Genomic DNA, 72,089 nt, shown 5'->3' with positions numbered 1-72,089 from the left:
CTTGAGATTCTCTCTCTCCATCTCCCTCTGCCCCTTCTCTCTATATATCCATATCTATATCTATATATTGTATTTTATATTATATATTTTTTCTCGTCTAATTCTCAAAACAGCCCTATGAGGTAGGATTATTATCATGTCCATTTTACATATAAGAAAACACAGATATAGAGAGAATAAGTAATTTGTCCAAAGTCACACAGTAAGTAAATGGTGGAACCAAGATTCTAGTTCAGATAGTCTTACTATAGAGTTTCTCATCCATGTTCATCAATCCTGTACTTTCTGAAAGAGACACATTGAGAAAGTCCAAACAAAGTTTAACAAGTTGGGACTAAAAATCAGAAAGAAGATTGAATACAAATGGAAATTATAGAGAACCCATCAGTTGGAGGCAGTCTTTTGTGTACACAGATTAAGGAAACTTCCATTGCATGCAGGGAAAAAAGAACCTTCTCAAACAGAAATCATATCATTAACAAGTTACTCTTTTGACTTAGAACTTGAATCTTTGAGAAAATGTAAATTTATCCTAGAAGAGACAGTGCAGCAAGACTTTCCCCTTAGTCACATTTCAATGCACATCTGTTTATTAGAGTCTTTGTAAAAACTCTTGATAATGGAACAAGAGAATGTGGAGAGTATGAGATCACTGTGGCCTGAAAGTAAAAGCTGAACTGAGATCCAACTGTGTTGTTTTTATAAGTTGGCCAAGGGCCCACCTCAGAAAAAGTGAAGAGATAGAATCTGGTACATTACAGTTCAGCCATGAACATCAATCTTTGTTAAAGCAGGAAGTTTTGACAAAGAAAGAAATTATGTGAAGCTGATGAGAGATGTTGACAGAGATTCAGACATATGGGGGGTCAATTGTCTTTAAAGAAGGAGGTGCAAAGTCTCACTTATAGCTTCCCCAGAACCCAAGAGGAAGGAAAATAAATCCATAGCTATAAAAAGAGAGGAAAGTGGTGGCAAGGCATGTAACCAGATTGCAAGTGTTACAGGGAAATGTTTCCTACACTATTCTATTTTTTATCTTTTTTCCTAGAAAAAGAAAGTGTAGATCTGCATGTAGAAAAATGGAAAAAATCCAGGTTAACTGCTTAGTCATTTGCTTGTTCCCCAAAATCCAAAGCTGCAGTTTTGCAGGATGGATAGCTTACCTTTATTGTATCAACCTTCTTAGTTTAGCACATGAATAGCTACCACAGCTGGAAAACATTAGTGTTGTCCAAGTCAACAATTTTCCATAAGACAGGGAGAAAAGAATTTTCAGTGTTTGTTGTGACACATGAAAATTGGAGTCCTAAAACCTACTTAGAATTGAAGCGACTTCAAATGAAACAAAATGAGAAGGAAAAAATGTTGATGTGTTATAACAAGGGCAATTATTGCTGGACCATATTGGCAACAGAACCAAGAAGAGAACCACTTCAGATTCACGGGTAACTTGCTGCAAAGGGACATTGAAAGCCTAATGGTTTTAAAATTAGACCTATTATGCTGAGTGAAATAAATCAAGCAGAAAGAGTCAATTATCATATGATTTCATTTACTTGTGGAGCATAAGGAATGACACGGAGGACATTGGGAGAAGGAGAGGAGAAGTGAGCTGGGGGAAATCGGAGGGAGAGACAAACCATGGGAGATTGTGAACTCTGAGAAACAAACTGAGGGTTTTGGAGGGGGAGGTGGGGGGTGCATGAGCCTGGTGGTTGGTATTATGGAGGGCATGTATTGCATGGAGCACTGGGTGTGGGGCATAAACAATGAATCTTGAACACTGAAAATAAATAAATAAATTACATAAATAAATAAATAAATAAAACTAAAAAAATAGACATAGAATTTGGTTTAGTTTGAAGAGTATGTATTAGTCATTAGATCTTTATTATTAGTCATTAGATCATATATAAGTCATTAGATATTTCACTTCATTGATGCCTGCTGTTCTGCTCAGATGTTTGCATGTATCATCAGGGCAATTACTCCGTCCAGGACAAGTCCTCTGCTACCTTGTGGAAGTCAGCCAAATTTTATGTCCGCACTTTTGAGTTTTCCTTTCTGGGTTCTTTTTCTTATTTTTCACTGTCCTCCATTTGTGCTTGCTTTAATCCTACACAAACCAGTGTTGAGACATGTTCCTGTGAACAGCTGCATGTTAAAGGTCTTTTCATTCAACATTTAGTCAACAGTGCCTCTTCAAAGAGAAAGAGACTTATTATGATGAGGATGGTGAAATAATCCAGACCTTAATTTTACTTTTCAGTAGTATACAGTCAATGATAATTGCATTTCTTTGCATCTGTCTCTAAAATCTGGCATTCTGGTATAATTTCATTGTTTCATTCAAATCACTGTAAAAAAGGGAAACCTAAAAAGGTGTTCTATTCTTTGCACATCTCATTATAGATGAAAGGTCAAAATGGTCAAATTAAACATTTTCATTTCATGCTTTTTCAGGCTTTGTTGAAATGTTTGCTGAGGCATTATTACTGAAAGAATGTGTAATGATGATTAATTATATTCTGCAGCTTGGGAAAATCACTTCAGAGAAGCCCAGCTCTGATCAGAACACATTGGGGAATTCTAAACATTTTTCCCCTTTACTAGGAAATGGTAAAATAAAACTTAAAAATTATTGGTTCATGAGATCACGCAGAAAGAATTTATTGAGCACATACTATGTGTCAGGTATGGAGTTAAAGTGAGTTTCAAACAAGAACACAAAGCAAGATGCACATGTGGGTTTTTTGGACAATGCTTCATTATGCCTTTACTGAGGGAACAACAAAGTAAAATCTATGATCTAAATCTAAACCTGACCAAATGGGACACATTTGGGTGCAGAGAACTGCTTAACCTGAGAAACTGCTGTTTCAAATATGTTATTTCCCTTTTGGGGGCACTGGACTGTATCCTAAACATTGAAGGGTTGAAGGGTTGATTAGATACTTTACAGAGGCCCTTTCAGCTCCAAAAGTTTCTGTTCTACGGTATTGGAGAGTTACATTCTGTAAAGTGTCTGCACAAGCCATAAGGCATGTGGTGTTTAAGAGAGTAACAACTACCTTTCATCATTCACAATGTTTCTTCTTGCTTTGTGCTGGTAAAATATGTTTTCATGATTAACTATATTGACATAGTTACCAAGTTTCAACATTTTCACTGAAACCTTTAATTTTGCCTTATATAATCATTTAATAAACTCAGTTGCATGAACAATTCAAGAAACCATTTTTTTATCATTTGTACCTTGTCAAATATACTAATTGAAAGTGGAGCAATGACTGGGAATGAGATTTAGTTTTAACAAATCACATAGACTATGATCAAAGTGGGAATTACAGGTCATAACTGCATAATATAGTCATTGCTCCTACCTCTAATTATGATGCAAGTTTTCAGAAATAACTACTTGATTTTCTCTATGTGACAAACAGTCATTGCTTTAAATAAGTAAGTTCTTTCCTCCCAAGTGTTGATTACTTTTTAAAAATCACCCTTACTCATACACTTGGGGAGAAATGGTGAAATTATTGCCAAAATCGCAGCTTATGTATTTAAAACCCTATGGTGGAAATTTTGACAAATAAAATTAAAGTCAATTTTATTGGTCAAATGACCAATAAATTTGATCAAAGATTGGACTATTCAAATGACCAATAAAATTGAAGTCATTATGGTATAAAGGAAACAATGGATAACATGAAGCAGGGAGAAATAAAAAAAATACACTGTATGAGAGAATTAGGATAAAAAAGATCTTTATAGACAGAAACACTGAGTAAAATCTATTACAAGAGAATTTAATGTAAAATGCTGCACATGAGCACCCAGAGCGAACTACACATGAACAGGATTAAGGAAGGCATGGCTTAGTAGATATATATCTATATCTATATATCTATGTCTATATTTATAGATATATATATATATACTATGTATATATATGTGTATGCATGCATATGTATGTATATAGTTATATAGGTATATGTATGTGTATGTGTGTGTATATATACACATACACATGTGTATATATATATGTGTGTATATATATATACAAATATATATATATATATATATATATGTTTCAGTGACTGTAAAATAAATATGATTCATCAGGATGTGTCCTCAAAAAATGAGTGGGATCTTAGTCTGCATTGAGGAGAGTTTCCATAAGTGGAACTCTGTGTTCAATTCTGGAATCTAGTTTGACACACATATACACAAAGTGTGAGGAAACTTGAAAGTTCACTTTGATCTGGTTCTTTCTAGTTGTGCAATATTATCTTTTGTTAATGTATCCTCATAACACTCTAACCAAAACTCTTCTCTCCAATAATGTTGACCAAGTAACAATATCCCCAAATGTTCCTAGTTTCCCACACTTCCAATCCTGATTTTGTTTCTCAGCTGAAACACATTGTCAGCTTTTGTAAACATTTTCTAACATTCTTCAACCCCATCTCAGGTTGTGGCTTGTTTCTGTCAGCACCCTATGCTTACCTCTTTCACAGCACTTACTACACAGATACTTTTTTTGTCTCCCTACCTAGAGCTGTCGAAGGGAAAGTATTAGATCTTATTTACCTTAGCATCCTGCACAGTGCCTGATACATAGCAAGTGCTGAGCAAACTACTTTTTGAAAAATAAAAATTATAAATGAATATCTAAAGGAAATGTAATGCTTTGAGGAATAGAAGAGGTTGGAACAAAGTAGTTACCTTCAAATATTTCCAGCTTGTCATGGGAAAAGGAACTGAATTTATTTTCTTCAGGCTCAGAGAGCAAAACAGGACCTAGTATGTAGAAGTTATAAAGAGATATGGAGCTTTCACTTCCATGGAAGCATTTTCCAACAAAAATGGGAAATTTCCTTATACTATAGTGACCAAAAATTGAACTATTCAAGGACATGGGAGAGTGTGTTAAAGCATTATAGAGAGAGTTAAAAGTTCAGCTTCTATAACGCCAAGTTCTTAGAGCTCTGTAGTAAGGATTGAATCATTTGGGTTCTAGTTCTGGCTCTGTGACTTACTAGCTGGATAATCTTGTTAAGATATTAAACCTGTGTCAACGAATCCTTATAGATCATATGAAAATGTTGGATTAGAAGGTTTCTTCTAGTCAAAAAAATGGATAAATAATATTTTATAGTTATATAGAATTTATACTTTATAAAAATATCCCCATTTCTTCTCATTTGATCCTTGCAACATCCCTGAGAATTGGTGGAAAAGTCCTGCTACTCCATTTGACAAACTGAAAACTATGGATCAGAAAAATTAGATGATTTGCCAAGATTTAATATTCCTCCCACCACTCAAAGTTAAATTTAAAACTGACAATTTATGGCTGGTTTAATCATTTAGTTCTGAAATGCAGATATTCACATTAACATCCATGGAAGGAAGCCAAATTTACCATGGCATGTTTTCATTTACTATCAGCAAAAATAATTATGAAATTCCTGGGCAAATTTGGGCATATTTTTATGAATAAAAAGTTCTGAAGCTAGTTGAAAAGCCCCACACAAACCACATAGTCCCAGCCTATAATTTATTGAGCAAATTATTGAATAAGATTGAGCAGGGGCACCTGGGTGGCTCAGTGGGTTAAGCCTCTGCCTTCCGCTCAGGTCATGATCTCAGGGTCCTGGGATCGAGCCCCGAATCGGGCTCTCTGCTCCGCAGGGAGCCTGCTTCTCCTTCTCCCTCTGCCTGCCTCTCTGCCTACTTGCAATCTCTCTCTCTCTGTCAAATGAATAAATAAAATCTTTAAAAAAAAAGATTGAGCAAATCTTATTGAATAAAGAGAGGTTAAAAACCTAAATAAATGGGGGGAAAATGAGGTTAAGTCTGTTCCTCAGGACCTGGTACTGAATCAATATCAGAGCTAGCATTTAGGAGGCACCTGGGTGACTCAGTCCTTAAGCGTCTGCCTTCAGCTCAGGTCATGATCCCAGGGTCCTAGGATTGAGCCCCGCATTGGGCTCCTTGCTTGGCAGGAAGCCTGCTTCTCCCTCTCCCACTCCCCCTGCTTGTGTTCTTTCTCTCGCTGTGTGTCTCTCTGTCAAATAAGTAAATAAAATCTTTTTAAAAAAAGTAGCATTTAGGACTTACAGTCTAAATCCTATATATTTTTGTGTGACTATAAATACTCTTTATATTTTTAAATTTTTTATTTAAATTCAGCCAGTTAACAGTTGAACTCAGCTTTTTTATTTAAATTCAGCTAGTGTAATATTAATTTAAGGTGTACAATTTAGTGATTTAACACTTACATGCAACATCGGTGATCACAAGTGCACTCTTTACTTCCCATCACCTATTTAACCCATCCCCACTTCCACCTACCCTCTGGTAACCATCAGTTTGTTCTCTATAGTTAACAGTTCGTTTCTTGGTTTTCCTCTCTCTCACTGGTTTTCCTTATGCTTGTTTGTTTTATTTCTTAAATTCACACATGAATGAAATCACATGATATTTCTTTCTCTGACTGACTTACTTTGCTTAGGATAATACTCTCTAGCTCCATCCACATATGGCAAATGGCAAAGTTTCATTCTTTTTTATGGCTGAGTAATATTCCACTACACACACATACACCACATCTTCTTTATCCATTCATCAGTCGATGGATATTTGGGCTCTTTCCATAATGTGGCTACTGTAGATAATGTTGCTACAAATATTGTGGTCCACATATCCCTTCTAATTAGTATTGTTGTATTTTGGGACTAAATACATAGTAGTGAAATTATTAGACTGTAGGGTAGTTCTATTTCTTTTTCAGGAACCTCCATACTGTTTTTCATAGTGGCTGCACAAATTTGCATTCCTACCAACAGGGCAAGAGAGTTTCCCTTTTTCCACACCCTTGCCAACACCTGTTGTTTCTTGTGTTGTTGATTTTAGCCATTCTGACATGTGTGAGGTGATATCTTATTGTAGTTTTGATTTGTAATTCCCTGATGATGAGTGATGTTGAGCATCTTTTCATGTCTATTGGCCACCTGTATGCCTTCTGTGGAAAAATATCTATTCATGTCATCTGCCAATTTCTTAATTAGATTAAGATTTCTTAATTACATTAATTAGATTCATTTTTGGGGTGTTGGGTTTTATAAGTTCCTTATATATTTTGGAAACTAACCCCTTATCAGATATATCATTTGCAAGTATCTTCTCCCATTCTGTAATTTACCTATTAGTTTTATTGATTGTTTCTTGTGCTGTGCAGAAGCTTTTTATCTTCATGAAGTCCTAATAGTTCATTTTTGCTTTGGTTTCCCTTGACTCCAGTGACATATCTAGTAAGAGATTGCTATGACTTATGTCAAAAACGTTACTGCCTGTGTTCTCCTCTAGGATTTCAATGGTTTCTCATCCTACATTTAGGACTTTAATGCATTTTGAATGTATTTTTGTATATGGTGTAAGAAAGTGCACCAGTTTCATTCTTTTGCATGTTGCCTTTCAGTTTTCCCATCACCCTCTGTTGAAAAGAGTTTCTTTTTTTCCCTCCCATTGGATATTCTTTCCTACTTTGTGATGATTAATTGACCATATAGTTGTGGGTTCATTTCTGGGTTTTCTATTCTGCACCATTGATCTATGTGTCTAATTTTGTGCCAGTACCACACTGTTTTGATCACTACAGCTTTGTAATATAACTTGAAGTGTGGAATTGTGATGCCTCCAGCTTTGCTTTTCTTGTTGTAGGTTGCTTTGACTATTCAGGCTTTCTTATAGTTCCATACAAATTTTAGGATTGTTTGCTCTAGTCTGTGAAAAAGGCTTTGGGTATTTTGATACAGATTGCCTGAAATTTATAGATTGCTTTGCATAGTATAGGCATTTAACAATATCTGTTCTTCCTATCCATGAGTATGGAATAGTTTTCCATTTCTTTATGACATCTTTAATTTCTTTCATCATTGTCTTATAGTTTCTAGGGTACAGGTCTTTCACCTTTTTGGTAAAGTTTATTTATAATTATTTTACCATTCCTGGTACAATTATAAATGGGATTGATTTCTTGATTTCTCTTTCTGCTGTTCCATTATTGGTGTATAGAAATGCAACAGATTTCTGTACATTGATTTTTCTATCCAATGACTTTACTGAATTCATGTATCAGTTCTAGCAATTTTTTGGTGCAGTCTTACAGGTTTTCTTTTCCTTTAAAGATTTTATTTATTTATTTATTTATTTGACAGAGAGAGACAGTGAGAGAGGGAATACAAACAGGAGGAGTGGGAGAGGGAGAAGCAGGCTTCCCGCTGAGCAGGAAGTCCAATGCAGGGACTCATTCCCAGGACCCTGGTATCACAACCTGAGCTGAAGGCAGACGCTTGATGACTGAGCCACACAGGAACCCCTCTTAAAACTTTTCTATGTAGAGTGCTATATCATCTGCAAAGTGGTGAAATTTGAGACCTTTCTTGCCACTTTCAATAACTTTTATTTACTTTGTTGTCTGATTGCTGTGACTAAGACTTCCAATACTATGTTAAATAACAGTAACGAGAGTGGGCATCCCTGTCTTCTTCCTGACTGTAGAGAAAAAGCTCTCAGTTTTTCCCCATTGAGGATGATGATAGTTATGGGCTTTTCATATATGGCCTTTTTGTTGAGGTATGTTCCCTCCATCCCTGCTTTGTTGAAAGTTTTTATCGTGAATATATGTCAAAAACCTTTTTCTGCATCAATTCAGAGGATCATATGGTTCTTATCCCATCTTTTAGTAATGTGTTGTGTCACATAGATTGATTTACAAATACTTGCACTCCTGATTAAATCCCACTTGATCATGGTGAGTGATTATTTTAATGTACTTCTGGACTTGGTTTGCTATTATTTTGTTGAGAATTTTTGCATCCAGTTTATCAGGGATATTGGCCTGTAATTCTCTTTTTTAATAGATTCTATCTGGTTTTGGTATCAGGGTAATGCTGGCTTAATAGAGTGAATTTAGAAGTTTTCTTTCCTTTTCTATTTTTTGGAATATATTGAGAAGAATAGGTATTAACTCTTCTTTAAATGTTTGGTAGAATTTCCCTGGAAAGCCTTCTGGCCTTGGACTTTTGCCTTTTGGTAGATATTTTGGTTACTGATTCAATTTCTTTGTTGGTTATTGTTCTGTTTAAGTTTTCTATTTCTTCCTGTTCCAGTTTTGGTAGTTTATATGTTTCCAGCAATTCATCCATTTCACCCATGTTGTCCAATTTGTTGGCATGTAGTTTTTCACAATATTCTCTTATATTACTTGCATTTTTGTGGTGTTGGTTGTTATTTCTTCTCTCTTATTTGTGATTTTATTTATTTGTTTCCTTTGTCTTTTCTTTTTGATAGGTCTGGCTAGGGTTTTATCAACTTATTAATTTTTTCAAAGAACAAGCTCCTGGTTTCAATGATTGGTTTATTGTTGTTTTAGTTTCTATATCATTTATTTCTGCTCTAATCTTTATTATTTATTTCCTTCTGCTGGCTTTATGCTTTGTTTGTTGTGCCTTTTCTAGCTCCTTTATGTGTAAAGTTAGGTAATTTATTTGAGATTTTTCTTGTTTCTTAAGGTAGGCCTGTAATGCTATATACTTCCCTCTTAGGTCCACTTTCACTGCATCCCAGAAGTTTTAGACCTTTGTGTTTTCATTTTCATTAGATTCCATTCATTTTTGTATTTCTCCTATGATTTTCTGGTTGACCCATTCTTTATTTAGTGGAAATAAACATCATTTAGCATGATGTTTAACCTCCATGTAATTGTGGTCTTTCCAAATTTTTTCTTGTGGTTGACTTCAGGTTTCAAAGTGTTGTGGTCAGAAAATATGCATGGTCTGATTTCAACATTTTTTGTGTTTTTTGAGGCCTGATTTGTGACGAGTGTGTGATCTATTCTGGATAATATCCCATGTATACTTGAAAAGAACTTGTATTCTGCTGCTTCAGGATAAAATGTTCTGCATATATCTGTTAAGTCCATCTGGTCCTGTGTGTCATTCAAAGCCATTGTTTTCTGTTCAGATGATCTGTCCACTGATGCAAGCAGGGTGTTAAAGTCCCTTACTATTATTGTATTATTATCAATGAGTTCTTTGTTTGCTATTAATTATTTTATATATTTGGATGTGCCCATGTTGGGTTCAGAAATATTTACAGTTAAATCTTGTTCGATTGTACTCTTTATTATGATATTGTACTCTTCTTCAAATCTTGTTACAGTCTTTGTTTTAAAGTATAGTTTATCCACTTTAAGTATTGCCACTCCAGCTTTCATTTTTTTTACGCCATTTGTATGATAAGTGTTTCCCCATCTCTTCATTTTACTTATTTTTTTAAAAGATTTTATTTATTTGTTTGACAGACAAAGATCACAAGTAGGCAGAGAGGCAGGCAGAGAGAGAGGGGGGGAAGCAGGCTCCCTGCCGAGCAGAGAGCCCGATGTGGGACTCGATCCCAGGACACTGGGATCATGACCTGAGCTGAAAGCAGAGGCTTTAACCCACTGAGCCACCCAGTCTCCACCCAGGCGCCCCTCCATCTCTTCATTTTAAATCTGTAGGTGTATTTAATTCTAAAATGAGTCCTTCTAGGCAGCATATAGATTGGTCTTTTTTTTTTAATCCATTTTGGTACCTTATGGCTTTTGATTGGGGTGTTTGGTCCATTCACAATCACAGTAATTATTGATTGATATGTAGTTGTTGCCATTTTATTAGTTGTTTTGTCATTGTTTCTTGAGATTGTCTTTGACCCTTTCTTGTCTTTGTCACTTTTGGTGTTTCTCACTCAAAGTGTCCACTTCAGTATTTCTTGTAGGGCTGACTTAGTGGTCAAGAACACCTTTAGCTTTTGTTTGTCTGTGAAACTCTATCTCTCCTTGTATTCTGAATGATAGCCTTGCTGGATAGACCATTCTTGGCTGCACATTTTTCCCATTCAGCACATTGGATATATCATGCCAGTCCCTTCTGGCTTGGCAAGTTCCTGTTGAGAAATATGAAGCTAGTCTTATGGATTTTCCCTTCTAAATGAAGGACTTCTCTTGTTTTGTTAACTTTCAGATTTTCTTTATCACTGTGTTTTGCAAATTTAGTTAAAATATGTCTTGGTGTTGGTATACTTGTGTTGATTTTGATGGGAGTTCTCTGTGTCTCTTAGATCTTGATGTCTGTTTCCTTCCCCCAGATTAAGCATGTTTCCTGCTATTATTTCTTGAAACAAATTTTCTCCCCCCGCTTTTCTCTCTCTTTTCTTCTGGGTCTCCTGTAATAAAAATGTTATTACTTTTGATGAAGTCACTGAGATCCCTAAGTTATTCTTGTGTTTCATAATCCTTTCTCACTTTTGTTCAGCTTCATTATTTTTCATGATTCTATATTTTATATCACTTGTTCATTCCTCTCCTTCTTATTGCCTTGTGTTCATTTCATCAAGCATATTTCTAATATTAGTTGTTGTATCCTTCATTTTTGACTGATTCTTTTTTATCTTTTTTATCTCTGTGGCAGGGGTCTCCATGAAGTCTTCCATTATTTTCTCAAGCCAAGTGTGTATCCTTATGATTTTTGCTTTATATTATCCACCATGCGTGTTACTTATATCTGTAGCACTTATATCTCTGGGCATGGCCTTATCTTGTTTTTTTCATTTGGGATGAATTCCTCCATCGTGGCATTTTGTCTCAGTCTCTTTCTTCTTCTATTTGTTAGAAAAACCCATTATGTTTTCTGTTCTTGAGAGTAATGGCTTTATGAAGAGGTCCTGTAGTGACAAAGGTCTGGCACTTCATGGAGTGTTTCTGATGTGTTCTGTGTTGGATTTGCTGCTGTGTTTTGGCTGCTCTATCCTTCATGACAGTTGTCTGCAGAGACTCTCCTTGCCTGCAGTGGATAGTGTTTAATCTTTGGCCAGAGTGTAGGGAGTTTTAACTAAGTGTGCTCTGGTCTGCTTGTTAAATGAGACCTGATAACACTTCCACTAGAATTGAAGTCCTGCAGAACTCTCTGGTCAGGAGATGTGGTGTGGGCAAGGGTTTCTCCTGATCTTCTGGGCAAGGGGCTCAGCACACTGGGAATAAGGTAAGAGAAGGGCAATCCCACCATAGTGCTGGGGTGTGGGGCTCAGTGCAAGTAAATTATGCTGCAAGTGTCTAAGCTGTGTTGCTTCCCACAGGTGCCTCTGTGTTTATGTTGAGGGGCTGTGGAGGGAAATGGCACCAGCCAGCTTCTTTGTTCCTAGAGTGGTGTCTGTACATGCTGCCTCTCAGGAAGCACTCTGAGAAGAGCAAATAATTTCCCCACTGTGTGTCCTAAGCACTTTTCAGATCACTGTTTCCACACTGCCTCTGAGTTGTTTGCCTGACTTCTCTCCAGGAGCAGCTCAGGGCGCTGCAGGCTTTATCTCAGCCAATCATGTTGACTTTTAAAACTACAGGACTTAAGGACGTGGTGTGGGCAGAGACTTGCGCTGGTCTTGTGGTGGAGGGGTTCACCACACTAGGACTGAGATGAGCTTAACTGAGAGGGCTGTCCTGCAAGAGCACAGGAGTGTTGGGATAAGCAATTTAGGCAGCCACTTCAGTGCTTTTCTACTTCCTGCATGTAGCTCTGTGTTTATACTGAGGGGTAGGGGAGGGAAATGGTGCCAGCTAGTTCCTTTATCCCCAAAGAGGCATTTTCCTGAACTCTGCCTGTCAGGGATGTGCTCCAAGAAGAGCAAACAATAATCCCCCCTGTGCGTCCCAAGCATTCTTCAGGTTCCTCAGACTGCTGTTTCCATGCCATCTGTCCCAGGCACGCTGTTTGTCTGCCTTCTCTCCAGGAAGAGGGCGGTGTCCTCAGGGCTCTATCCCTGCCAACCTTGCTGACCTTTAAAACTCCAAGCTTTAAGCCCAGCTGGTTGCAAGAATTCACAAAAATCAACCTCTCTTGTTTTCCCAACCAGTGGCTTTGGGGAAATGTTCTCCTTGTCTATTTCCCTATGTACTCTTCTCTCTTTTGTCTTTCTCCCCTCCCCTCCACAGCACCTACAGTCCTTTCTCCCAGAAACCATGTCTCTGCACTTCCTACCTTCTTCAATGCAACTTCTTCTCTCCCTTTAGTTGTGGAGTTTGTTCTGTCAGTCTTCAGGTTGATTTCTGGGGTATTTAGAATGATTTGATAGTTATCTAGTTGTGTGTGTGGGACAAGACAAGCCAGAGTCCTCCTACCTGCTGCCATCTTCTGAAACTTATAAATTCTACATATTTTGAAGAAAGTCCACCATTTAGTTCCCAATTTTATGTGTCAAAAATACTTATATGTCAAAGCACTTTGCTAGAGAGTGTTTTCAGTTTTATAATTCTAATAACTTTTAACCAAGATGACAAATCAAAATCTAATGAAGTCCATCATTCTACCTATGGAAAATATATTCATTTTCATCACATTGAGAACTCAGGGTATAATGATAACTGTGAGTATGGGTGGAGGGAGGGGGAAGAATGACCCTAAGTCATCCGTTGTTCATTGAACAGCTGAATTGATTCATTTTCCTCCATAATCAGCAGAGCATTTCTGGTATCCTATAAATAGTGAAAACAGTAGTTGCTATAAAAACTGAGCCAATAGAAGGACATAGCTTTTCTACAACTATTTTATTTTAAAGGAGTATTTAGTGTGCTGCTAACTTTTCTCTTTGATTGTCAGCACAAATTTGTTTTCCTTTTGCTTACTCTGAATATTGAAAAGTGAAATCTAAAGCTATAGAATTTTTCCTGAATCTTTTGTTGTGACAGGTGTCTGGGCATTGTCTTCAATGAGGCAATACATTTTCTAAGGAAAATGAAAAAGAATGTCTCCTTGAGGAAGAAAAAGACAATATTTGGAGCATGTCATCAATTGATTATAAAAACTCATCTCTGAGAACACTTTGTTAACATTCTATAAAATGGTTTGCAATTCTCAAAAGTCTTAGCAGTTTCTGAATTTCCAGATAGTGTCTGTTTCTTGTGACAACTCCTCCATCAAAATGAAAAGACAACTGCAATCCACTTTTAAATCAAGTTCTGCGGGCGCTTGGGTGGCTCAGTGGGTTAAAGCCTCTGCCTTCGGCTCAGGTCATGATCTCAGCATCCTGGGATCGAGCCCCACATCAGTCTCTCTGCTCAGCAGGGAGCCTGCTTCCTCCCTCTCTCTCTGCCTGGCTCTCTGCCTACTTGTGATCTCTGTCTGCCAAATAAATAAATAAAATCCTTTTTTAAAAAAAAAGAATAAATCAAGTTCTGTCTCCTTGGTGAATGTACTTCCCTGTAACATCTCAGGTTTAGTTTGTTCCTTCTTTGGAAGTGTCAACCATGGGAAAGAGTTATTACAAAATAGGACAGATAAATTGACAAACTTAAATCACTCTGGCTCTAGAAATGTCTCAGATAATTAATCTCCCATCTTGATATGTATCAAATGTAATTGAATGGGCTCAAATATGAAGACTCCTTATTTACATAATATTGCAATTTTTTTTAAAGATTTATTTATTTGAGACAGAGAGAGAGAGCGCACAAGCAGGGAGGAGGATCAGAGGGAGAGGGAGAAACAGACTCTCTTCTGAGCATGGATCCTGACATGGGGCTTGATCCTAGGACCCTGAGATCATGACCCGAGCCAAAGGCAGATGCTTAACCAACCGAGCTACTCAGTGCCCCGATATTGCAATTTTTATAGATATTTTTGTTCTTATTGATTATGTAGGCATGACAAAGATCTAAATTCTAACTAAGTTATATTGGTAAATCTTCAAAGTTCTACAGTAAAAGCTGTAGAAAGAGATATCGTTTTAAAAATCCCATTATTTCACTGCCAAACATAATCCAAATGTGTGTGTGTGTAAGAGATGAGGTCATTTCATGCTGTAATTAATCCCAGACAAATCTGGCATTCACTTGAAAAACTTGAATAATATTAACTTTTTACAGTCCCCACTAACATGGTTCTATTTATGCTGGCTATTGTTGTTTCTATATTGTGTTTGTTAGTTTAGCATGTGATACTTTTAAGAGTTTTCTTAAGGTCACAAAGCAATTAAAATGAAAGAAATTTGAGTAAAAGATATTTTACCAGATTAAGTAAAATGTTATCTTCATAAAGTAATAAGTGAATATTATTCAATTTACCTTGAGAACTTAAAACTCAAACTCTAAGTATTAATTGGTCAAAACTTCTGCATTCAGTTTTAACCATTTCTAACCCTTGGTGCCTGAGTACTATTATACTTGTTAGAATCTAGTAAATTTAGCTTTTTGTAATTGTTATTCACATTTTCATGAAATATTAAAAATAGCTTTGTTATAATTACCACAATCTTCAGCTATGTCCCAGTTTTAATTACTGAGATATTTTTGCAATACTAACAGAAAGATGTGTTTTTCATATACAAGTATCACTCCATACCACACAGGACTTCTCCTCTGAATTCATTTTAATACATTCATTTAATTACAAAGGCCTGCAATTTTTATTGTGGAAAAAAGAGGAATTTGGGATAACGTATAGCTTAAAGAGTGCAAGAGACCTTAGAAATTATCTAGTACAATCTCATTGCTCATATGAGAAAAGAGATGCCTAATGAAGGAAAAGTATACATAATGAGGGACTTAAACACTCTGAATGGTCAAGAAATATTTAATAAATTAACAAATTGGTTGATGGATGATAGATAGATAGATGAATGAATGGTGGGGAAGAATGCATGAATTGATGGAACAATGGATGAAAGTAGTGGCGGAGCCAGAGCTGGAGCATGATTTTCCTGGCACTTCTCTGCAGTTTGACTAGATAATATTGCCTCTCTAAGAAAGAAAAAAAATCATATTTATGTATATTTTAAAAGCAACTAATTTGGCAATACAATCTAGTAGAAGAAGTATAAACTTTGAAGGCATACAGACCTGAGTTTGGCTCAGTTCTGCCAGCTAATAGCTACATGACCTTAGAAAGTTAATCAACTTTGCCAAATGTCTTTTTCATCTGAAAAAAATGGGGATAATGAAGTCAAAATGAAATTGAACAAAATATCTGTGTAAAGCATCTAACAAGAGCAACACACACACAAGATATTCAATAAATATTTGTTCTTCTCATTTTCTGTGACTTTTAAATTTTTAGTTATATCTAATGAAAATGCTGGTGTTATCTCTTCTAAAGATGATGAAACTTCTGTAACATATGTGACTCCAATCCAGTGTTTCTCAAAGTGTGGTCCTTCAGACCAGCAGCAACAGCATTACTTGGAAACTTGCTAGATTGCAAATTTTCAGTCCTCACCCCAGATCTACAGATTCAGAAACTCTGGGGGTGAGGCCTAGAAATTTCTGTTTTAATAAACACTCCAGGTGATTCTAATACACTTTAAAGTTTGAGAACCAGTAATATATACCATTAGTACCTTTAGATTTATTGTTTAATGCTAATGACAAAGCTGTGAAGAAATTTGTATTTTTTTCTAAGGTCGCTTCTGAAATAGGGGATCACATCTACCTGTCATGTTAATGTTAATCCATGATCTGGAAAGTGACAATGGAACTGCAGTGACATCTTGTTAATAAAACATAATAAACTTCAGCTGCTCAGTACATTGTGAGGATGTCCCTTGTTTGTAATGATCCCTCTAAACTGTCTCAACAGTTTTGTAAGGAAGCCACTGTACATCTTTGGTAAAAACTAAAACCTTTGTATTTCTTGAAATCTTACTTATTATAGTAATTCAAGACTAGTAAATAATCATACTGGTAATTCAGTGAAGAGCCCTTTGTTGGTTTGTTTTGCTTAATTTGGTTTGGTTTAGAAACAGCAGAACTGAGTATGGACACATATACTCTAGGTCATTTGGTCATGCTTAAGGTCACTCTAGGTCAGAAGGACATGCTTAACGAAAGCCTAATAAGCTGATCTATACAGACCTAGCCATGTGACTCTTCAAATTATGGACATAATGCTTAAAGGGAAACAAATATTTCCTGGAAGTGGAATTGCTTTTGCAAATTTAGACCTCCACAGTGATGATAATGCCATTCTCCCCTTTGCCAATATTCGGCCCAGGAGCTGAAAGACCAGGTGTACAGCAATCACTGTAAGAAAGATAGATTAAAACTGAAAGGATTTGAAGGACCTACGTAAAGTCCTTAGGCCAATTAAGATTTAATCACCTACACTATAGACATGAGAGATTCTCAACTACACTGAAATTTGGGACAATTCCAACTGTGACAATTCCAGCTATGAGAAGAAAACTCATTTTGCTTTGTAATGCTATTTCTATGTTTCCATATTTTTACCATGCTAAAAATCCAAGCTTTTCAAGAGCAAAATGTAAAATCCAGCAAATTTCTCAAGGCTGAAGAATAAGGAAAATTGGAGAAATGGCATAGCAGTAGAGTAGCAGGGAAAAAGATAATGAGGAGACACAAACTCCTTCATCTTGTCTCATCACCAGTTCTCTCATCCCACTGTCCCACAGATGGTTATAAGAGGGATGCTTGGGTGGCCTAGTCAGTAAAGAGTCTGCCTTTGGCTCAGGTCATGTTCCCAGGATTCTGGGACAGAGTCCTGCATCAAATTCCTTGCTCAGTGGGGAGCCTGCTTCTCCCTCTACCTGTTGCTCTCCCTGTTTATGCTCTCTCACTCTCTCTTTCTCTCTCTGACAAATAAATAGATAAATCCTTAAAAAAATGGATATAATACTGGGTAGTGTTGCTCTAATTCCTGACATTTATATTATAATGAACTTTTGGATTTCTGCATAAGTATAAATAAAAGCTATAATCTGTTGAACCAAGACTATAGAAGCCATGTCAGAAGGTAAACTATTTAGATATGTACACTAATCATGATTTGTAATAATTTTAAATGTATGTAGACAAACATTTTGTTTTTAACATTATCTAGCACATCATGCCCATGATGCCAAAAAATGTAATGTTTAGGATAATGACAAAATGGATATTTAAATTTAAAAAAGAGTCAATTTTTTAAAAATAGTAAGCATTAATAATAAAAGTGTTGAAAAAAAAACAGATATTAGGAAAGTGGTATAAAAATGACCAAGAGTTAAGCTTTAGGAGAACTTTCAGTAAAATTCAAGCTTAAGAGAGCAGGATATATATTTATAAACTGAACTCATTGAATCTTTATAATCAAATAATAAAATATTCCTTAGGTTTAGTCTATATTTAATCAGAGTTTTCAAACTTCATGGGCACTACTAATCAAATTGGTAAATGACCTAGAAGGGAAAGATTTTAATTTGAAGCAAACACAGGATATGATTTGAAAGAGAGAATGTAGAAGAGGAGGATGGTGGAACTAAAGAGAGGGAATGAGAGTAAGGGAGAGAAAGAAAGGGAGAGAGAGAATGCACCTAAATTTTTATGTTTCTAAAAATACTTGCTTCTGGTAAATTCAAACATTTTATTTAATTTAGTGAGGTTTCCTTTTAGTTTTTAGATTAGGACTAGATGTTTAATTAATTTGTGTCAGATACAAAAATATTTCATTTTTGCCTGTCTCAGAAAGGCAGACATATCCAAAGTGAACTTATACAATGTGATTTTATTCACTCACACAAACAAGAAAATGTAGTGTTACCTAGAACAATAGATATGGGGGGGCAAGTACTCTGAGCACAGAAGGTCTTCCTCCAGATTTCCTGTACACTACATTCTTCTATATATATGTTTTACTGGAGAGAAAAAAAATAAGAAAGAAAAAAAGTCTTTAATCATTGTTATTTTTGAAAAAAGAAATTCCAAATAAAACTAAATGTACTTTGAGTCTGTGTCTTGAACTAATGAAATAATAGACCAAGGGGTGTTTGCATTTATCCAACTCATTATGCTAAAGCACTGACTTAGAAGTCCAATTTTAAGAATTTACTGTCAGTACGGACAGTATTAATTATTTTCCCACTGACTCGCCTACCAGAATACAGAAAACACACGCAACACACACACACACACACACACACACACACACACACCACATTCTATTTGTCTAGAGATATTATACTATAACATAATTTAATATTATATTTCTATATAATATTTTATTTTATAGTTTATAATATCAAATTATAATGTTTTGAAGTTTTAAGTATTTTTACATTTTTACACTTTCCAAACATTTTTGCATCAGTCATTTCAAACAGATAGTTTATGATCATTCAAAAAAGAAGCATGAGGGAACAATTAGGTGGCAGAGGAGTTAAAAGACCCTATGCTTGCCTCCTTCCTTGAACACAGCTAGATAAATATCATATCATTCTGAACACCCAAGAAATTGATCTGAGGACTGGAAGAAAAAACTGCACAACTAGAGGGAGAAAAAAAAACACATCATGGAAGATAGGAGGTGAGAAGATGTGATTTGGGGGGGAAAGAATCGCAGGTGCTGTGGAGGGGGAGGAGCCCTGATCACAGAGAAAGGAGAGACAGAGAGTAGCACACAGGGATTGCACATACACACACACACACAAAGTCCCCAAAACCACTGACTGGGAAAACAAGAGGCTCTAATTATCACAAGTTTTATAAACAGTGAAGCTCCAAGACTGAAATTTTAGAAGTCTGCACCATGGCAGGTGTGGAGCCTGGAAGGTGAAGCAGTGCTCCTGTGGAGAAGGAGGGCAGAGGCCTGAGAGTGGACAATGTGGTCTGAGGATCCCCTAAGTCACACTAGGAAAGACAGTTCTCTTTCTTGAAGTGTATTTAGGAAAGGTAGCCCTGCTTCTTAGGTGACAAAGGAGCCTGCGGGCACCATTGTGCTGTTTACCATAGGGGCAGAGATACTTGCTGAGGACAGCTAACATGAATATCAGCTTTCTGCTGCACCTTACTATAAACTTCAAGCCCCTGCACATGTGTGCAACTGCCCTGCTGGGATGCATCAGCCATGGTACAATGAAACCCTCCTCCAGAGGATCAGCAGGGCTCCATCTCTCCATCTCCATCTCAGGCTAAATCTCTAAAATTTAGATATTTGAAACTAGCCATTATTCCTGAGATAAAACTTAGGAGCAATGCACTGCTGGGTGGGCAGATGGCCTGGACAGACATGGTGAAGGCAGGGATCTGAGGGATGACTGGGACCCATGAGAGGAGATGGTTTGCTCTTCTGTGGAAGCTTCCTGGACAACAGTGGCTCAAACTCCCCTCTCCAGGGACAACAGTGTGGGCTGATGCTAATTTTATCCCCCATCAATCAGCAGAGACAGACTTCAAGGAACAGCACAGTATCTGAAGTGGAGGCTTGAGCTGTAAGCATGAAGCCCTACTCTCCTGCAATCTGCAGGTGTTTTTTTTTGTTGTTGTTGTTGTTGTTTTTTTTTTTACTAGAGTGAGTATGTCTGAGAACCAGAGAGGCAGCAAACCCTCCCTGCAGAAGACCAGCACAAACCTCACACACACACATGCACACACACACACACCAAGCCCACTGATCGTAGGGTGCTGCAAAGCTTCAGCTCCAGACCAGTTTTAACAAACAAACCAAAGTACACATAGTTAAAACTTCCACACACTGGACAAGTCTCAAACACTCCCCATTTCAGGCAAGGATAAACTACAGAGGACTGGCCTGAGGGGAAAAGCAGCAAAAACATAGCAACAGAGTGCACGTAGGATACACCAGAAACACTTCCTGAGGTACCAGGTCTTTGAACATATATGACTTCTTAATAAAGCTATTACTCTCAGGAGCAGGAAACCTAACAGGCTTTCCCAACACACAGAAGAGGACAGAGATCTAGATAAAAGGCCAAGATGGAAGAATTGGTCCCAAAAGATAGAACAAGGAAAGGTCATGACCAGGGATCTAATTGAAATAGATATAAGTAATATGCCTGATCCAGATTTTAAAATAACAACCATAAAGATACTAGCTGGCCTTGAGAAAAGACATAGAAGACACCAAAGAGTCCCTTACTCCAGAGATAATAGGACCTAAAAACTAGTCAGGCCAAAATTAAAAAATACTAATAACCAAGATGTGAAACTGACTGGATGTAATGACTATAAGGATGGAAGTAGGAGAGTGAATAAGTGATATAGAAGATAAAATATGGAAAATAATGAAGCTAAAAAGAAGGAGGAAAGGAAAGTATTGGTTAATGAAAGTAGACTTAGGGAATTCAGTGACTCCATAAAGCATAATAAGATTTGCATTATAGAAGTTCCAGAGGAAAAAGAGGAAAGGGGAAGAAAATTTATTTGGGAAAATTATAGCTGAAAACTTCCCTAATCTGGGGAAGGAAACAGACATACAAATCCAGGAGGCAAAGAGAACTCCCATCAGAATTAAGAAAAGCAGACCAAAATACTGTAGTAAAAAATTTACAAAATACAGAGCTAAGGAAAAAATCCTAAAAGCAGCAAGGGAAAGAAATCTCTAATTTACAAGGGAGGACAGATAAGGTTAGCAGCAGATATATTCACAGAAACTTGGCAAACCAAAAGAAAGATGCATAATATATTCAACATGCTGAACGTGAAAAGTATACAACCAAGAATATTTTACCCAGCAATGTTGTCATCCAGAATAGAGAGATGAAAGTTTCCCATACAAACAAAAAGTAAAGGAGTTCATGGCCACTAAACCAGTACTACAAGAAATATTAAAAGGGACTCTTTGACTGGGAAAGAAAGACCAAAAGCAACAAAGACTAGAAAGGAACAGAGAAAATTTCCAGGAAGAGTGAATTTATAGGTAATACAATAGCACTAAATGCAAATCTATTAATAATCACTCTGAATGTAAATGGACTAAATGTTCCAATCAAAAGACATAGGATATTAGAATGGATTAAAAAAATGACTGCTTAAAAATGATTCTTTTGAGACCTAAAGACACATGCAGATTGAAAGTAAGGGGATGGAGAACCATCTATCAAGCTACTGGACATCAAAAGAAAACCATAGTAGCTATGACTTATTTGACTTATGTCAAATAAGCTAGATTTTAAAGCAAAGACTGTAACAAGTGATGAAGAAGTGCTCTATATCATAATTAAGGTGTCTATACAACCAGATCTAGCAGTTATAAATATGTATTATCCTAATGCGGGCACACACAAACATAAAAATCAATTAATAAAAAACATAAGGAAACTTATTAATGAAAATACAAAAAGAGTAGGGGACTTTAACAACCCACTTACAGCAAAGGCCAGAATACCTAAGCAGAAAATCAATAAGGAAACAATGGCTTTGAATGGCACACTGGACCAGATGGACTTAACAGATATATTCAGAACATTTTATCCTAAAGCAGCAGAATACACATTCCTTTGGAATGCACATGGAATACTCTCCAGAAGAGGTCACATACTGGGTAACAAATCAGCCCTCAACAGGTAAAAAAAAGATGGAGATCATACCATGTATAGTTTCTGACCACAACACTATGAAACTTGAAGTAACCACAAGAAAAAATTTGGAACGACCACAAACACATGGAGGTTAAAGAACATCCTACTAAAGAATGAATGGATTAACCAAGAAATTAAAGGAAAAATTAAAAAAAAATACATGGAAGCAAATGAAAATGAAAACCCATTGGGACACAGCAAAAGCTATCCTAAGAGGGAAGTATATGGCAATACAGGCCTACCTCAAGAAGGAAGAAAAGTACTATATACACAACCTAAACTTACACCTAAAGAAGGTAGAAAAAGAACAGTAAATGAAACCAAAAGCTAGAAGAAGGGAAATAATAAAGATTAGAGCAAAAATCAATGATATAGAAACAAACAAAAACCCCAGTAGAACAGATCAATGAAACTGGGAGGTACTTCTTTGAAAGAATTAATAAAATTGATAAACCCTTAGCGAGACTTACAAAAAAAAAAAAAGATAAAGGACCCAGTAAATAAAACCATGAATGGAAAGGGAGAGATTACAACTAAAACCACAGAAATACAGGTGACTATGAGAGAATATGATAAAAAAAATTATATGTCAACCAGCTGGGCAATCTGGAAGAAATGGATAAACTGCTAAAACCATATAAACTACCCAAAGTAAAACAGGAATAGAAAATTTGAACAGACCAGTAACCAGCAATGAAACTGAATCAAAATAAAAAATTCCCCAACAAGTAAAATTCCAGGACCAGATGGCTTCCCAGGGGAATTCTACCAAACATTTAAAGAGGAGTTAACACCTATTTTTCTCAAACTATTCCAAAAAAATAGAAATGGATGGAAAACTTCCACATTCATTCTATGAGGCCAGAATTACCTTGATTCCAAAACCAAAGATCACACTAAAAAGGAGTATTAGACTAATATCTCTGATGATCATGGATGTAAAAATTTTCAACAAGATACTAGCAAATCGAATCCAACAGTATGTTAAAAGAATTAAAAGTGGGATTTATTCCTGGCCTGCAAAGATGGTTCAATATTCTCAAATCAATCAGTGTGACATGACACATTAATAAAAGAAAGTATAAGAAACATATGATCCTGTCAGTTGATATAGAAAAAGTTTTTTTTTTCATTTTATTTTGTTTCTTTTCAGTGTTCCAAAATTCATTGTTTATGCACCACACCCAGTGCTCCATGCAATACGTGCCCTCTTGATAAAAACCTTCAGGAAAGCAGAGACAGAGGGAACATGACTCAACATCATAAAGTTCATATATGAAAGACCCACAGCTAATATCATCCTCAATGGTCAAGAACAAGACAGGGATGTCCATCCTCACCATTGTTATTTAGCATAGTACTGGAAGTCCTAGCCTCAGTAATCAGACAAAAAAAGAAATGAAAGGCATCCAAATTGGCAAGGAAGAAGTCAAACTTTCTTCTTTGAAGATGACATCATATTCTATGTAGAAAACCCTAAAGCCTCTGCCAAAAAATTGCAAGACCTGATACATGAATTCAGTAAAGTCGCAGGATACAATATCAATGTACATAAGTTTGTTGCATTTCCATATAGAAATAATGAAGCAGCGAGAGAAATCAAGGAATGAATCCCATGTATAACTGCACAAAAAAACCATAGGATACGTAGGAATAAACCTAACCAAAGAGATAAAAGATCAGTACTTCTAAACTATAGAACACTTATGAAAGAAATGGGGGAAGACACAAAGAAATGGAAAAACATTCCATGCTCATGGATTGGAAGGACAAACATTATAAATATCTATAGTATCCAAAACAATCTACACATTCAATGCAATGCTTATCAATACCCCACCAGTATTTTTCACAGAACTAGAACAAACAATCTTCAAACTTGTATGGAACCACAAAAGACCTCAAATAGCCAAAGTCATCTTGAAAAAGAAAAGTAAAACCAAAGGCATCACATCAAACTATATTACAAAGCTGTAGTAATTGAGACAGTATGGTACTGGCACAAAAAAAGACACATATTGGTATTCTATACCAATGCAATGGTATAGAAACCCCACAAATTAGCCCACAATTATAAGGTCAACTAATTTTTGACAAAGCAGGAACAAATATCCAATGGAAAAACGTCAGTCTCTTCAACAAATGATGGTAAAACTGGACAGCAACAAGAAGAAGAATGAAACTGGACTACTTTCTTACACCATACACAATGATAAATTCAAAATAGATGAAAGACCTAAAGGTGAAACAGGAAGCCATCCAAATCCTAGAGGAGAACACAGGGAGCAACCTCTTTGGCACTGGCCATAGCAACTTCTTAATAGACACATCTCTAGAGGCAAGGGAAACACATGCAAAAATGAACTATTTGGCCTTGATGAAGAGAAGAAGCTTCTGAATGGAAAAGGAAACATTCAACAAAACTAAAAGTCAACCTAGAGAATGGGAGAAGATACTTGCAAATGATATAACTGATAAATGGTTAGTATCCAAAATCTATAAAGAACTTATTAAACTCAGCACCCCAAAAACAAATAACCCAGTTCATAAATAGGCAGAAGATAAGAATAGTCATTTTTGCAAAGAAGACATACAGATGGCTAATAGATAAATGAAAAGATGCTGAATACCCATAATCATCAGGGAAATACAACTCAAAACAATGAAGAGGTACCACCTCACTTCTGTCACAATGGCTAAAATTAGCAACACAAGAAACAACAGATGGTGAGAATGCAGAGAAAGGAGAACACTTTTCTCCTCCTCCACCTCCTCCCCCTCCCCCCTCCTCCTCCTCCTCCTCCTCCTCCTCCTCCTCCTCCTCCTCCTCCTCCTCCTCCTCCTCCTCCTCCTCCTCCTTCTTCTTCTTCTTCTTCTTCTTCTTCTTCTTCTTCTTCTTCTTCTTCTTCTTCTTCTTCTTCTTCTATTAACATGTAATGTATTATTTGTCACAGGGGTACAGGTCTGTGAATCATCAGGCTTACACATTTCACAGCAATCACCATACCACATACCCTCCCAATGTCCATAACCCAGCCACCCTATTCCTCCACCCCCCCCCAGCAACCCTCTGTTTGTTTCATGAGATTAAGAGTCTCTTATGGTTTGTCTCCCTCCCCAGTCCTATCTTGTTTAATTTTTCCCTCCTTTCCCCCACAATCCCCCGACCTGCCTTTCAAATTCCTCATATCAGGGAGATCATATGATAATTGTCTTACTCTGATTGGCTTATTTCACTTAGCATAATACCCTCTAGTTCCATCCACATCATTGCAAATGGCAAGATTTTGGGGTTTGTTTTGATGGCTACATAGTATTCCATTATATATAGATACCACATCTTCTTTATCCATTCATCTGTTGATGGACATCTAGGTTCTTTCCATAGTTTGGCTACTGTGGACATTGCTGCTATAAACGTTCAGGTGCACGTGCCCTTTTGGATCACTACAAATTATCTTTAGGGTAAATACCAGTAGTGCAATTACTGGGTTGTAGGGTAACTCTATTTTCAACTTTTTGAGGAAACTTCATACTGTTTTCCAGAGTGGCTGCACCAGCTTTCATTACAACCAACAATGTAGGAAGGTTCCCCTTTCTCCACATCCTCCCCAACACCTGTCACTTCCTGACTGGTTAATTTTAGCCATTTTGACTGGTGTGAGGTGGTATCTCACTGTAGTTTTGATTTGTATTTCCCTGATGCTGAGTGATGCTGAACACTATTTCATGTGTCTGTTGGCTATTTGGATGTCTTCTTTGCAGAAATGTCTGTTCATGTCTTCTGCCTACTTCTTGATTGGATTATTTGTTCTTTGGGTGTTGAGTTTGAGAAGTTCTTTATAGATTTTGGATAGTAGCCCATTATCTGATATGTCATTTGCAAATATCTTCTCCCATTCTGTCAGTTGTCTTTAGTTGACTGTTTTCTTTGCTGTGCAAAAGCTTTTGATCTTGATGAAATCCCAATAGTTTCATTTCTGCCCTTGCTTCTGTCACTTTTGGCAATGTTTCTAGGAAGAAGTTGCTGTGGCTGAGGTCAAAGAGGTTTCTGCCTGTGTCCTCCTTAAGGGTTTTGATGGATTCCTGTATCACATTGAGGTCTTTCATCCATTTTGAGTCTATTTTTGTGTGTGGTGTAAGGAAATGATCCAGTTTCATTCTTCTGAATGTGGCTCTCCAATTTTCCCAATACCATTTGTTGAAGAGACTGTCATTTTTTCCTTTGGACATTCTTTCCTGCTTTGTCAAAGATTAGTTGACCATAGAGTTGAGGGTCCATTTCTGGGCAAGGAAAACACTTTTAAACTGCTGGTGGGGATGTAAACTGGTGCAGCCATTCTGGAAAATAGTATGGAGGTTCCTCAAAAGTTAAAGTTGAACTACCCCACAGTTCAGCAATTGCACTACTAGGTGTTTACCCAAAAAATACAAAAATACTAATTCAAAGGGAAATATATATATATATGAATATTACTCAGCCACCAAATGGAATGACATCTTACCATTTGCAATGATGAGGATGGAGCTAGAGTGTATTATTCTAGTTGAAATAAATGATTCAGAGAAAGACAAATACCATATTATTTCACTCATATATGAAATTTAAAAATTGAAACAGATAAACATAGGGGAAGAAAGAAAAAAAGAGATGGAGGCAAACTGTAAGAGACTCTTAAGTATAGGGAACAAACTGAAGTTTTCTTTTTTTTTAGTATATGTGCTGCCGAAGCGAGCACAAACTGAAGGTTTCTGAAGGGGAGGTTGGTGGGGGGGTACACTAAATGGGAGATGGATATTAAGGAGGGCACTTGTGATGAGCACTAGGTGTTATATGCAAATGATGAGTCACTAAATTCTACTCCTGAAACCAATATTACACCATATGTTAACTAAGTAGAATTTAATAAAAACCTGAAACAAAAAAAAGAAAAGACAAGAAAAGGGAAGCATGAAGAACTTTAAATCCTTTACTAAGCAAATTAACCTCATTTCATTTTTAGATAGGTTGCTATACTAGCAGATTAGTGGAATGATACAGACTCAATATATCTTGATCTTTGCAAGTCATTTCACAAGACCTTTTATGATTTCCTTGTGGCAAAAATAATGAAATGTGGGATAAATTCTAGGACACTTGGATGAAGAACATGTTGAATAGATATATCCATGAAGCACTAATGAATGGATTTCTATGAAGCAACATAGGCTAGTTGTACCACGTTGAGCACTTGTCAGACTATAGAATTGAGGCAGAAATACGTGGTCACAAAAGAGTGCCAGGATAATGAGGAATAGTCAAAAGCATACCATATAAGAAATATTCAAAAGAATTGAAGCTGTTTCACTTGGGGATTTATGGAGACTATCAGTTTTCACAGCTCTCTGAAAAGATGGTGAGTTCCCTCTTCTGGAAAAGCTTGAGGATGGACTGAATGAGTTTTTGTCAAAGATATTGGAGAGGATGTTATGGAGTGAGAGACTGAGTCAGGTGGCCTTTAAAGCTTCCTTAACCCTAAGAGAATATGTGTCATTAACTTTTAATTCATTCTGTAAATACTTACTGAGCTCCTACTAAGTGTCAGGCACAATTCTGGGAGTGAGAGAAGCAGTGGAGAATAAGAAAAAAATTCTATCCTAATAAGGTTACATTCTTTTGGAAGAAATGGGCACTACCTAAGAAAACAAATAAATATTTAAGATAATGTCAGATAGTGACAATGTTAAAAAGAAAATATCTTTAATCATTTGCTTCTTGTAACAACTGGAACTTAGATATTTTGATTTCAGGACCAGTGCTACACTCATTAAACTTATTACTTCAAAGTTACCCTGGGATTTGTCAGATAAGACTGGGAGAGGAAAGCTAACATTGGTGATTCCCTCTAAAGTGTATTACAGGATTCTCATAAAAGGGAGAATTAACAGTGTTAGATTCATAGTCAGTAAAAAGCCATGGTTCTTGGGCCAACATTCAGCATGACCTGGAAGCTGTGAAAGAGGGTGCATGCATGAGCCCATGACTGCTAGCAATTGCAAAGTCACAAAGTGCAGAGATGCTCACAGGTTCCTGTGACTCTCCTAAGAGAGGTGTATGGGCATGAATTGCACAAGTCTGTAGAGGTTGGTACATGCAGAGTTGGAAACGGATTGATCTGGAGGATTTGCTGAAAGAGGAGTGACCCTGCCATTGAGGCAGAAAGATGCCAGGAAAAAAAGCCATGCAGCCAACCAGCTCACAGTAAGCACAACCCACTGACAAGGGGTAGGGCAACTCTACCCAGGCAAAGGTGCCTGAGAAGCCAAGGAGCAGACCCCTCCCCCAGAAGACAGACTGGAAGAACAAGTGAATGATAAGCTTACTTCCCACAGGACTGTAAAACTCCAGTGCAATGGGAAAATAATATAAGGAGCTTCAGGTGTTCCCTCATGACTCTCTTATACTCTGACTCAAATTTTACATTTATTTTTAGTTTATTTTATCATTCTTATTTTTTTAACCCTGCTCCTGTTTCAAATAGATTCATATTTCCCAACCTGTGTTTTTAAGTTGCTTCTCAACTTTTACTTTCTTTTTTACATATATGTTTTATGGATTTATGCCCAATACTAATCCGTTTCTCACTCTATTCAATCATATATATATATATATATATATATATATATATATATATATATATATTCTGCAGACATTCTTTGCAATTTTGTGATATAGAGTCTTTTCTAACACAGACCAAAAATCAAGCAGGAACAGACAGATCACCTTGCTATGTCCATCCTGAGAAATTATAATTTCTATCCTGGCACCCCCTCTATCTTTTCTTTTTTCTTTCTTTTTTACTGTTTTGGACCATTTTGGCTTTGATAGTATATCTGTGGTAACCACTTCAGATTTTTTCACAGGTGCATTTTGCTTGGGTCATGACTGATATTTTAGACTTTGTACATTCCCTCAACTTTCCCTCAATAGAATGACTAGAAGGAGAAACTCATAACAAAGAAAAGAACCAGAGACAATGGCCTCTGCCACAAATCTAATAGATATGGATATAAGCAAGATGTCAGATAGATAGACTTCAGGGTAGCAATTATGAAGTCTACAAGTAGGCTTGAGAAAAACATTAGTGACAATATAGAATCTCTAAGGGCAGAAAAGGGATCTAATCAGGCTATGAATTAGATGCAGTCTAAACTGGATACTCTAACAGCCAGGGTAAATGAGGCAGAAGAAAGAATTCGAGATCTAGAAGATAAACTGAAAGAAAGAAAGGAAGCTGAGGAAGATAGGGATAGGCAGGTAGAAGACCATGAGAACACACTTAGATTAATGATGCCATGAAACTTTCCTATGTCAGCATTATTGGGATCCTCGAGGGGGTGGGGAGAGAAAGAAGACTGGAAGGTATATTTTGAACAAATCAGAGCTGAGGACTTCCCTAATCTGGGGAATGAAACAAGCATTTGTGTCCAAGAAGCAGAGATCAATAAAAATAGACCCAAATCCTGGCATGTAATAGTGAAAATTGCAAATCTTAAAACTAAGAAAGCTACCCTGAGAGCAGCTCAGGGGAAGAGATTTCTTACATACAGAGGGAGAAAACCAGAATAACATCAGACCTATCCACAGAGACCTGGCAAGCCAGAAGGGGCTGGCAAGACTTATTCAGAGTACTAAATGAGAAGTACATGCAGCCAAGAATACTTTATCCAGCAAGGCTTTCATTCAGGATGGATGAAGAGATAAAGAGCTTCTAGGACAGGTGGAAACTGAAAGAATGTGTGACCTCCAAGCCAGCCCTGAAAGAAATATTAAGGGAGATTCTAGGAAAGAAGAAATACCTCATGAGTAATATAGACCAGAAATTTACAATCTATAGACTTTACAGGCAATACAATGGCACTAAATTCATTTCGTTCAATAGTTATTGTGCTCAACATGAATGGGCTGAATGCTCCCATGAAAAGGCACAGGGTTTTGGATTGGATAAAAAAGCAGGACCCATCCATATGCTGTCTACAAAAGACTCATTTTGAACCTAAGTCTCTTCCAGATTGAAAGTGAGGGGATGGAGAACCATTTATCATATCAGTGGACCTCAGAAGAAAGCTGAGGTAACAATTCCATATCAGACAAATTAGATTTCAAACTAAAGACTGTAGTAAGAGATGTAGAGGGACACTATTTCATACTTAAAGGGTCTATCCAACATGAAGATCTAACAATTATAAATATCTATGCCCCAACATGAGAGCAGCCAACTACATAAACCAACTGTTAATGAGAATAAAGGATCATATAAATAATAATATATAAGTAGTAGGAGACTTCAACACTCTACTCACAGAAATAAACCAATCTTCTAGTCAGAAAATCAACAAAGAAAAAAGATCTTTAAAGGACACATTGGACCAGATGGACTTCATAGATATATACAAAACTTTCCATCCTAAAAAAACAGAATACCCATTCTTCCTGAGTGCACATGGAACATTTTCCAGAATAGATCACATACTGGGTCATAAATCAGGTCTCAACCAATACCAAAAGATTGAGATTATTCCTTGCATATTTTCAGACCACAGCGCATGAAACTGGTACTGAACCACAAGGAAAAACTTAGAAGGAACACAAACACTTAGAGGTTAAAGAGCATCCTGCTAAAGAATGAATGGGTCAACCAGGAAATTAAAGAGAAACTTAAACAGTTCTTGAAACACAATGAAAATGAAAAAACACCAGTTTAAAACTTACGGGGTTTAGTAGGTTTTTGTAGTAACAAAGGCAGTCCCTTTTAGTACATAGTACCATGTACATAAGTACATAAGGCCATCCAAGCCTCTCAAAAAAATTAGAAAAATCCCAAATCACAAGCTAACTTTACACCTAAAGGAACTGGAAAAATAACAACAAAAGCCTAAACCAAGCAGGAGAAGAGAAATAATGAAGATTAGAGAAGAAATCAATGAAATAGAAATTAGAACTGTAGAAGAGATCAACGAAACTAGAAGCTGGTTCTTTGAAAGAATTAATAAGATCGATAAACCTCTGGCCAGACTTATCCAAAATAAAAGAGAAAGGACCCAAGTTAAAAAAAAAATCATGAATGAAAGGGGAGAGATCACAACAAATACCAAGGAAATAGAGGCAATTTTTAGAACTTATTATTTGCAGCTATCTGCCAACAAACTAGGCATTCTGAAGAAACAGATGCATTACTGGACACTTATAAACTACCAAGACTGAAACAGGAAGGAATAGACAATCTGAGGAGATACATAAACAGCAAGAAAATTGATGCAGTAATCAAAATCTCCAAAAAAACAAGAGTCTAGGGCTAGATCGCTTCCTAGGGGAATTCTACTACACATTCAAAGAAGAAATCATACCTATTCTACTGAAGTTGTTCCAAAAAATAAAATAGAATGAAAACTTTCAAACTCATTATATAAGGCCAGAATTACCCTGACCTGATCCCAAAACCAGACAAAGACCTGATCAAAATGGAGAATTACAGACCAATATCCCTGACGAACATGGATACCAAAATACTCAACAAGATCCTAGCCAATAGGATCCAACATTACAGTAAAAGGATTGTTCACCATGACCAGGTGGGATTTATTTCTGGGATGCAAGTGTGGTTCAACATTTACAAATCAATCAGTATGATAGATCACATTAAGAAGAGACAAAAACCATATGATCCTCTCAATTGATGCAGAAAAAGCATTTGGCAAAATACAGCATCCTTTCCAGATTAAAACTCTTCAAAATATAGGGATAGAGGAAACATACCAAAATATCATAAAAGCCACCTATGAAAAGCCCACAGTGAATATCATTCTCAGTGGGGAAAAACTGAGAGTTTTTCCACTAAGGTCAGGCACAAGATATGAATGCCCACTCTCAGCACTATTGTTCAAAATAGTACTAGGAGTCCTAGCCTCAGTAATCAAAAAACAAAAAGAAATAAAAGGCATTCAAATCAGAAAACAAGAAGCCAAACTCTCTCTCTTCATAGATGACATGATACTTTGTGTGGAAAACCCAAAAACCTCAACTCCCAAATTATTAGAACTTATACAGCAATTCAGCAATGTGGCAGAAAACAAAAATCAATGCAAGAAAATCAGTTGCATTTCTATATCCTAACAATGTGACAGAAGAAAGAGAAATTAAGGAATTGATTCCATTTACAATAGTACCAAAAACCATAGGATACCTAGGAATAAACCTAACCAAAGAGGTAAAGGATCTCTACTCTAGAAACTATAGAACGTTTATGAAAGAAATTGGGGAAGACACAAAGAGATGCAAAAACTTCCCACACTCATGGATTGGAAGAACAAACATTATGAAAATGTATATGCTGCCCAGAGCAATCGGTACTTTCAATGCAATCCATATCAAATATGATTAACTTTTTCAAGAGCTTGAACAAAGAATCTTAAAATTTGTATGGAACCAGAAAAGACCCTGAATCACCAGGGGATTGCTGAAAAATGAAACTAAAGTTGGGTGCATTACGTTGCCTGACTTCAAGCTGTATTACAAAGCTGTGACCAGCAAGACAGCATGGTATTGGCACAAAAACAGACATATAGATCAATGGAACAGAATAGAGACTCCAGCAATGGGCCCTCAACTCTATGGTACACTAATATTTGACAAATCAGGAAAAAATATCCAGTGGAAAAAAGATAGTCTCTTCAGTAAATGGTGCTGAGAAAATTGGACAGCTATACACAGAAGAATGAAACTGGACCATTCTATTCCACCATACACAAGATGAACTCTAAGTGGATAAAAGGCCTCAAAGTAAGATAGGAAACCATCAAAATCCTAGAGGACAGCATAGGCAGTAACCTTTTGATACTGGCCACAGTGACTTCTTTCAATACATGTCTCTAAAGGCAAAGGAAACAAAAGGAAAAGTGAACTTTTGGGACTTCAGCAAGATAAAAAGCTTCTACACAGCAAAGGAAATAGTCAACAAAATTAAGAGGCAGCCCACAGAATGGGAGAAGATACTGGCAAATGACATCCAAATAAAGGACTATTATCTAAGATCTATAAAGAACTTTTGAAACTCAACACCAAAAAAAAAAAAAAAAATAATCCAGTCAATAAATGGGCAGAAGATATGAACAGACATTTCACCAAAGAAGACATACAAATGGCTAACAAACACTTGAAAAAATGTTCAACATCAGTAGCAATCAGGGAATATAAATCAAAACCACAATGAGACACCACCTTACATCAGTTAGAATGGCAAAAATTAACAAGAAAGGAAACAGTAAATGTTGGCCAGGATGTGGAGAAAGGGGAACACTCTTACACTGTTGGTGGGAGTGCAAGTTCATATAGCCACTCTGGAACACAGCATGGAGATTCATCAAGGTGTTAAAAATAGAGGTACCCCATGACTCAGCAATTGCACTACTAGGTATTTACCCTAAAGATACAGACATAGTGAAAAGAAGGGGCACATGCACTCCAATGTCCATAGCAGCAAAGTCCACAATAGCCAAACTGTGGAAGGAGCTGAGATGACCTTCAATAGATGAATGAATAAAGAAGATGTGGTCCATATATACAGTGGAATATTTCTCAGCCATCAGAAAGGATGAATACCCACCATTTGTATTGACATGGATGGAACTGGAGGGGATTATGTTAAGTGAAATAAGTCAAGGAGAGAAAGACAATTATCATATGGTTTCATTCATATGTGAAACATAAGGAATAGTGTGGAGGACCATAGGAGGAAGGAGGGAAAACTGAATGGGAAGAAATCAGACAAACTATGAAAGACTCTGGACTCCAGGAAACAAACTGAGGGTTACAGAAGGGACAGGGGTGGGGAGATGGGTAACGGGGTGATGGGTATAAAGGAGAGCATGCATGGTGATGAGCACTGGGTGTTATATGCAACTAATGAATTATTGAACACTATATCAAAAACTAATGATGGGGGGCACCTTGCTGGCTCAGTTTGGTTGAGCATCTGCCTTCAGCTAGGGTCATTATCTCAGGGGTCTTGGATCAAGTCCCATGTCAGGCTCCCTTCCCCATAGGTTCCTGCTTCTCCCTCTCCTCCTTGCTTGTGTTCTCTCTCACTATCTCTGTCTGTCTCTCTTAAATAAATAAAATATTTAAACAACAAAAAAAATGAATGATGGATTATATGTTGGCTAAAGGAACATAATAAAAAAATTTTATTGACTCCTAATTAGTTTCAGAAAAAAAAACGTGGCTTTAGGACGCATAATGAAAATAAGGGCAGCAATGTATACTAGTTCACGTTCTTCAATCACAGTTATAAATGATCATTTCACAGACATTGTGTGGAACAGAGAATAAAACTGGTGAGATCTACCTGAGCACGCAAATGAGTGATGCTATCAGGTCAATTACAGGCAAAATTTTAAGTAAGCATTACTTTTGTTGTTGTTATTATTGTTTGTTTTGTTTTGTTTTTTGGTTTGGTTTGGTTTGGTTTGGTGCAGAGATAAGAAAGGACATCTTTGCCAAACACTTCAGATCACTCTACCAACATTTCTATGTTGCGAATCTCTACCTTTTTTTATATATCTGACGCAGAACCCATGCTCCAGGTCAGCAAATGTTTATACTGAAGATAAGGGTAGCAAAATTACAACATTGGATTAATTTAATCCAATTAAAACATTGGATGTAATAGTCAGATACATGTCTCTATTTGTTATGGCTACCACCTATTTTGATGCTCAGACATGACAGAGGCCTTTGAGATGGGAAAAGTCAAACAAATGGAAGGACTTTCTCCAGAAGGCAAAGTGGAGCAAAATAAACTCTAGTATGGATTGGAAACATCCACCCTGTTCTGGCCCAGCTAGCAAAATACAAAGTGTAGTCTAAGCCCCTGTCACTCCCACTCCCCAGGGTGGTGAGTCAAAATGATACATCCCCTGATGCAAAAAACAAAGCCAAGTTTATTCAAGCCTAGAGGGGCTTTGCCAGGAAAGAGAGACTTAAATATCTAGATGAATTTTCAAAAAGGCAAACAACCAAAACAAACAAAAACAAAAGATCATTTTAAAAGGTAAAAGCAAATTTCCCACTTCTGATTGAAACAGAAGAATGGGGCCATATAGGATACATTGTCCTGCTTACCATACTCTTTAGTACTCATGTAAATTACCCTGAGGCCAAGCCCCTTACAAGTGATGATTTCTGGGGAGGAAGAAGATTGGGCAGGGCTCCTGTCTCCAGGATGTGAAAGTTGTTTTCAACTCCTAGTTCCTAAGCACTTAGCTAGGGCAACAACAGCTTATTGTTGACTTCATATTAGTATAGGATACCAATATGATATAGGGACGTTTAAATGGGGCTTTGGAGATAACTCCGCACAGGACTGGTCTTTGATCATGTAATATGCAAAATATGGCCATCTTTCCTCTCCTCTTCCTGCTTCCAAAGGCTTTTTACAAAACTTTTCTAGTGGCTCCTAACCCTCAACCCAGTGCTCTCCCACTAAACTATCAGTGACTACAGAGAACGACTCACTCAGGGACCTCTCTTCTAGGACTTAGCATAAGAGGCTATATTAGTTTTCTTGGGTTGCCATAACATAAAATAAATTGAGAAATTTATTTTCTCAAACTTCTACAGGCTGGAAATCCAAAATTAAGGTGTCAGCCTGGACATGCACCCTCTGAAGTTTCTAGGAAGGAATCTTTCCTTGCATCTTCCAGCTGGTGGCTCCTGACATTCCTTGGTTTGTTGATGCATCACTCCAACCCCTGTCTCTTCACATCGACTTCTATCCTGCATGTGTCTCCATATCTTCACATGGTCTTCTTATGAGGACACCAGTCATTGGATTTAGGGTCCTCCTTAATCCAATATGAACTCATCTTAAGTAATTATATCTGCAAAGGTTTTATTTCCAAATAAGTTCACATTTCGAGGTTCCAGGTACATGGGGAAAATTTATGGATACAAAATTTAAGAGTGTGCAATGCAAAAGAATATATTTTTCTTAGTGGAAGAATGATGATAAATATAAAATGGCAAATTTTAAGAGAGTGAAACTAGAGTAAAAGAGACAGTTTGGGAGACAGAATAGACATTCGAAAGCCCACAGATCTCTAATTAACCAGCCAAATATACAACCTGTGTTGATTTATTTTTGGAAAACACACACACAGAGAAATGAAGGTTTAAGTTACTCTGTTAATGTTAGGCTTTTGTAAATATCAAAATTACATTACACATCTTCATTTCTACCTTAGTGGAGAGTTAAGGGTTCTAGGACTACAAATGGCTGTCCCTGCTTGAAAGCATGTTGGTACCAGGCATACAGAGATACCTCAAATCTTGGGCATTTGGATTCCTTCCTTTAACATTCACAGTCATGTGTCCTGGAACAACCTTCCAGAACACAACTTATTTTACAGATGAAGAAACAGAGATCCGTTATGAATACAAGTGAGCTCATAGTCTTGACTCTTTCAACAAGCAGAATATGTTTTATGCTAAAATCTCTCTTCTGCTGGCCTACAGCTGCTATTCTGAAGCACCATCATCCAGAATTCACCTTGAGATTAAACACTGAATATTGCTTTCTGAGCATTCCTTTTATTTTTTATTTTTTTAAAGATTTTATTTATTTATTTGACAGACAGAGATCACAAGTAGGCAGAGAGGCAGGCAGAGAGAGAGGAGGAAGCAGGCTCCCCGCTGAGCAGAGAGCCAGATGCGGGGCTCGATCCCAGGACCCTGGGATCATGACCTGAGCTGAAGGCAGAGGCTTTAACCCACTGAGCCACCCAGGCGCCCCTGAGCATTCCTTTTAAATGTTAATTCTCACTTGAAGAGAAGCAGGGAAGGTCACTATCCTCTACTTGAGGGTGAGTTTATTTTGGGGCAGAATACCAGGGGTTAAGGCTACCCACCTAGCAAAAAGTAATCCAAAAGCAAGCAGGCAGAGTAGAGACAACATAAGCATTGTGCTGAGGGCAGACCCTACCACCAATTTTCAGAACCTAGAGTGAGTTAAGTATTTTGACCATAAGTTTACTCCCTGCTAGTCTTCAAATATTCTAGCGAATTTCACCGCATTTGTCCTGAATTTTTGAGCACCTTTGGAAAAACATTAAAATTAATCTTTCTTTAAAACTAGCATTATCTCACCAGCCAATCCCTTACTACTATTCCTTATACACATGTATCTCCCCAACAACCACAAGCATACTTTAAACAAACCAGGAAAGAAATCTTTTCTTGGAATAGTTTTGTTGGGTTTGAGTTGCTTCTGCTCTCCTCATTCCAACTGCACACCAACAAATTGACTTATTCAGAGCTGGATTTAAAAGTGACAGACAGAGGTGAAAGGAATAAGAGTAGCCATATCTGTACCCTTCCTAAAGTTCCCAGTACTTGTTAAAAATAAATTGGAAAGCTCTACTTCTAGAGATTCTAGAAAAGTAGGTCTTCATTGGATCCTGGGACTCTGCTTTTAAGAAAAAATATCAGATTATTCTGAGGCCACCTTTTGAGGACTACCATTTGAGAGCTACTGAACACCATTGTTTTATAAGTATCTTGTTTAAAATGACAAATTCAATTCATATGTCATACAATGCACAAATCTTCAGTGACTTTTTTACCTATGCATACACCCATATGAGCAACACTCAGATCAACATATAGGATATTTCTATCACTCATACTCAGAAAGTTCCCTTATACTTCCCAGTCAATACCCCCTTGTCCCCGGAGGTAACCTATTCAGACTGGTAGCACTACCTATTAAATTTGCCTCCTCTTGAACTTTAAAAAGTAGTATCATTTAGTCTTTTGTTTTTAGCTTCTTTCACTCAACATATCTTTGAGGTCCATCTACATTCTTGTGTGTATCAATAACAACTTTAGTATTTTTTTTCACTTCACATAGAATAGTTGAATGTCAAAACTTGAATGGACTTTAAAGATCATGTATCAGGGATTAGAGGTCCAGTTCAGATGTCTACAAGGAATAAGGCAGATAAAGGTTAAGGATAAAGCAGGTATGTGTCATGCAGTAGGGAGTGGTAGGAATGGCAGAAAACTAAAGAGTGTTCTCCAGCTAAAAGAAGCAACCAGTATTTACTCAGGTCCTGTTAGTGATTGCTATATGGGAATGTGCACTTAGCATAGGTTTTTAATTTCCTAAGAGAAGTCAGATATCTGTACGGTTTTGTGGAATCTTCTCATTTTTAATCAACTTTCAAATAAGTACAAAGTAATCAAAATACATCTGCAGGCTACCTCTAGCCCAGAGAAAGTCAGTTTGCAATCTCTGACTAGTCTAGCCTTCTTACTTTCAAATAAGGAAATAAGGCTCAGAAAGGAAGGGATTTACTCATGATGTACAGGAAGTCAGAGGCAGAGCTGAAGCAACCTAGTATAATAGTTTAAATCAATTACAGCACAGAGTATAAAGACAAATGGCTTGAGATGGAGTTCCACCTCTGCGATTTACCAGCTGTGTGGCCCCTTGACACATTATTTAACCTGTCTGGGCCTCAGTTTTCAAATCTACAAAGGATGGGGAAAATGCTTTCCTTATAGGGTTGTTGTAGGAACTGAATGAGTTAATGTAAAGTTAAAGTAAGCAAAGAGATAGTTTAGTGCCTAATGCATAGTATGTGACATAGAAATATTTGTTCTTATTGTTCCCATGGATTATAAATTTTCAAACTTGATGAAACCAAGCCTTTAATGGGTTACTAGTGCCAAATCCACATTTAATCAAAATATACTGAAGTGATTTTTAGCTCAAGAATAAAAAGCCTAGGGGCATTTAGGTGGCTCAGTTGGTTAAGCATTTGACTCTTGGTTTTGGCTCAGGTCATGATCTCAGGGTCCTGAAATCAGAACCTACATTGGGCTCCACAGTCAGCCCAGAGTCTGCCTGTCCTTCTCCCTCTGCTCCTCCCCCCTCCCATCAATCAATCAGTTAATCACTTTTTAAAAAATAATGAAAGGCATAGCTGCCAATAGAGGAAAAATGTTTAAATCTGTTTCCCTAACATGTGAAAAATAAGCTTTCTGATTTTTTTGAAAGTTGGACTTTAATTGTTACGTAACTCTGAACTCTTAGGCCTTTGTTAACCAGAGAAGTAGAATTTTTATTAAACTTTAAGATGATTTATATAAGCAGTTTTTCAGAAATACAGCTATTTTACCTTGTAATGTAAAAGCTGTGGAGAATTTTTTTTAAATGTAATCCTCATACCACTTTCTATTGTATAGCATTTTAGAGTTTTTTGAAAGCTTCTTTCACAAATATTAGAATCCTAGATTGTTAAAATAGAAGGTACTTAGGAAATAATCTAATACCCTTTATTTTCTAGATGAGAAAGCACCCCCAGAGAGCTTGCTGTCCACCCAAGATCATATAGCTAGGCTGTAACAGAACAAGAATATGGATCCTTCAGAGAAAACTAAGAACAAATATAATTAGATTCCAACTAGGAAATGCAATCAGTTTTGGCTGCATTTGTAACACTAGCACATAGCAGAAAGAGGAGATATGGGCTAGGGAAATCAGGTAAGGCATTTTGGAGGAGACAGCTTCTGGGCTGAGCCTAAAAAGAAGGACTAGATTTCTAAGTGTAGAAAGTTAGTCAGAGGGCATACACATGTAAACAAAGACAGGGTGAGTGTGCCACTTGAGTGACACAATGTAAAGACTAACAAGGCTAGTAGAGTGTAAATCAAGGAAAAAGGAAGCACTGCTGGAGAGGTAGGGTAAAACTGCATCCTAGAGGATTTTGAATACCAAATCAATAAACTTGGACATGAGGCCACTGATAGGTAGTGAGGCTCCTTTTTTTTTCATAAAAGAAGTATATGTTCTTATGTTAAGTGTTCTTGACATCCCCCCCACACACACACACGTACAAGAGATACAAGGAAACTCTGGGAGGTGTTGGGTATGTTTATTACCTTGATTGTGGTAATCATGGATGTTTGCACATGTCCAAAATCATCAAGTTGTACACAAAAATATGTGCAGTTTTTAAAATGTGAATTATAGCTCAATAAAGCTGTTTTAATAAAAAATTTAAAAAGTATGCTCATATTTCAAAAATAACCCAAATGCTACATTAAAATGTAAAATGAAAACTAAAAATCCCCTCCATCTTCACTACCCAGAGTCACTTACAATTAACAGTTTCTTATAAAACTTATCAGAAAGGCCCCCAATGGAGTTCTTTTTAAATAACAATCCTTATTTTTCAAACTCTATCTACTGCAGTTATTCTGGTATAGTACAGTGATTAGATTTCATCATATCTTGGTTATACAAATGTTGAAAGCAAAATGTGGCCCATTGGTACCACCTGGCCTGCCTGAAGGCAACTGGAAAAAAGAAATCTCCAAGTCCTCTTTTTTTAAAAATTTTTATTCATTTATTTATTTGACAGACAGACATCACAAGTAGGCAGAAAGGCAGGCAAAGAGAGAGGGGGAAGCAGGCTCCATGCTGAGCAGAGAGCCCAATGCGGGGCTCTATCCCAGGACCCTGAGACCATGACCCAAGCCGAAGGCAGAGGCTTTAACCCACTGAGCTACTCAGGCGCCCCTCCAAGTCCTCTTTAAAAATTAAGAAAACTGGGACACCTGGGTGGCTTATCAGTAAGCATCTGCCTTGGCTCAGGTCACAATTCCAGGGTCCTGGGATCAAGTCCCCATTGAGCTACTTGCTCATCAGGGAGCCTGTTTCTCCCTCTTCCCCCACCCCCCACCGCTTGTGCACTCTCTGTCTGATGAATAAACAAAATCTTTTTAAAAATTAGGAAAACCAAAATGAACTTTCAGCCCTTGACAAATAATTCATCTGTATAATCTTCCCCATCTGCACATGCTGGAAGATTCTTGCATGCATGAAGAAAATACAATGTCCCAGGAATCTGATGTTACTCATCAGTAATGATATGTTCTGCTTTAGTCTTTCAGCCAGAAAATAATCAAAGAATAAGAGGGGTCCTCTTTTTCTGTCAGGGATATACACAAGAACTCAATTTTAGATAATCCAACTATGCTAGAAAAATCATATACAGTAATGACAAGAAAAAAATCATGGCAGGAATGAAATGGAAGGAAATGGGTAAATGGAATTTGGTTATGTAAATATGATCCAAGAGAAAACAACTGAGATGAAATAGCTAAACCATGCTGGGGTTAAGATGAGACAGCCCTGCTTGTTTAATATCCAGTTTAGAGGAGGAAAGGAATTTAACTATTCCAAGCATGGAGGAAATCACAGGCAGGATTACACAGTGTTAATCAAACACACTTTAGAAAGTTCTTGAAAATGTTAAGAGATAAAATCAGCTGATAGAATATATTCAAGGCCTATCAGATATTTTTGAGAGGAGGAGGTAATGGGAGCCAGTAGTTTAGTAAACTAAGAAAATATATAGGGCAGGGATACCTGGGCGGCTCAGTAGTTTACACATCTGATTCTTGATTTTGGCTCAGGTCATCTACTCAGGATCCTGGGATTGAACCCCACATTGGGCTCCATGCTCAGTATGGAGTCTGCTTGTCTCTCTCCCTCTGTTCCTCCCCCTGTGCTCTCTTTCTCTTTATCTTTTTGTTTCTCTCTCTCTCAAATAAATAAATAAAATCTTTTTTAAAAAAGCAAATATATATGGCAGTTTGAAATTGCCAGGATCACATATTCCCTGACCATGTATATGTGGCTCATATTTGCTATTTACTGTCATCTCTGTGCTAAATCCCAACTTTCTCTTTGAATAGCTATGTATCACATTATGCATCTGTAAATTTGTAAATTATGCACTTCCTTCATATACCCTAGTCTTTGTTCAAACTGAACTGTTGCTTACCCATTTATAGGCTGCAATTTCTAACCTCATGCTTTTGTTTTTTTGCTGTCTGTTCAATTGGGAATGTCCTTTTCCTCATCCATTCTAAGTTCACCTTCATAGTGGAATGGTAAGATCTTACCTTCCTTTCAAGTCCAACCCAAAAGCTCAGCTCAAAGGTTACCACTTTTATTAAACTTTTTCAGATTCTACCCCTCACTCCTCCACCCACCTTACCACATTAACAAGCTCTCTCTTTTCCACTTTCATAGGACTTTATCTGTATCTCTTACATGGCATTTAGCACTGGGAAATTTCTTCATTATTAATATGAAAGTACATATGTTGCCTGCTTTACTGGCTTGTACATTCTTTGAGAGAAACTCCACATAGGTTATAACATACACGCCCCAAACACACACACACACACACACACACACACACACACACACACACAGCATCATGCCTTTAACCGCCTGGATGCTCAATAAATATTTGTGGTGCAATTGTGCTAATTATGGTGGTTTTATATACAAAAAGTTGAGAGGAATTTTTTTGAATGCTATAGATAAGCTAGTACATGAAATTTAGTGGTAATTCTTTTTACCATCAATATGATTTTATTATCAGCTACAACTAAGCAAATCCTTATTGTTATGTATGAACATTATTTTTAATCCTCACAACTAAGTAATGGCCTATTATTATTCTCTACCTTCCACATAAGGAAAGTAAGTCTCAGAGAATTTAAGTAATTTGGCCAGGATCACACAGCTAGTAAAGAGCAGAGCTATGAATTGAGCCTTAAGCTTGCTTACTTCAAAGCCCGGTTTCTTTCTATATTTCCATATTTTCTCCCATATTTTTTCAAAGAACTTTCACAACTATTATCTCATTTGTACCACACAACAAAAATGTAAAGTTGGCAGGACTGGGTATTGGCCCTCCTCAACACCCCATTCACTGCTGCATCTCTCATCAGTACACTCCAATCTTCCTCTCCAGTCCGATTGAGGGTCTATCACCATCCCTTTAGTCATCTATAACTCAATATAAACCATACTACCCCCATTGCCTGATTAAGACCTGTAGAAGTAAACTTATGCACTAAAAAGTAGTCCTCTACCATATGATTTTCAGTATGTTAAACCATAAAATTATTTTTTAATTTAAATTCAACTTAATTAACATATAGTATATTATTAGTTTCAGAGTTAAAATTTAGTGATTCTTCAGTTGCATATAACACCCAGTACTCATTCCATCAAGTGCCCTCTTTAATGCCTATCACCCAGTTACCCTATTCCCCCACCAACCTCCCCTCCAGCTGCCCTCAATTTGTGTCCTATAGTTAAGACTCTCTTACAGTTTGCCTCCCTCTCTGTTTTTATCTTATTTTCCTCCCCTTCCCCTATGTTCATTTATTTTGTTTCTTAAATTCCACATGTGAGTGAAATCATATGGTTTTTATCTTTCTCTGACTGATATTTCACTTAGCATAATACCCTTTAATTCCATCCACATGGTTGGAAGTGGCAAGATTTCATTTTTTTTGATGGCTGAGTAATATATATATTATATATATATTATATATTATATATCATATCTTCTATACCCATTCACCCATTGATGGACATCTGGGCTCTTTCCATATTTTGGCTATTGTGGACATTGGTGCTATAAACACATAAAATTAAACTTTATCTTCAAATAACCAAAATGAAAGTGTGCCTGGGTGGCTCAGCCAGATAAGCAGCTGACAATTGATTTTGGCTCAGGTCATGATCTCAGGGTCATGAGATCAAGCCCTAGGTTGGGCTCCATGCTCAGCAGGGAGTCTGATACTCTCCCTCTCCCCCTCCTCCCAATTGTGTGCTCGCTGTCTTTCAAATTAATTAATTCAATTAAAAAGAATAAATGACCAAAATGTACACATGCTCAGTTTTAAAGTTTCTTTCTTGACCTTCTGATATCTTTCCTTCTCTCTAACCCCGCCTTCTTTCCTCTATGCTCCTCTTCCCCCTCCTCTCTCTTTTGCCTTGCTGATGCCATCAACTCTGGCTTAGTCTGCTTTATGGGTGAACCAACATTGGCAAACCTCAGAGAGAAGAGATCAGGAAGTAGAGGAGAGGGCCAGATAAGAAAGACATTCCTGCAATTTGGATGATAGCAAAGGCCCCCATATTTCCTTTTTATGTCATGATGGTGGTTCCCTCAGCCCTTAGCTATCACATCATCAGGGTTCAATGAAGCCAGAGCATTGAAATCATTAAGCAAATCTGCTAAGACTAGAAGGCATACTAGACCAGTCTTATAAGGAAATGAAATAGAGCCACGTGAATGGTATAATCTGAAGGATGTTAAAATGATATATCTGTCCCAAAACATCTTTCCAAACAAAAAGGTCTTGAAGGGATTGCAGCCTTTCAGAATATCCTATGAAAATGAAAATACCCCAAGAAAGTTTTTTTTAGAAGCCTAGGAGATAATATCTCAGTAGGGATTCATTTCCCAAAGTGACAGTGGATCAAAGGGAAAAGCCACATAAGAATGCACAGGACAAGAAACAGAACAGGAAGATGATACATGTCATAAAGGAAGATAAAAGGGTGACAAATTTTGACTCCTTCAGAGTTATACTAAGGTAGACCTTGTTCCTACTGCTTTACCAGGTGCTCCGGATCCCAGTCATGTAAGTAAGAAGAATTTTTGGAAAGCGTTGGAAAGGAATTGGGAACTCCAGCTGTCCTAGTGTTATGTAGTATTGCTGACAATGAAAAGTTTCAGTCTGTATTAAGCACATTATGGGTTAAAATTACAAAAGTCCTTCAAGCTCTAATGCAATCATAGGAATATCATGTTGAACAAAATAGACACCAGAATGGAACTGTACCCAAAGGGTAGCGGGGCATTGGGCCAGAGAGCTGTCAAGTAACCTGTCTTTTTGACTATTTCCAGGACTAAAAAAAGAAGGGGCAGGAGCTTGAGTTGCTTGAAGATGCAGTTCAGCCAGCGTTGGGAAGGAAGACCCAGACACAGACCTGAAATATTTTAGACATTTGTCCCCCGCCCCCAAATTGTGGCGTACAAAGTAGAATTTCAAATTATTCAATCTTTCTTTTCTCCCTAAACTAACAACCAGCATGTGTATTTTATTAACATAACTGAGCATAACTGCAGTCTCTTTATAAATCTGTTTAATGAACACATTTATCTCATGTTTCTCTAAAAATTCATTACCCAGTTAACAAAACCTCATTTACTTAAAATGTGTTCATGAGCGTTATAAAGTCTCCATAAATCTCACAGTGTTGTGAGTGTAAGAAGGATTAAAGTGCAGGTAAACATGAGACTTTCTTTTCTTTTTTTTCTTTTTTTTTAAAGATTTATTTATTTATTTATTTGACAGACAGAGATCACAAGTAGGCAGAAAGAGAGGAGGAAGCAGGCTCCCTGCTGAGCAGAGAGCCCAATGTGGGGCTCGATTCCAGGACCCTGAGATCATGACCTGAGCCAAAGGCAGAGGCTTTAACCCAGTGAGCCACCCAGGCGCCCAACATGAGGCTTTCAATGTGATTACTTCCCTATTCTTATTTTGACTTATTCAAGATACTAAAACAACTTTAGTCATTCTGACAAAAGTCAGTGTAGCTCTTTTTTTCTACTCAAAAGAGAATAATTCTGTAAGTTTAGGTAGTTTGGAACTCATACTTAAAGATGTTGAATTTGGTCTTTGCTCTTTAGCATGAGGGTGGGGGTGAGGAGAAAGGTCTGTATTCTTATCCATTGGGTAAATATGTCTGTAGGCAAGGCACTGTTCACTGCTTTAGTTCGTGGACTGTTTAAAAATCTTTCTTGGTTACTCCATAATCCCCGTTTTAATCATCTCATCTTCCTGCTCAAGTGTCTCCAGTTCTGATTCTAAATCATTATTTGGTAAGCTATATCATTCATAACTCAACCAGGAAGGCAAAAAAAAAAAAAAAAAAAGAAAGCTTCTGAGTGGTGAAAAATGGATGCCATAAAAGACATGCACTGTATATGTCTTCATGTGAGAGCCCCTGCTCTGCCCCTAAACAATTTCAGGAAGTTTACCTGTCCAGTTTCAAATTCACAGATGATTAAAAATGATAAATTAAAATGAGGTTACTGCTGCTACAGATTATTATTATTTTTAACCTTTATTACATGTTACTAGCTACTGAACACTATGCTAAGGCTTTTACATCCATTATTTCACTAAATCTTTGCAACAACTCTATAAAGTTAGATATAATAAATAAATCCATTTTACAGTTTCATAAACTGAGTTTTAGACTAAATTTTAGGATTTTCAAATTTATCTATATTTAGTATGGACAGGCATATAGGTAACAGTGTAAAGGGCTATGAGATAGTCTGATAACAAAAGATTAGAAAAAGTACAAAAGAGAAAGAAAATACATGTAGTTGGAAAGCATAGGAATTTGGAGGTTTTTAATTTGGAGACAGGCTACTTTATATCTCTCAGCAGGTTTCAAAGGCAATATGGTGTTAAAATATTGTTAAGGAGCTGGTTTGTGTACTTATAACCCCTAAACCATTAAAAATAAATTAAATTATGTTTAAAATCATTATTTAAGAATGGAGAAAGAAGTGTAACGCATGCTGTAAGTACGGAAAATTTTTAATTAAAGCCTCTGGATTCTGGTTCTGTTTGTCAGTTTGCTGTGGTTTGAGCATATCCCATCACCAGAGTTTATCCATTATGCTGACTAATGTGGAATTGACCATTTTTAAAGGAGACTTGGGAACACAACTGACTAGATGTGTGATTTGAAGTTGCCAAAGACAATCCCCAACCCCACTCTAATAAAGAGACAGAAATACCTGTCCCTTAGCCCTACTTAACATGACCACATGGCCCAGGTTCAGGATGTGATTGTAATTTGTGATGAGAAGAGAAGGTTAGATCTTGAGCAAGGCCATTTCTCAAGAAGCCAGCCCTTGGTGGAGTACCTGGGGTTTGCTTAGTGCACCTGAGTGATTCAGGGAAGAATGAGAACTCTGGGCAAAAACATTCAGAATAAGCCAGGGTCCCTGTAAGACTACTACAGGTACCCTTCAACAAAGTTGGCCTGATCCACAATCTTACCTATTACACCTTGCCTAGATCTATTCATAGTAAATATTCCAAACAAAACATTGTAGGAAGGGACCCTAGGGACTGAATAGGTAGGATGTGGAAGAGGCTGAGGTACTGAAGGCTGTACTCTGAGTGAGAATTAAACAAATGGCCTAGTGTGGATGGGAAAAGGGGAAATTACATGAGACAGACATTTAAAAAAAAAGTCCCAAACCTCTGTGGTCTTTGAGAAATGTTTGCAACTTTTTACAAGGGCAGTGGTATTACTCCTAATTTCCTAGCCAAATATTTATTAAATTAACCAAGGACTGAGTACATCAGGCTGCCTCACATCACTGCAACATCTCACTTACTTTCCCAGCAGCTCTAAACTGAGGTACTGTAAAAAAGAAAAAAGAAAAAAACACCTCTTCCACACTCTAAATAGCGACATTACAGTGGAAAGTTGGAATGTGTTCTGGGAGTGGGTGTGTTTATTTGAGTTCAGTGTGTGCAGAAAAGGCAAGCCTCCATAGCCATTTACACATTTTCCTCCTCAATGATGGTTACACAGACAGCTGAGCTCCTGGACTAAGTTTCTGAATGGTAATGTACATTTATAAAGATTATTTTCTTAACTATTTTGAGACACTTTATAAATAATGTGCATGTGTCTGCTGAGCATATATATATATATATATATATATATATATATATATTTAGTCAACTTTTGTTTATTTTCTCCTGAGGGCGATCTTGTGTGGTTACTTTTGTGGTATGATTTCTGAGGTGTCAGAAAGAGTTTCTACCTCAGCCACCTCAAAATTGGGTTGACCCACCACAGAGCCTAAAATCTCCACATTGCTCAAACATTTGATTTAGTCATTGAAAGCAGCTGTTAAAATCCAAATGTTACATTGGGATATTAAGCAGACATAAGAAATTAAATACTATGTAAAGTAGAAAAGAATACAGAGAAATTGTTTCTAATGTTAAGTTTCAAAAGAAGAAAGCAAATGACATATACAGTCTGGATCAGATATTGTTCTTAAAATGTCATGGGGTCAGAAACCAGCATATATGATTCAACTCATGAATATGAAACTATAGTAAAAGAAACCCAGCATTGTTAGGCAGGTTTTGTTCTAATTTATTTTAAATGAGTGCTTTCCACAGTTTATGATCCTCAGATCCCACTCTCTTGACAGTGTATCTTATATTCCCCTTGCTGAGCTCCACAGGCTCCCAATGACCTGGTAATCAACTTTGGTGGGACCCAAATCCCTACCTCCTGGGAAATTTGCAGAGCCTGACATCTTTTAGAAAGGAGCTTTTTCTAAATGGAGTTTTTAGAAAAACCACCTAATCTCTCTTGGTAGCAAACTGCCAAACCAAGCTCATTTCCTCAAAGGATGGTAGAGGACTTAGCAGCCTCCTATATTGCTCTGAAATTGGAGAATAAAATTTTGTAGGCCCAAGTGAAGTGGCTGATGGAAGAAAATGTTGCCCCACAGGCCCAGATCCTAGAGCTCCAGATGCCCCAAACAGTCAAGGAGACTTGACCACTCCAGAAGACCTCAGAGTCCCAGGAGCCCCAGAAACCTCTAGAAAACTTAGATCTCCCTCAAGCCTGGAAGTGCCAAGAACTCACAGAAGTTGAGGATCCCCAGAATCTCAGAAAGCCCCAGGGCCTTCCAGCCTGGAAGCCCCCAGCAGCCCAGGAGCACGAGGAAATGCCAATGGTCCAAGAGACCCAGAAGCCCTTGGAACCCCCAGCATCCCCATAGGCCCTGGAGCTTCCAGGAATCCATGAGCCACAGGCACCTTCACTGGTTTGGAGCTCTCAGCAGCCTGGAAATCCTAAAATCCTCCAGAAGTCAAGGAACTCCAGAAGCCCCCACTTTGCATAGGAGGCCCAGGAGCCCCCAGATACCCAGGATGTCCTGGTGCCCAAGAAGCCCCAGAATTCAGAGCACCAGGATCTTCCAAGTGCCCAGGAGACCCAGGATGCAACAGAATGCCAGGAGACCCAACAAACCTGGAACACCTTAAACTTCCAACTCTTCAGGAGTCTCTGGAAACTGGAATGCCCCACCAGCCTCTGGATCCTTTAGATGTCCAGGAATTCCTAGAGCCCTCCCTGGAGGACCTAATAGTTGCTTTGACAACAGCAGCTTCAGAGTTCCCATAGTCTCCCAGTGGGTTAGAGGGTGAAGCTTTCTTCCTAGAATACTGTTTAGCCTTCAGTGGAGATTACCAGAACTTGCTGAGTTCCTGGTTCAATGGAATAGTTACATGAGAGTCAGAGGGCACCTGTATCCTACTGAAGCAACTGTGGTGAGCTTTGTTGGCAAATGATTCTCAGGTGAGGCAGGAATGTGTTTTTAAGCCCTTACTAGATATCTAAAGTGTGCCCTGCTGGAGCAATATGAAAGTTTCATAGCAGTGTTCCAGGATACTTTTGACAGTCCAGAAAACATGGAAGATGCTAGTCACTGCACTCGTCAGCTTTGCCAAGGGGAGGGTCCTGTCCACCAGTGTGTGACCCACTTCCATCTCCGCTCAAGAACTAAATTGGAATGAAAGCATTCTCTGCATCCAATTTCAGGAAGGCCTTACCAGTTCTGTCCCAGATGATCTGTCTTACACAAGCCCAGCAGCCACCAACCTATCCGATCTGATCATTCAGTGCCTAGAAGAGAAGATAAGTGGCAAGCCTGATCTAAATCCACAAGGAGCAAGTCCCTATGAGGAGATAACTGGACCTGAGTGTTCACTAGCTGAAAACCAGCCTGTGCAGGCTGCAAGCAATAACCCACATCTCAGTGAAGCTGAACACACCCACTGCTGTGAAGGCCTCTTGTGTCTCTACTACGGTCATCCTGGTCATTTTGACAGAGATTGTTCTGTCAAGCCTCATCGTGCATAGTAGGTGGGAAACATCAAGACCCTACAGTAAGGGAGAACCCACATAGGCCAATTTACAAATATGGGTCACTCTCACTTTCAGTATCCATGTCTCATACCCTATGGCTTACTGTTGAATTCTGACTAGGAAGACTATAGTTCTTTGAGCAAGCAATGGTGGATCCAGGTTCCTACAGGAACAGAACTGACCATTCTGTGGTTCTTTGAGAGAATTGTCCATCCACAATAATATCTTCCCTCTGATGCTTGAAATAGTAGATGGTCAACCACCAATTGATGGACCCATAACCAAGGAAACACAGTCTGTGGAAGTTAACATAAGAAACCACATAAAAGAGCTCCAGTTTGATATTATTCATGCACCATGGTACCCTCTGTTTCTTGGAATTCACTGGCTTGAAACGCATGATCCAAACTTTGAGTGGAGCACCTGCACTGCATCCTTTCCATCCCATTATTGTCACTACAGTTGCTTCAGGCACAAGTGGAATGGAAGATGTTGTGATGAAATAATTGGTGAATAGATCTTGTGTCCTTAATAACCTTTTTTCTGTTCCTCGGCTCTCATCAGTATTTGCTCCTTCAGAATCTTCCACTGATGGGGCACCTGGGTGGTACAGTCAGTTGAGCTTTCAGCTCTTGGTTTGGCTCGGGTCGTGATCTCAGAGTCCTGAGATAGAGCTCATGTTGGTCTGTGGTCTCAGCAAGAGTCTGCTTAAGGTCCTTTCTCCCTGTGCTCCTCCCCCTTCCTTGTGCTCGCTCATTCTCTCTCAAATGAAGACAATTAATTAATTAATTAATAATATATTTTTAAAAATTTTCCACTGAATCTTTGGCAAGGAAATAAGTATACTTGCACAATGACCCTGCCTCTCAGATCATGCAATGATCTCAGATCGGGCGATTAACCTGGTGTCTTTGAGTTGCTTTTTTTCACCAACTCCGCATGCCCCCACCTTGAACCCTGCATTAATGTGGGGCTGTTTTAATTGCAATTTATTCAACAGTATGCATGAGCAAAGGTATTAGGAACTAACGTTGAAAAAGTGTAGTTGAGGGACGCCTGGGTGTCTCAGTTGGTTGGTTAAGCATCTGCCTTAGGCTCACGTCATGATCTCAGAGTCCTGGGATTGCTCTCTGCCTCAGGCTCCCTGCTCATTGGGAAGCAAGCTTTTCCCTCTCCCTTTGCCCCTCCCCCTGATTATGCTCTCTCTCTTGCAAATAAATAAAATCTTTTAAAAAAGAAAAAAAATGGAGTTGTTAGATTTACTTGACTTTTTTGTCAAAATTTTATCAAAATTGCAACATTTTCTCAATAAACAAAACAAATCTGCAAGTGATAATTTTTAAAAATCAATAAATATTGGCCATTTCTACTGGTGTTTGAATTATTTCATGACTTAGCTGAGGGAAGAGGAAAGGGACAAATAAATTGGGAGAGAGGAGATTGGCAAGGACTTAAAGTTTGGGTGAGATCCTGAGCATTCCAGGGGCAGTCAGGTCAGTGGGTGATGGGGTTGGGGGAAACAGAGAGTAGGGGAATGGTTGTGGTAGAGGGAAATTGGGTAAGGTATGGGGGAGTAGGGGGTAGAGGGTAGAGGGAAGGTTGTGAAGAGAATTTGGGGAAGATTGGGAGGGAAGGTTGAAAGGGGTTCAGGTGAGGGTAGGGATGAGAGGAGGATAAATTCCTACAAAAATAAAGGGTGAAGCAAAGAGAGATACTGAACAATTTTAAAAGAAAACATCTTGGACTTTGTAAGTTAACTAAACAAAAGCATTGAAGAAGGTAATGACACCCCTCAGTGACCCAACTTTCCCAGTAAAGTGACAAGGGCTTATTCCCTGCACCAGGGACATTTGTCTTAGGGCTCATGCCTGTTAATTTGCTCTTGCTGGTGCTTAAGGATGGGATAGCAGGAATCAACTTTCAACACATGCAGATCATTAGTAGCCAACTATAACTCTCCCACATATAGAGGTTGCCCCACCCTGCAAGTCATGCTGCTTGCATGACACACAGAGAGAGCCAACTCAGTGAAAAGAATTATGTCCTTATGGACCTGAGACAGGGTAGTGTTCTGACTTAAATCACACACACATATACATTCCCACAAAATACAGGGTTGGGGGAAGGAGGAGTGGGATCTCCAGGTAAGTTGTAAAAAATTATCAAAAGATTCTAATGCTTTTCCTCTGTCTTTTCAACACTCCTTTTGGAGTCTCCTTCTGAAGCCACTTGAAGGAGTTTCTACCTCTTACTTAGAGAAATAATCAAATATATGAACATAACCTTAGAAAGAGATAGGTGAGGAACCTACCATCATTGAGCACCTAGTATGTTCCATTTATAATATCAGGCTGTTATACACATTAACTTATGTCTCAGAATAATCCAGTGTAGTAGGTATGTTTGCTCCTGTTTTATCAATGAACAAATAGAGTCCCATGGAGGCCAGTTCACTTGCCCAAAGTCACATTAGTAAGTGTTGGAGACCTGTTTGGTTTTCACATTTGCCCTTTTTCCTACAGCATGCCAATTTCCCTAATGCAGTGGTAAGGGTCAAACGAGATTATGGTGGCAGAGAGCTAAATGAGATAACCCTGAAAAGGGAAGAGAGGACTCAGAATAAAATCTGCAGGGACTATTTGGGTAATAGTTCTGTTTCCCGAGTTCCCATGGTCTTACTCTCAACCCCCTCTCCACCACATTAACCCCTAAACTTTCTATTTCATCTCTTGGAAAAATTATTTTATTAAACTAATGGCACAACCCCCTTTCACACAGCTAGCATAGATAATAAATATATATATAACTGAAACATGATAAAATTAACAGTAATAACTAGCGTTTAATAAGCACTTGGGTTTTGCCAGACATCGGACTAAGTGATTAGGTATTATTAGTCCCTTTATATAAATCAAAGAAGTGAAACCCACTGAGGTGAGGTCACTTGCCAAAGGCCACACTGCTAGGAATTGGTAGATGCTAAAAACGAACCATGATCTGTCTCATTTCAGAGCTGGAATTCAAGCCAATACACCACACTGCTTCTCAGGCTGAATAAATTTTACTCTTTATTACCGCTTTAACAATATTTATTCACCAGACATGAGTTATATTACTTTAGAAAAATATATTAATTTGTTAGTGCATTTATTTATTTATTCATTTAACAGGCTTTGCTGAATGTCTTCAATGTGTCAGGCAAAGCATGGAGGAAGAGGAAGAGAGGTACAAAGATGTCTAATGTATGATTCATGGTCCTTGCTCTAACCACAGTTAACAGGGGAAGTTGTGCAACACAGCACTGCTGGTGTACAGAGGAAAGTACTATTTTTGCTATGGACTAAAAAACTGTGTTTTGAGCTGGGTCTTGAAGGAATATCACTGGAAACAAAAGGGAGGGCATGGTTTTCTAGATTGAATAAAGTGCACACAAAGAAGCAAGTAGGAGGGAAAAATAATGGTGTCATTAGAAAAGATAGGTCTATTTCACTGGAGAGTAGTGATGTGTGTACGTGTATGTAGGGTAACTGGTAGGTGGTGTTGGGGAGATGAAACTTAACAGAGAAATTGCAAGTTTCAGGTTAAAGACCTATCTACATGGATAAAGCATTTAAAATTTATCCTATGGGCAGATTGCACTGGAATCTTTGTTTTTCTCCTGTATTAGATTTGGGTGTGCTTCTTCCCCTCTTTTGCTGCAAAGTAATGCACACTCATTGTAACAAATTCATATATATGTAAGAAGTTTATAACATAAAATTAAAATGCCCCTTATCTCACAAATTATTTTTAAGTAGGAAAGAAACATGATTCGTTTATATTTTAGAAATTTGATCGCAATATAGAAAATAACAGAGAAAGTGACAAAGTATCCCCATTATATTTTATCTTCTTAGATTTTTATGAAGATAGGCTCAAATCATCAAAAGCAAAGAATTAAAAGTAAGTTAAATCCAACTTTCCTCAAATATTTATTTTGAGTTCCTAGTATGAGCAAGACATTGGAGTATGCACACATATACACAGAATGTCCAAACCATTAAAAAATTTAAAATCTAATAATGGTTGAATTATAAGAAACTCGTGAATTGTAAGAAACTGCTTTTCTATTTGGACTTCCTTAGTTTCACATTTTAAAGATACTAACTGGAGAGGATTTTCTGAAATTATATATTCTGCAATACTGGCACAGGTACAAAGAAAACAGTTCCCTCTTTAGCTAACTTTTCTAAGTTTAAGCTTTAATAGGAAAAGTAATCACTATATATTTTGGTAACTTTCCTTCCTGGTTTGTTTTCTTTAAAAATATTTCATATTTCATGCTATCAAAGTACACCTGGAGTAGTCATGGTCATTCCATGGAGGGCTTTATGTCCTTTAAATATCTGTATATTTCTCAAACTATGTTTTTATATATTTCTCAAAGTATGTATATCTTTAAAAGTATATCTTTAAAGTACCTGTATATTTCCCAAAGTATGATTTTAAAAGATTTTATAGGGATAGATGACTTTAAAATTCCTACTGTAATTAACTTTGATATCTAGTATGTTACTAGATATCAAGTATTAAAATGACAAGAGTAACATAGGGGTCAGAAAATTAGGGATGAGGATATTAGGAGTAAACTCCAGAGTTCATTGCTTACTGGCTGTATGACCTATTTGACTTATGAAATGAGAATAATAATACTTACTTTGCCTACCTGATGAAGGTAGAGAAAACATCAAATGAAAAAGCTCATGCTAAAAAAAAAATCATGAAAGTTAAAAATGTTGTTTAAATAAAAAGTATTAAAATAACTTATGTTTGTAATAATGACCCCAAGGAACTCCACAGTACTAAAATGCCTGTTTCAGGCTTCCAGTTATGGAATGAATAAGTCATGAATTTGAATAAAAGGTACAGCACAGAGAATATAGCCAATGATAATGTAATAGCATTGTATGGTGACAGATGGTAGCTAAATTTAAATAAATAAACATTAGTTATTTATTATTGATTTAATAATTATTAATAACTATAATAATTATAATTTTAATTAATATGACTAGTTTTTAATATTTAAATTATATAGAGTACATAACATTGTTAAGGCAAACATTCAGACCTACCTCAATAAATGGATGTGCAAAAGACCATTTATACAAAAGAAAATGCCATTAATGAATAAACATAAAAAGCATTTGACTATTAGTAATAAACACATATTTAATAATGAAAAATAAAATGCCCATTTAAATTAATTTCAATTTCACAGACATCCAGTAAGTATTTATTATCTGCCAATACTCTATATTGTCAATCAAAGCAAAATTTAATTAGGTTTGATATAATTATTGTATCAAGTAGATTTTTGGTATTATTATAATCAAATTATTTAAATATAGAAATAACAACTTTTGCATATACGTGTGTGTGTGTATATATATACCAGCACTCTATTTATCAGAATATTATATTATTTAAAATGCTGCTTCTTTCCTGAGGTATATCACTTAAATAAGAACTTACTATAATTGGTCTGAGCTTATTTCTTCATCTATTTAGCCAAAGCTGGAGAAAACAAGTCAGAACAAATTAATCTTCATGTCCCGCCAAAAAATTTTAAATTAAAAATTGAAACTCATAAGACTGTCATATTTTCCACTTTGAATTTATTTATATGATTTCTATGTAAAAACAATTGAAAGTTGAAATGTCAAACTGTACTGGCTTCTTAGTAAGTCATAGTGTGTATAGGAAACAACTGCCATCATCATTTAATATGACTAACAGGGTCCTCACTTTAGTTATTATTCTGCTTCAAAATAATCCAAATATGTGAGAAAGTTTGGTGAAGAGTTTTAGTTTGGAGAATGTGTGACATACTCCAGCCATGCTCGTGGGGGTGGGGTGGGGAACAAATGCCAGCAGTAGTCAAATGTGCCTGACTTGACTCAAATGGGAGAACCATTATGTATTCTGATACAGATAAAAATGGGATATGGCACAGAAACACAAAATAGTCATATGTGCACAGGACATCTAACAACCTAAAATTTGCATAAGAAAATGAAAGCATGAAATTTTACAACCACTGTTGTAAATTTAGAACAGAATGTCTGAAACTCTATACCTGATCTCAGTTTTTCTTTGCCTTTCACATTGCTTTTTCCTGTCAGTTATACCACAATTACCACATAATAAGCAACAAATGAAGCAACTGTATTGCCAGGGAAGCTCCTCTATTAGAAGAAAGGGCAGCCAAATTCCAATATTATTAAAGGCATTCCCCAAAAGGTAAATACCAAAGGGAATTTCCATTTTTCAGCTTCTGTAGATGTAACATTGACTTCTGTTGTAAAGTTGGACATGTGTCTGAAGTAATGGGAGACAGACCAATTAGGGACTAAGCAAAATGACACTTAAGGATTAACAATATTCGGGGCACCTGGGTGGCTCAGTGGGTTAAAGCCTCTGCCTTCGGGTCAGGTCATGATCCCAGGGCTCTCTGCTCAGCAGGGAGTCTGCTTACCCCCCTCTCTCTCTGCCTGCCTCTATGCATACTTGTGATCTCTGTCTGTCAAATAAATAAAATCTTTAAAAATTTTAACAATATTCAATGGAAAATATTAATATGTTTCAATACTTTTAATTTTTTTACCAATAAATTTTTATCTATTCACTGTATTTTCCCTGAGTAAAGAGAAGAGGGAAAAGAGTCAGCATGTGTGTTAAAAAAAACAATAGCAAGAATGGTGAGTGCTGTGAATTGTGTAAGACTGATGATTCACAGACCTGTACCCCTGAAGTAAATAATACATTATATGTCAATTTAAAAAAATAGCAAGTGAGAAAGGAAGTACCCAGAACAACAAAGTCCACCTTCAAACAAACATTCCTCAGTAATGGAGTCACTAAAGCCCAAGGAGGCTCACTCAGTCTCCTGCGGTTCAGAAATGAGAAGAAGGGATGAGGGAAAGAACAGATGGGTACAAGCTTTCATACCCTCTCCATTTCCCAATGAATTTCAAGATTTCACACAAAACTTTGGTTTCTAGCACTAAAAAAGGGGTTATATTTGTCTGTCTCCTATTACATAGTCTTGTGGCCACTGTGACGTAAGTTTCTTGCACCCGCCAAAAAATTCTTGAATGACTTGAATATACATTCATCTTCCCTTTCTTGGTCTCTTGGCCCTAGTTTCTACGTGGAAAACCCCACTCATTGCTTCTGCTTCTCTCTACAACAAGATTAGAGATTAAATTAGGTTTGATCCATCCAAATACAAGTGTATTAATAAGAATCACATCAAGGAATGATCTTGAAAAGGAGATTGGGAACAAGGAGGTGGAGAGTTCTTAGCTTCTTCAGGATTTTTGCAGAAATCATTTAAGAGTCATGGAAAAATCCCACAAATTAAATATGTATGTGTGGGGGCTTTTACTGGGAGGGAGAATAGAACAGGGGATAAGATAGGGGTCATATCTGGCCCAAAATAGGAAATAGAGGAACAGGAACACAATAGAAAAGATGGTTCAAGACCTCCACACTTGAAGAGGGGCCACCAAGCTATGTTCCATATTCTTTCCCTTGTGCAGAACGTTTCATTAAAGATGCTTTGGCTATTTTTCTCAGTGTAAAAATAAGTTTGTGAATAATCCTAAAAGAACATGGAGAAAACTAACACATTATATTTGCACAAACCAGGCCACATAGCAATCACCCAGTCAGTTATTTGTGAACTCCTATAAACCCAGACAAATACGACAACTAGACAGGGGCAATGACTGGAGGAGACAAGAACCCAGGATCAGACACACATCACCCAATGCACTCTATTGCATTTGCCCTGTTTCAACACAGTGAGGTACGTTTATGGTGATCTCATAGCATGTAAACAAAACCTTCTTTTCTCCTTTAGCTACCATGACACTAATCACTGCAGCAACAGGACAGAGCACAGGCTCTGGTCAGCACAAAGAAGTCATGGTTTATGCTCTCCCTGGAAGCCAAGAAGAAAAGCCCAGAATTTATAAAGGTTAAGAAATTTAGTCTTTGGAGCACCTGAGTAGCGCAGTCGTTAAGCATCTGCCTTCACCTCAGGTCATGATCTCAGGGTCCTGGGATTGAGCCCTGTGTCGGGCTCCCTGCTCAGTGGGAGGCCTGCTTTTCCCTCTCCCTCTCCCTGCTTGTAATCCCTCCCTTACTGTGTCTCTGTCTGTCAAATAAATAAATAAAACCTTAAAAAAAAGAAATTTAGTCTTTGCTACTTGCACCCACCCTGGGGCAGCTCAAGATAGGTTCAGAGGTATTGTTCTTAAACTTGTTCTTACCAACTCATTCTTTTTACACACACACACACACACACACACACACAACTCACACACTCTGTTGTGCATGGTAGGCCTAGCCCAATCAAGTGAAGGATGGCTCTGGTATGTAAAGTGAGTCCCATGCCCTGGGATTAGAGGTCCAGAACAGGAATCCTTTATTACACCTATAGACAACCCTTACCTAATCTTGACTTCCCTTCTGCACCTTTCACCTGGTGCAGCCTCTCCTAACCTTCCTGCACAACTTTTCATGTCCAGAAAGATTTCCAATCTTCCAGTAGAAGGATATCAAGTCATGGGGCAACTGAGTTAAAACCTAATCTCCCAAGGAACACTGAAAGTGGAGGAGATACTACGCAGAAAAGCCAGCTCAAATTAGCAAAAATAAGGTAAATCAATAGTCTGTGCACTCAAATAATTTGTTTTCCTGGCGATTAAAAAAAAAAGTATTCCTGCTGTCCAGACCTAGAATTACTGTCAATTTATCCTTGAGATTGCTCATGTACCTAAGAACACAATGCAGGAACAAGGGCCTTAAAATTAAGATATGTAAAATTACAAAACCAGAATATTTATGTTATAAAAAAAAGTTAAAATGCACAGTGTCGTGCACATCATTCACATGCAGCAGTGCAGCTGGCATCTTGGAGAAAGTGGGGCCTATTGTGTGGTTATCCAAGGGATCAAATAAAATTCTATTGGCTCAGAATGAGGTGGGAGTAAGCTTAGCAGCAGCAAGTGTACAACTGTTCTCCCAACAACCCCTTTGCCTCCTGTCACAACCTATTGCCTGAGACAGTTCTCAATACCCTACCCTAAGAGTGGGTTATGAGACAAGATGTGGAGAAACCCTGCCTTACCCCTGAGAGATTCCCTCCCATAGAATGTAATGGTTCATGAGTTGGGTCCATCAAACTGGTCTCACGCTTAATCTTTGCACTCTGGCATAGGAAAAATCATTATGTGTTTCTTTCTTTGAAGGGAAAACAATTTCCCCATATAGGCCACTTTCAAAAGCTGGAGATTCTCAGGGCAGAGACTCAGATAAAGCACACAGAGAAGGATTTTTCCCCAAAACCCTCACATGCATTTGGATAGAGCATGGTTGGAGTTCATTTGCCTTCCCCCTTCCTCCACTTACCCTGCCAAAAGGGAAGAGAAGATAATGTTGTGGACTCCAGCCAGAGATACATGGCAGTGTCAGCTGCCCCCTCCCCACTCTGTTCCCACTTTCTCCACTCTGTCACTGATGCCTGCTCCTCAAAATTTCCTGAACACAAAAGGATAGCCCCCATCCATTGCAGCCCAATTCTGGGCCTCTGGGAGCTGGGCAGGGCTATGGATCTCTTCTTCCTCCCAAAAGCAGGCTGGCTTTCCTGTGAGTTCAAGGCCTGCTGGTCCTTAAGTGGACATGAGACCACCATATGGTTGATGCTCTGGAAGAAGTGACACTTCTTTGGTTGGGGTGGCAGCTTGCATTCCTTGGCATGGTAGTCTAGATCTCCACAGTTGTAGCACCTGTCTCCCTTTGATCTGTGCTTCTTCATGTTCTTCCCTTTGGGTCACCTCTCACATCTAGTACAGAACTCCCCACCAGGGCGGGTGACTCAGATAGATTCCAGGCCCTTACCAGACTTCTCAAAGGTAAAGTCCACAGCCTCACCCTCCTTCAGGCTCTGGAACCCCTCCATGTTCAGCTTGGTCTGGTGCACAGACATGGACAGGGGTCAAGCATGACCCTAGCACATGTTGTCATGGACAGGAATCTGAACTCCATGCACACATTTAACCACTTACAGAAGTGGGAACCCTACAGCAGCTGTGACTCCTCTGCTGCTGGCCAGCGTCAGGTGCCTCCTCAGGCACCTTGGCACAGCCACCTGTAACCTGCTGGTCTGAAACAGAGCCCATGGTAGTCAACTGAGCTTGTGATCCAGGTGAACCTGGTCAGGTGGCTGCTTGCCTCAGAGAAGTCTAGAGGCAAAGGGGTGGCTTGAAGAAGAGGCTGCTACATCTTCCCCCAGCACCTGGTCTAATACTTTCTAAATAATTATGCTAAAATAAAGTGCAGAAAATATAATTTCTGGCATAGAAAATGCCATAATGGTATTGGAAATTGGTGATCCCAGCAAATTTTCAATACTCTCCAGCTTCTCTCCAAGTATACTCTCTTTTTAGGCTCTTTCTTTTTGCTTGCCTGTCAGAAACCTAAACAACAAAACACTCACAGATAATTAACCATCAATAACTTGCTAGGAGAAAACTTTCTCCTCACTGTCTTTCCTTATGGGAAGAAAATTAGATCATAAATCCTCCTTATATATATATTAATTTAATAACATTGTTAAAGCCTTTTTAAAACAATAAAGACATTGTTTTACAAATGAAGAATGGATAGACAGGCAAGGGCTAAGAAGCTTTAACCAAGTCACATGGTGAGGTAAAATGAGGAGCACAGAAGTAGTCAGGACACCTAGATTTCAGATTTAGTTTTTAACTTGCCCTGTGACCTTGGGTAAGTTAAATGACCTCTCCTCTGAGGCAGTTTCTCCATAAGAAAAATTGTGATGGTGATATCAATGCTGCTTACCTTTGTAAAATATTACAAAAAGTAATTTAGTTATCCAATAGATATTTGTTAAATTCCTATTACATGTCAGACACTGAGTTAGAATCAAGTGAGATAATGAAAATCAAAATGGCAAGCCTAGATATAAGTTAGAGTGTTATTATTGCTCTAAAACCTGCCTAACTCTTCAAAGAGATATAGTTTTTGCACAAAGAATAGATAAAAGGGACATAAACTTAATATTTTCTTTCATATTTTTACTCCAGAAAATTTCTGTTATTAAGTCATAGCTGTCTAGTCTATAAAACTTAGCAGAATTATGTAAGAATTAATGTTTTTCCTCCCTACCAGATATAAAAGCTCTCAGGTTGCTTATCATTTAAATGAGCGTAGACATTGCATAGAAACTATTGTTACTCCTCCTCCTCCTCAGGCTTTTTATTGATTCCTCATAAGGAATTGATTCCTCATAAGGAAGAGAAAAAAGGAACTAACACTTACTATTATTGGTCACACTCTGTGCTAGCTCTTTTACCTATAAAATCTCATTTAATCCAAATAAATGTTTGGCAAGGTATATATTATTTTGCCCATTTTATAAATCCACTAACCACGTTTTAGTGAAATGAGGGTCACTTAGGAGAAATTGGTGAAATTCTAAAACAAACTCAAGTCTTTATCTCAAATCCCATGCTTTTTCTGACATATTTAAAGAAAAATGGAGTTAGAATAATCCATATTTACTGGTAGAGACCAGTAGAGAGGTCAGATTCTCCATGGAGGGCATATGGCAAATTAATGATGGAACCAGATCTAGAATACGTGTCCTCTGTATTCCAGTTTATTGTATTTTTCCTTTCAGTTTCATTAAGTGTATATGGTGTCAATTTAACTATAGCTACCAAATATAATTAATTAACTGAAGAAGTGAAGCAGTATTAACCTTAAAGTCAATAATTTATTAAAGATTATTTTCCACAGGAACTAAATTTAAAAGAATAAAGTATTTTGATACATAAATACAAGTTGATTTTTTTTTTCATTTTTACTTTATAGCTGGTTTGGTTAGTAGTTTCCTGCCTTTCTTAAAGTCTTATCAACTTGTTTCTTGTTTATTGGTTTTTCAAGTAAAAGAGAAACCATTCTTAAAAACTGCAATTAAGGGGCACCTGGGTGGCTCAGTTGGTTAAGTGTCTGACTTGTATCGGGCTCCCACTCAGCAATGAATCTGCTTATCCCTCTCCCTCTGCCTCTTCCCACTGCTTATGCTGTCTCTCTGTCTCTCTCTCTCAAATAAATAAATAAAATATTTTAAAAAAACACATAAACATATAAAACAACTAGACATAACAGGCATCCAGAACACTGCATCCAACAACAGAAAAATATTTTTCAAGTGAACATAGAGCATTCTTTAGAATAGACTATATGGTAGGCCATACAATAACCATTAATAAATTTTAAAGGATCGGGGCACCTGGGTGGCTCAGTGGTTTAAGCTGCTGCCTTCGGCTCAGGTCATGATCTCAGGGTCCTGGAATCAAGTTCTGCATCGCACTCTCTGCTCAGCAGGGAGCCTGCTTCCCTCTCACTCTCTCTGCCTGCCTCTCTGCCTACTTGTGATCTCTCTCTCTGTCAAATGAAGAAATAAAATCTTTAAAAAAATTTTAAAAGAAAATAAATAAATAAATTTTAAAGGATCAAAATCCTACAAAATATGTTTTCCAACCATAATAGAATAAAATTAGAAATCAATAACAAAAGGAAAATAGGAAAATTCACAAATATGTGGATATTAAACAACATGTTTTCAAACAACCAGTCAGAGAAAAAAATCACAAAGGGAATTAGAAAATCTTTTGAGGGGTGCATGGGTGGCTCAGTAATTAAGTGTTTGCCTTTGGCTCAGGTTATGATCTCAGGCTTGGGATCGAGCCCCACATTGGACTCCCTGCTCAGTATGGAGACTGCTTCTGCCTGCTGCATCTCCTGCTTGTGCTCTCTCTCTCTCTCTGTCATTGAATAAAATCTTTTAAAAAATGCTTTGAGGGCACCTGGGTGGCTCAGTGGATTAAGCCTCTGCCTTCGGCTCAGGTCATGATCTCAGGGTCCTGGGATCGAGTCCCACATCGGGCTCTCTGCTCCGCGGAGAGCCTGCTTCCTCCTCTCTCTGTCTCTGCCTGCCTCTCCGCCTACTTGTGATCTCTCTCTGTCAAATAAATAAATAAAATCTTTTTAAAAAAATAAAATAGAAAATGCTTTGAGATGAATGAAAAGGAAAACATAACAAAACTTATGGCATGCAGCAAAACCAATCCTTAGAAGGAAATTTATGGTTGTGAAGACCTATATATAAAAATAAGACAGATCTCAAAATAATAACCCAACTTTCTACTTTAAGAAACTAAAAATAAAGAAACACAAATTAAACACAAAGCAGGCAAAATGAATGAAATAATAACAGAGCAGAAATTAGTGAAACAGAGAACAGAAAAACAATAAGAAAATCAACAAACCCAAAAGCTAATTCTTTTAAAAGAGCAAAAAAATTGGTAATCTTTCAGATAGACTGAATAAGAAAAGAGAAAGAAAAGATTCAAATTACTAAACTCTGGATGAAAGGGCATTACTATCAACCTACATAAACAAAAAGGATTAAAAAATACTATAAAAATGTGTTCCAACAGTTAGATCATCTATATGAAATGGACAAATTTCTAGAAAAACACAAATTACTGAAACAGACTCAAGAAGAAATAAAATATCTGAATAGATCCATGACAGGTTAAGACACTGAATTGGTAATCCAAAAAACTTTTTACAAAGTAAAACCAAGTACCAGGTAGTCACTGGTTATTTATGACAAATATTTAAAAAAGAACACCAATGCTTCACAAAGTCTTCCAAAAAATTATAGAGGTTAGAACACTTTCCAGCTCATTTTATAAGGCCACTTACACACAAACTACACAAAGACATCACAAGAAAACTACAGACTAAGATCTCTTTTCAATATAAATGCAAAATTCTTCAACAAAATACCAGCAAAACTAATCCAACAACTTATAAAAATGATTATATACTCTAGCCAATTAGGAGTCATCCCAAGAAGCAAGAATGTTTCAAAATCTGAAAATCAATTAGTATAATATACCATATTAATAGAAAAAAGGACAAAAATTACATAATCATCTCAATAGATAAAGAAAAAACATTTGACAAAATCTAACACCTCTTTATGATAGAACATTTAACAAACTCAAAAATACAGGGGAAGTTCTTCAACTTGATAAAAATCATTTATGAAATATTCACAGCTAACATCATAATGGTGGAAGACTAGATGTTTTTCTCTAACATCAGGCAGAAAATAAGGATATCTCCTCTCATCACTTCTATTCAACATTTTACTGGAGATTCCAGACAGGAAAATTAGGCAAGAAAAATAAATAAAAGCATCGCTCTTGGAAAGGAAGAATTGAAACTATTTCTACTATTTGCAAATGACATGATCTTATATTTAAAAATTCCTAAGGAATCTAATAAAAATAGTAGAACTAATAAATGAGTTCACAAGTTTGAAAGATACAAGATCAATCTAAAAAAAACCTTTCATTTTTATACACTAGCCATGAAAATTTCTAAAATGAAATTAAGGAAACAATTTCACTTGCAGCAGCAAGAAAAAATAAAATATCTGGGAGTAAATTTAATAAAACAAATGTAAGACTTGTACACTAAAAACTATATAACATTGTTGAAAGAAATTAAGGAAGACCTAATAAATAAAAAGGCATCCTACATACATGGATCATGCAACTTAACATTGTTAAGATGGAAAAACTCCCCAAATTGATCTATAGTTTCTATCTTTAAAAAATACAGATTTTTTGCAGAAATTGATAAGCTGATCCTGAAATTTATGTGGAAATTTAAGAGGCCCAGAGTAGCCAAAATAATCTTTAAAAAGAAGAACAAATTTGAAGGACTCACAATTCCTGATTTCAAAACGACAAGGGAGGTTATGTCAAGCATTGTGGATTAGTGTATTTTGTGACCATATTAAAATGGTTGGAAATAGTCCACCTAAAACACGGAGCAAACTGAGATTAAATTTCAAGCATAAGTGATATCTTGGTTTTACTGTCACACTGTAGTATATTGTCACCTGAGAGCAGCAACCAACTGGAAAGCCCTCATCAAACTGTTCTTTACTAGATCAAAACCTTTCTGCTCCAGTTCTACTCCAGAATAACTAAAGCATAGAACCACAGCAACTCTGAAACTATTTAACTATTTGACTATTTAATTGCCACATATTTCCAGTTTCACTTCATATTGTATAAAAACATAATTATAAAACAAAGGGCAGTTGAGTCCCTGACTTTTTTGACCCTTGCTTATAAAAGATACAGAAAAAGTGGTTCATTATTACATTAAATTCTCATAGTAATATGTATTAAAGTTATAAACATTTAATATTATGACAGAATGGAGTAAATTTTCTGGGAAGTAGAAATCCCTTGAATGTCTCCTCCTAGCCTCCAATCAATTGGAAATTTGATATATATCTTCAAGACAGATAAATCTGACTGCCCATCTGTAGAAACTTTTCTTTCATGCCTCCCTTTGAAAAATTTTGTGTGTATAAGAGTTTTTTAATATATTATATCCTCAATCAGTTATGTTAAATTTTGTCTTAAATTTTAGACTTTACAGATTAATTTTTTACTACATATTAATTTTGGAACCTAAACAACATGAGAAACCAATTCCTAGAATACCAACTTGTTTCTAATTAAATACTCTTCCATTTTCTAGGTGAACAACTAACCAAAATTGCCATTGCCTTTTTTTCGTATATTTTCTTTCTTGATACATACCAGTTTGTTTGAAAACTGTATAAATCACTAAGTTCATATTTTCATCAATAGACATTTAACAAGTACTTATTATACATATGGTAATATCTTAGATGCAAAGACTGCAAAAACAGGATATGTGGCCTCTATTCTCAAAGGGTTTTAGTTCTAGTTAGAGAAGACAGAGAACATACATTAGATGTAGTTTGCATAATAAAACAATTTTAATGTTGCACCAGATAATTACAAAATTGCTTAATTTGTTATTTAGTAAAATTTTTTGGACTGACTAAAAATGTAAAATTTATTTTATCTTTAGTGCTGCTATTTATTTTTTTGGTAATCCTGCTGCTGAAAATTCATTCATCAGACTTAATAATTTTATTGGTCTTCCACCATAAATAAGTCATGGGATAAGCAGAACAAACTTACTATAAAGCTATAATAATCAAGACAGTGTAGTACTGGCATAAAGATAGATGCATAGGTCAATGGAATTGAATTGACAGTCCAGATATAATAAGTCCTCATATCCACAGCCAAATGGTTTTCAACAAGAACACCTTAAAGGGCGAAAAGAATAGTTTTTTCAACAAATGGTACTGGAACAACTGGTGGTTCACTTAAGAAAGAATGCAGCTGGACCCCTTTTTCACATTGCACACCATCCACAAAATTAACTTGAAAATAAATCAAAGATCTAAATACATGAGCCAACCTAAGCGAAAATGAATAAAGGAAACCTTTATTTCATTTAAGATGAACTCAAGAAGCCATAAAGAGAGAGGTCTCACAGACATACCACCCATCTCAACTTACATGACCAGCAGGGAAGAAGAAAATTTTCCACATGCCTCAGTAACAACAAAGTGCCTACTGGTGAGAAACTGCCACAACCTTGAATTCTCACTCTCCTCCAATAATCTTATATTCAAAACAACGTTCTGCAGTTTCCTCACAAAACCTAATAAAAGCTAGCCTCCCCTTTTTCTCTTTGGACTTACCTTGATTCACCATAGTTTTCTTGTCCTAAATTGCAATTCTCCTCCTATTCCCAAATAAACTCATCATTGTTTAATTATATTACCACTTGTTTTATTTAAGATTGACACCTGTAACATTGTTAGAAGAAAATATAGGAATAATTCTTTGTGATCACGGGTTATGCAATGATTTTTGTGATGTGACACCAAAACTACAAAGAACAAAAGAGAGAGAGAGGCAGAAATGAGCTGCATTGACATTAAAAACTTCCGTGTTTTAAAAAAACACCATCAAGAAAACGAAAAGACAACACTAAGAATGGGACTGAAAAAATGGGGTAGCCACCTTGGAAAAATGTTTGGCAGGTCCTCAAAAAGTTAAATGTATCATTAGCATGTGACCCAACAACTCCACACCTAGGTATAGTCCCAGAAAATCAAAAACATGTGTCCACACCATAACTGTGCACAAATGTTCATGACAGCATTATTTATAATTACCAAAACTGGAAACAACCAAATTCCCATCAGTTAATGAATGAATAACAAAATCCATACAAAACCCATGAAAATTATTCAGCTATAAAAGGGAATAGTGTACCAATACGTGCTACATCAGAGATAAACTGTGGAAGCATTATTGGATGTGAAAGAAATCAGTCACAAAAGACCACAAATGGCATTATTCTATTGATGATAAATGTCTAAAATAGGCAATCCACAGAGACATAAAGCAGACTAGTGGTTGGAGTGGGGTTAACCAAGCAGTAGACATGAATGATTGCTAATGAGTATGGACTTTCTTTGAGGGGTATTGAAAATAAGATAATGATTATGGTTGCATTCTCTGAATATACTATAATGCACTGAATTGTGTATTTTAAATGAATGAATTTTATGGTATATGAAATTTATCTCAATAACACTGAAAGAAATGTTGGGAAAAACATAATAAATAATAATAATAACTGACATTAATCCCAATTGCCTTCTTACTGTGTATTTTGAACAAACTACTCAATTTTCCTAATTCTTGGGATCATTATCTGTAAAAGGGCAATAAGCCCCTAGAGTTGTTCTGACAAATGAGGTGATGCATGTAAAGAGCTAAGTACAGTGACTGGCACATAGCAAATACTCAGCAAATGCTAGTAATTTTCATTATATTTCAATAACTCAATCCAATCCTAGTCCTGGGACACTCTGATGTGTTCCCAGTTTCCTCATAATGTCCTCAAGCAAGCAACTTACTTAACCTTTTTGATCTTAGCTCAAGGTTGGTTGCTAGATAAGCAGATGAACAGATATTCCAGCCATTTTGCTTGTTTATTGGCCTGCTTGCTTGCCTGATTTTGGGGTAATGTGTGTGAGAGTTGGCATATTAGAAAGAATGCTTGCAAAGTTAAATAAACAACAGGATACCACACCTCAGATCTTACATGTATCCATTTATCCATTCAATCATTCGGCAAATGTTAAGTGCCTGCCATGTTCTAGAGTGTTGGAGGCTCTCTCTAGTAGAAGAGATGAACATTAAATAGTAAGACAAATAAGTAAATAATTACAAATGATAATAAGTGAAAAGAAAGAAGAGAACTCCTAGGCAGAAAGGGTTGGGAGCATCTAATTAGGTTGGGTGATCACAGAAGGCTTTTGAGAAGAGGTGACGTAAGCTGGGTCTCAAGCATGAGAAGTAAGTGACCATGGAAATAGTAGCAGAACTTAGTCTCTGACATTACATGGCCCCACTTGAGATTTCAGCCAGAGACAGTGGACACTTTTTGTGAGTAGAGACTCAGCTCATTCAGTGTTCCAACTCAGTCATGCGGAGTGTCTTCTCATTATCTGTTTTAGGGCTTTTGCTAAGGCTCCAGAGCCCACTAAATCAAATGCTCAAGGAGGTTAAAAAACCTAATGCTACTGGGGCAGTCATCAACTAATGGGAGAGCTAGAGGGTGAATGGTCTAGCCTCTCTTCCTTCAGGTGTCAATTCTGAAAGGTTTTCTCTATACTTTTGTGATACCCTGGTATAATCAAGTCCCCATTGTGCCCATAAATTACTTCATAATGTTCCCTAACACTAGCATTTCTTTCTTCCCTGTCTCATGACCCTTGCTCCTTTACTCCTGTGGTTTTTTTTTTTAAGTTTTTAGTTTAATTCCTGTTAGTTAATAAGTGTTCTAATAGTTTCATATGTACAATATAGTAACTCAAAAATCCCATACATCACCCGGTACTCATCATGACAAGTGCACTTCTTAATACTCATCCCCTATTTAACCTAACCCCCTATCCACCTCCCCTCTGGTAACCATCAGCTTGTTGTCTATAGGTAAGAGTCTCTTTCATGATTCATCTCACTCTCTCTCCCTGCTTATTCCCCATTGCTAATTTGATTTGTTTCTTAAACACCACATATGAATGAAATCAGAAGGTATTTGTCATTCTGTGACTAACTTATGCCAGGCAGCATTATACTCTTTAGCTCCATCCATGTTGCTACAAATGGCAAGATTTCATTCTTTTTCATGACTGAATAATATTCCATTATGTATCATATACTATATAGGCCTATATAATATATATACCTACTCTTTATCCATTCCTCTATCAATGGACAATTGGGCAGCTTCCATATCTTAGCTATTGTAAAAAAATGCTGCTATAAACATAGGGATGCATGTATCCCTTTGAATTAGTGATTTTGGATTTTTGGGTAAATGTCAAGTAGTGTCACTGCTGGATCATATGACAGTTCTATTTTTCACTTTTTAAGGAAACTCCATAGTGTTTTCCACAGTGGCTCCACCAGTTTGCAGTCTGACCAGCAGTACAAGAGAGTTCCTTTTCTTCCACATCCTTGCCAAGACCTTTTGTTTCTTGTGTTGTTGATTTTAGCCATTCTGACAAGTGTGAGGTAATATTTTATTACTTTAATTTGCATTCCCCTGATGGTACGTGTTAATGAATATCTTTCCATGTGTCTGTTGGCCAACTTTATATCTTCTTTAGAGAATTGTCTGTTCATGTTTTCTGCCACTTTTAATTGAATTACTTGTTTTTTTTAGTGTTGAGTTGTATCAGTTCTTTATATATTTTGGATGCTAACTCTTTATTGGATATGCCATTTGCAAACATCTTCTCTCATTCTGTAGGTAGCCTTTTAGTCTTGTTGATTTCTCCTTTGTTGTGCAGAAGCATTTTATTTTGATGTAGTCCAAATAGTTTATTTTTGCTTCTGTTTCCTTTGCCTCAAGGACATATCTAGAAAAAAGTTGCTAGGTGATATCAAAGAAGTTACTGCCTGTTTTCTTTTTTAGGATTTTTATGGCTTCAGGTCTCACATTTAGGTCTTTAATCTGTTTTGAATTTATTTCTGTGTATGGCATAAGAAAGTGTTCCACTTTTATTCTTTTGCATGTTGCTGTCCAGTTTTTCCAGCACCATTTGCTGAAGGGAATTTTATTCCCAATTGGATAATCTTGCATATTTTGTTGATGATTAATTGACCATATAATTGTGCGTTTATTTCTGGGTTATCTATTCTATTGATCTAGGTATCTGTTTTTGTGCCAGTACCATACTGTTATGGTTACTAGAGTTTTGTAATATAACTTGAAGTCTGGAACTGTGATGGCTCCAGCTTTTCTTTTCTTTCACAAGATCGCTTTGGCTATTCAGGATCTTTTGTAGTTCCATCCAAATTTTAGAATTGTTTGTTCTAGTTGTGTAAAATTCTGTTGGTATTTTGATAAGGAATTGCATTAAATGTGTAGATTGCTTTGGGTGGTATAGAATTTTAACAGTATTTGTTCCTTTAATCCATGAGTATGGAATGTCTTTCCTTTCTTTGTATTGCCTTCAATTTTCTACAACAGTGTATTTGTTTGTTTTTTATTGCAATAGTGTTTTATAGTTTTCTGAGTACAGATCTTTCACCTCTTTGGATAGGTTTATTCCTAGGTATCTTACTATTTATGGTGCAATTGTAAACTGCACTTCTTATAATTTCTCTTTCTTTAGTGTATGGAAATGCAACAGATTTCTGTACACTGATTTTGTATTCTGCACATTTACTGAATTTATCAGTTCTAGAAGATTTTTGGTGGAGACTATCACGTTTTTTATATATAGTATCATGCCATCTGCAAATAGGGGGTTTTAATTCTTCCTTACCAATATGAATGCCTTTTATTTATTTTTGTGGTCTCATTGATGTGGCTAGGACTTCAAATACTATGTTGAGTAAGAGTGCTGAGAATGGACATCCTTGCATTGTTCATGACAATGTTCATGACATTAAAGGAAAATCTCTCAGTATTTCCCATAAAGGATAAAGTTAGCTGTGGGTTTTTCATGTATGACCTTTATTATGTTGAGGTATGTTCCCTCTAAACCTACTTTATTGAGGGTTTTTATCATGAATGGATATTGTACGTTGTCAAATGTTTTTTTCTGCATCTATTGAAATGATCATATGGTTCTTACCTCTTCCCTTAATGATGTGCTGTATCATACTGATAGATTTACAAATATTGAACCACATTTGAAACCCAGGAATAAATCACACTTGATTGTGGTGAATGATTTTTTCAATGTATCATTGGATTCAGTTTGCTAGTATTCTGCTGAGAATTTTTGCATCCATGTTCATCAGGGATATTGGCCTATAGTTCTGTTCTTTTTGTGGTGTCTTTATCTGGTTTTGGTATCAGAGTAACGCTGGCCTCTGAAGGAATTTGGAAGTTTTCTTTCCCTTTCTATTTTTTGGAATAGTTTGAGAAAAATAGATATTAACTCTTCCATAAATGTTTGGTATAATTCATCTATGAATCCATCTGACCCTGGAATTTTGTTTGTTGGAAGTTTTTGATTACTCATTCAATCTTCTTGGTGGTGTTCAGTCTGTTCAAATTATCTGCTTCTTCCTGTTTCAGTTTTGGTGGATTACATATTTCTAGAAGTGTGTCCATTTCTTTCAGATTGTCCAATTTGTTGGCATACAGTTTTTCATAATATTCTCATAACTGTTTGATGTTGGCTGT

General features: G+C 37.0%; 1 protein-coding gene and 1 pseudogene across 2 annotated transcripts; one reads left to right on the top strand and one right to left on the bottom strand.

Annotated features, from left to right (window-relative positions):
• Positions 1-48,789: 48,789 nt before the first annotated feature.
• On the top strand, positions 48,790-50,306 carry RTL3 (retrotransposon Gag like 3; the record flags this gene model as incomplete). The annotated part of the gene is given in 12 exon segments (XM_080795520.1): positions 48,790-48,846; positions 48,850-48,936; positions 48,940-49,161; positions 49,165-49,210; positions 49,213-49,238; positions 49,242-49,493; positions 49,587-49,632; positions 49,635-49,732; positions 49,736-49,759; positions 49,761-49,781; positions 49,784-49,935; positions 49,937-50,306. Coding segments are annotated over 12 exon segments (1,401 nt in total).
• Positions 50,307-59,890: 9,584 nt separating this feature from the next.
• On the bottom strand, positions 59,891-60,541 carry LOC308337395 (protein lin-28 homolog A-like; annotated as a pseudogene). Its single transcript has one exon. The product of its transcript is annotated as a protein lin-28 homolog A-like (transcript).
• Positions 60,542-72,089: the final 11,548 nt, after the last annotated feature.

This window comes from Martes martes, assembly GCF_963455335.1.
Source record: "Martes martes genome assembly, chromosome: X".
Taxonomy (NCBI): Eukaryota; Metazoa; Chordata; class Mammalia; order Carnivora; family Mustelidae; genus Martes; species Martes martes.
Note: the sequence above shows the minus strand (reverse complement) of the source record. Positions and strands in the feature narration are given on the sequence as shown.